The 72,089-nt window shown below is 31.2% G+C and overlaps 3 protein-coding genes and 1 long non-coding RNA gene across 5 annotated transcripts; 2 read left to right on the plus strand and 2 right to left on the minus strand.

Moving 5' to 3' along the window:
- The first annotated feature begins 11,919 nt into the window (after positions 1-11,919).
- LOC143062706 (uncharacterized) lies at positions 11,920-54,290 on the plus strand. 2 transcript variants are annotated; one of them, XM_076234462.1, is made up of 3 exons: positions 11,920-13,231; positions 49,788-50,338; positions 53,983-54,290. In XM_076234462.1, exons 2-3 carry the CDS (start codon positions 49,861-49,863, stop codon positions 54,231-54,233), a joined length of 729 nt encoding a protein of 242 aa, XP_076090577.1. In that variant the 5' UTR covers positions 11,920-13,231; positions 49,788-49,860; the 3' UTR covers positions 54,234-54,290. The 2 variants fall into 2 exon arrangements, with proteins under 2 accessions (XP_076090577.1, XP_076090578.1); XM_076234463.1 differs by lacking the exon at positions 11,920-13,231 and adding an exon at positions 41,002-41,064.
- On the minus strand, positions 35,502-44,309 carry LOC143062707 (uncharacterized). The gene is made up of 2 exons (XR_012974818.1): positions 43,761-44,309; positions 35,502-37,739 (listed from the first exon to the last, which is right to left on the minus strand). It is a non-coding gene; the product is annotated as an uncharacterized LOC143062707 (long non-coding RNA).
- Positions 54,291-54,640: 350 nt separating the features above from the next.
- LOC143061972 (KRAB-A domain-containing protein 2-like) lies at positions 54,641-59,961 on the plus strand. The gene is made up of 3 exons (XM_076233829.1): positions 54,641-54,878; positions 55,165-56,390; positions 59,899-59,961. The coding sequence occupies exons 1-3, from the start codon at positions 54,641-54,643 to the stop codon at positions 59,959-59,961; spliced, it is 1,527 nt and encodes a 508-aa protein (XP_076089944.1).
- Positions 59,962-63,286: 3,325 nt separating this feature from the next.
- On the minus strand, positions 63,287-65,707 carry LOC143062082 (EMILIN-1-A-like). The gene is made up of 3 exons (XM_076233916.1): positions 65,569-65,707; positions 63,872-63,937; positions 63,287-63,698 (listed from the first exon to the last, which is right to left on the minus strand). Exons 1-3 carry the CDS (start codon positions 65,642-65,644, stop codon positions 63,457-63,459), a joined length of 384 nt encoding a protein of 127 aa, XP_076090031.1. The 5' UTR covers positions 65,645-65,707; the 3' UTR covers positions 63,287-63,456.
- Positions 65,708-72,089: the final 6,382 nt, after the last annotated feature.

Below are 72,089 nucleotides of genomic sequence, written 5' to 3' on the forward strand. Positions count from 1 at the left end.
AGTGACATTCACGTCGAAGAAAAACAGATAACGCAATAGTGAAACAAACCCTGACAAACAAGCTAATCAAGTCTTCAAAACACTTCATAGAAAACACAGACTAACATAACCCGAAAACTTTGAGACAGGCACGGCGTAACTATTTGGAGGACTAACCTCATTTTAGTTTGTCATGTGACTTTCTAAATGTATGAATGTTAGTTTTAAGGACAGTTTCACAAATGCCAAATCCTGTGTTATTGCTGTTTTGAAAAAAAAAATTATGAGTGACGATTGAAAGTTAGATTTATTGCTAATAAAAGGGAAAATTCGGTGGACTTGGGGTTTTTGATACCCGTTTAAAAGTGAGAGAAAGACTTCTTGCTTTCTTTTTTAAACTGTTCTTTTTCATTTAAATTAACAGTTTTCCTTCGAAGTTTAATGGTTCTCTATGGTCACTTCGTTACTCTCACCAATGAAACGGATCGTACTGACAGAGCAAATAGTGCCGAAAGTCAATTAATCTTCTTTAATTTTTAATTTCTAATTTTAACCCAAGAAACTGCATCAAGGTGCGTTTTTTTTTTAATTCGGGCGCATATGGTAAATGTATCCTTACTATGGGTGTAGTAAGTCATGATATGCTGTTATAATGCACTAACTTAAGATGAGCTGTAAGGTCGAGCCAATATTTTGACCCGGTACAATCTTTATGTGCATAATATGACTTTTGAATGACTTTTTTATATACTCCTTTCAGACATTGATTTATTCATACCTATTATTTCTCTTTAACGTTGTACATACATAGTCTATATAACAGATGTTCGCATTGTTTGGGTCACAAGTTGTTGCGTTTTTGTAGACATATTTTGTTTTCTTTGCTTCAAATCTATTTTCGTTAATAACATTGTCTTTTCTTGTAAAAAAAGTCAAGGGATTGGAATCGCTCTCATAAAAGTTTGATATTTAATTTCCTATAGTCAAATCGTATACCCTTGTAGTGCTTCGGATTCTGTCATCTTTTAACCCACCTGGCCAGGTAAAGATACATAGTATGGTTATAAAATCGGTTCACGAAACACAAATTAAACAATTAAGTCATGATGAATTGAAATTTGGGAAAGATAACATCACCTTTGCCTTTCATCATAACCTTCCTTATAAGTGGTTTATATTTCTTACGTGGACCTTGGTGAATAGGTACATATTTTATCAAGCATGTAAGAATAAAAGGATTGCTAACTTTATACAAATTTTGATACTCTGCCTTACTGGTACCCACGAAATACTCAAAGACAAAATACGTAATATTTTGTAATTAAAACAGATTCTCCATTTCCATTTTATAACAATTTAGTTTATTAGTTCTATTTTCATTAACCGTTAAATAAATAAACGATGATAAAAATCGACTTTTATGCATGCAAGCAAATTTGTAAATTGCAATTTATGCAATCTTAAAATATGCCATAATTGACACTTCGACACATGAAATAGATTTTAATGGTTGCAAATAAATAATTCTTAAATTATGCATGATAAAGTAAGCAATTAGAAGTGACACTATTATAGTGAAATATATTTTGTTAATCAGCTTAATAGGGTCTAGTTTGACAAGTGAATACACATTACTTTTGACTTTTCTTTTCTTTTATCTTATATTTTATCTCCGATTAAATCGAATTTGGCGCTACATTAGTTGAATACGGTGTACTGTATTAATTGTGCTATTTAAGAAACAAACAAAACAGAAACGACGAATGCACGTTAAATAAAATATCTTCTAACTTATAAAACAAATGCCAATTACATTAATGATGTATAGTATGCATCTGATATCAAACATTTTATAATGTACAAGGAATATGTTGGGCTAGAAAGAAATGCTATATTGATGTTGTGTATATATTCATTTATCAATTAAAAACAAGCAAAGATCACAAAATGATACTCCCACCTCTTTTTTGCAAACTTATGACTTACTTATGAATACCACAAAAAAATCTGATAAAATAAGACTTGAACAATAGTTTAGAATATGGGTTTCAGGAGGCAAATAAGACTTGAACAAAAGTATTAGAATATGAGGTTCAGGAGTCTAATAAGACTTGAACAAAAGTATTAGAATATGAGGTTCAGGAGGCAAATAAGACTTAAAAAATAGTATTAGAATATGGGATTGAGGAGGCGTTGTGTATACAAAATGGGTATACACAGATAAGGCTATGGCAAAGTACTTGATTTGGTGAGGGAAACCACAGAATAATTCGGAACATAGAAAAACCAAAAAGGTGGTACACCAAGGCTTTTTACGTAGACAAATCTTGAGAAAAAATAATAAAAGTTTGGATTAGGCTTAGGAGGCGATATGAGAAAGTGTGTGTCATGCTAAAGTAACCCCCTAAAATCATTCGGACAAAGAAATGAAATATTAGTTCTTAACGCGTACAATATTTTAGATAGATTCTGTGAAAATACGACTTAGAAGTACAGAAAGCCAGAAATATGTGCAGTGTTGATTAATTAAATGGAAACAATGATATTTATGTCAAATGATGGGTACAGAAATATAACTAAATAAGCGACAAATGCAGTTTCACACACGAATTCTTCGTTCTAGGCTGAATTCTTAATGTAAGTAGTTTTACACATGGGAAAGACAAATCTGTACAAATTGACCCTTAGTCACGTCCGTCTTAGGAGATGAAAGCTAATTTTCTGCTTTCTCAAGTATAGCACACGTGCAAGCCATTGTCCGAAGAACATAAAAGTCAAGGGGAATGATTTACGAACAGGCTCTCGGAGACGGTATCCTAGCGAGCGAAATGATGAAATTGTTGTTGTGGTTTTTATGGCCATATGGGGAGCACAATTATTTGAAATGCTGGGAGGATTCGATAAATCAAAAACAGAATCATAATAGAAGACTGGAAATAAAAAGAAGCCATAAAATCTAGTGAACGTTGTCATATAGTATTGCACCTTGTTATTGATACACACATTATATAATTTCGTTTAGTGATTATTATTGATTTACCAGAGGGTTCTATAGGAGGGTATTAGTATAAAAATTAGGAGAAATATCAAGGCTAAATGCTTCAAGTAAAGTTACGAGTAACTTGAGTTAAATGTTATTTAAACTGATGCAACATGAAATAGAAATATTGAACTTATCGAACATACAATACGATGTGGAACCAATAAAAATATAAAAAAAGAACAAATGTAGGTTTTAAATCTGTCAATTGCTTAATATTACAAATAGAGGTCAAGCAAATATAAGTCAAATTCCATAATACATGTATATATGAAAGTATGAATTAAACAAATATGTCAGAATTTAAATGAAATGATAGAAATAATTTAACTGTAATTTAGATTAAAAAAAGTCAAGAATTTACTTTTAAAATATACAGTTTATACTACTCACGAAAAAGAGATATGGAACATACACCGATAAGACAGCAGCCTTACAACAAAACATAAACAGGTATCTAGTGATGACATTTCAATTTTCCTGTAAGAATTTTCTCTTTGACAAAATAATAAGCTTTACTTTACTTGCAGGCACAAAGGCTGACGATTGCAGGGAAACGTTTCGGATAAGAACTCATATATGGACCGTGTGGTAGTAACATCAGAAAAGCGAACAAAGAACTTAAATTCAAACAAAGAACTATGAAAAACACCTAAGTATATTTTCTTGTGGAAGTTTGAATAAAGCTCCATTTTAAGATGTTGTAACAAAAGTAGAGAAAATAAATACTGCGATATAGTCAAGGTAAAAAATGAATTTTAGAATTAGTATGAGAATAAGTAACAGCCATGGTTCCTTAAAATTAAGGAAAATGCCTAAAAATCTCTCTTAATCTGCAAGTGTAGAGTTTTTATAGGTCCAATGTCATGATGCAGCATCTGCATGGGATTAATATTTGACAAAAACGTGATACAAATTATAAAATATCTAGACACCAAATCAAATCAGCCGTAGACAGATGCTAACCTTACGTTGATACAAGATGGGCAGTGACACAGTGAAGACATAACAAATCCTGTTCCAACCCGTTCACTCGGTATATTCCAAATTTCTGCAGACGGTTCTTATAATTCACTTTATCATGATTTTATTTTCTTCTGCATAATTGCATGTTTCTAATGTTTTTGATTGAAGGTTTCTGATAGTACCTTGGCATTAAACGGAATATTTCATTCTTACATCCGTTCTTTTTTAAATTTTCAATTGATGTTTTTTTTTTTATACTAGCTAAAATGAAGAAAAAATGTAGATCTACTATATTTAAATAAAATGTAAAAACAAATTTAATGTAACAAATCTATCTTGATGTTAAAGCTATTATAAGTAATCTCTGGTGTTATTGAGTAGAAATTTTACGACCTAAGGGCGAACACTTTTGTATAATGTTGAAGAGTTGACTATGCCAAGATCGATTATCTCCCTTGTATTTAGTTTCGTAGAAAATATTTAAATATAAACAAAACAATTCAATCATTGTTCAAGCTTTACTTACTTCGAATTAATCATTCTGGCCACACTTCACAAGGTTTGTTCACACCTGTTAAATCAGATAAGTTTTACAAAGCAAGATATATTAGGATACATACATTTTTGACTGGCTATGTAATATAAATACCACAGAGAGGGGACTTAGTACAGTCTTTAGGCGGTCAAGGATCGTCGGAAAATAAAATGACAATAAAAATACTAGATATCTACGAAAACAATCTTAAATTTATTCTTATATGATGATCTTATGTGAGAAAAAGCCGTGTAATTTTACAAAATTTGAATACTATTTTTATAATAATGGACCGTTTGATTGTTGTAAATATTCAGCCTTTTTGAAACGTGTTTTCAGAATTAATGATATTATAATTTTCGAAATTAAAACATTTCCAATGAAACATTTTAATGAATAATCAAATGTTGAAAGTTTGTTGAAAATTGTATAAGAGCAAAATGAAAACAGCGCGAATGTTGATGTATTTGTATGAAGAAAAGATTATGGAACTAAGAAATCGGAGAACAGCAGAGCGCCAATACCGAAATAATAAAAAAAACCCATAGGTCACAAAACAATAAACATATAACTTAAGGTCCGTTCCGAAGATATAGGAACACGTGACCAACTGGGATGGACTAAGATGGTGCAAACGGACAAACGGTTCAAGGTCTATTAGTTTGAACCTCGTACGAAAACCGATTGCCCGACCCAAATATTTAGCAACACGGATGTCAATGGAATGAACACAGTTAGTTCGGAAAGGAAAATTGTTCATGCTTTAAGTTTGGTACCCCTACAGAAGCTGGAGGCTGGACAAAGGATTTAACAACACGAGTTCCGATGAGAGTGGAAGGGCATGCAAACGGTTTCTGCTCTAGGTCTTACACCCGTCCTGTTACTCTAATAAAATAATATTCGATGACAAGTCCTGAAAGAAGGAAGGAAGGTGGGGTTGTGACATCTAAGATGTTCCCCTTTTCCTTTTTGTTTTTCAATGAAACAATCCAATATCTAATAATGTTTAATATTGTATAACATTGCCAATGTATGTAAAACGGTGCACGGTATCAACTGATCTCGCGAAAGTTGTCCCAAACTTTTTGTCAAGTTTCAATGAAGCTGTATAGCAGGTAATACTCTTTAGCATCCAAAAAACATAGTCATGTAAACTGCCAGAAATATTCTCGTCAATATAGTATGGGATTCGACTAAGAGCTGATTTTGTAAAAAAATATTTTTAATTTTCAAAACGAGTTTTGGTGTGATTCACTTATCCTTTACTCTAATATTATTATTTATGATTTATATTGTAGTTAGTCTTGTTATTATATACTTTCTGTTTGTTTGTGTTATCTGATGTTATCATTGCTTTGTTGTGATTAAAGTGTACTGATGTTATACAAGGCAGTCCTCTGTTTTTCCTAAAATATTTGTTGATCTTGACTAGCTTCTACTCATTTTAATCTTTTGCCATATAAGTTTAACTATTATAATAAAGTTTTATTTATTATTAAAAGATACTTACTTATCTACAATAGCTACTTTTACATGTTAATTTCAAATAATCAATTGTGCTTTACTTCAATAAATTTATAGAAACACGATGGGATCTACAGTTGGAGCAAGAAATGCGTACCCATCTGTTTGACATGTTTTGTTTGTGTTCGTCATCTCACTTCAATTTTCTGTGTTAATTTGTGAAGAATCTGTTTGTCTTTTACATTTTCGTTTTTCTTTAACATGTTTTTTTACTGTTTCTTCTCCCCCTTCTTCTAAGAAACATTGAGAAAGTTCTTCATTAGTAATATCTGCGTGACTTATACTTAAGTATTACTTCATGACAACGTGCATTGATTGATGCTGACAACCTTTGACCTACAATTTACAGGATTGTCTATTCTGCTCCTATTATTATTTTCTAGTCACTTTACTTAACCATTGGTAACTGGACATCACACATAAACATTAGCAATTAGGTTATAAAGTTCCATTTTCAATGTATCATTTACAAAATTAATGCGACACAAAAAAATACTTCAAAGCATGTTGCGTGTCATGTAGAAAATTCAATTCACAAGTTTTCAACATTTTTGCGAGTAATTGACATTACAATCAGTTGGATCTGCGTGAACGAAAATTAAATCGGTCAAGATGAAAAGAAGCTAGAGTTACCTCCCTGTATATGCAAATCTCGACAATGAAGAACGAAGAATCCACTTTCATAGAATATAAATTTCTTTATGATATTACTTCAAAATGGAAGATATATCCTAGAATATTGATTCCACTAGGAGAAATAGTATAGCATTTTTTCCTTACGGAATAAATGGTAGGGAATATGTATTTGAATAGGAAATGTTTTATATTATTGTGTATACATGATAGACACTTTTGTTAGGGTGATCAAATATACGTTGACAACTTAATATTAAATCTAATGTGTGCTATTCTTGTTTTTGAACTAACCCCCTCTATGCGCATAGCACCTGTTTCTCGAATAAATGTCGAGACGCTGGTGAGTATCAATACCAACATGGACCCAAATAATATAACAAAAACTGTGTATGACAATTTCGAAACTTTTGTTATTATTTGACTTTTATTCCGTGAATCTTCATTTTCTTGTTTAGTTGCTGATCATACTCTAAATATTTTCATTTTGAAATTTTCATAATCCAATAATTTATGCTAAATTTAAAATCTAACTTTCCAGGCTGACAGTCACTTCATCTTAACATACCATTTTCTTTTTGTTTTGGTCTATAGAAATTTTTTACTGGTTGCACAATGAATGCTTTATTTTGCGCCTTTCCCAAGCCATGCAGCCTCTGGCCTATGTTAGTCTTGTATGATTTTTAATTTTAGTTCATTTATATATTTCGGTGTTTAGTATGACGTCCATTATCACTGAACTAGTATATTTTTGTTCATGGACCAGCTGAGGCATGCCTCCGGGTGTGGGATTTTCTCGCTGTATTGAAGACCCATTGATGGCCTTCGGTTGTTTTCTGCTCTTTGGTCAGATTGTTGTCCCTTATACACATTCTTGATTTCCATTTTCAATTTGATATTATTTATTGATGTCATTTATTCTATCATTTTTAGCATTGTAATATTAGTTTATATTTGGAATATTGTTTCATATAGGCACTTTTTTTGCATATATAAGGATTAATTACTATTGTTAAAGTGCGTTAATGTATCGTAACACGACCGGTTTCTGTTTTAAGTTAAGAATTCGATAGGATAAACAACAACGTGGTCTGCAAGCTGGAGTCTGAGAGCAAATTCAAATTCAGCTTTTAGGAAGTGCATATATTTTGGAATGATTATAGAATGCGAAGGGTTTTGAAAAAAGCATTTTTTTTAAAACTCTTTATAGTACTTTTACTGTGCGTGAAAGTCTTCAATTTCAAAATGTTTAAACACCTAATATAATTTTCATGTGTGTAAACATTCAATTAAAAAAATATCATTTGAGTATTTTTCAATCAAAAATTCGCTTATGAATATTTGACCTTGTAATTAATTTATAGTCTGTGTACTTTACATAGCTGAGATATAACGCAATTTAACAAGAACACAAATCATTATGAACACCTTTAATTTACTGATTGTATTATTTATAGCCAACATATACTTCCACGTAAATCAAGGAAAGAATACCACAATTTAATTTATGAGTATACAAACAAACCGAAACACTTAATGAAATTACGTAGAACTAGTTGGTTATCATTTGATCAAGTAAAAAGGTATTTTGGAGCGTATTTTTCTGATAATAGGAGATTGCATTGGTGTTTTTCAACGTTTTTCGTCTCAGCAGTGTTTGCTTTGATCACAAGCTTACAGGCTCTAACTGGTCTCGTAAATCAGATCAGAACGTCAGATACTAAAACAGGACCAAATGGCTATATCAATTTTATAGCCAGTCAATACGTGTTACATATGCTATTCGTAATGAAATATTTCTGTTTTGCGCTGTTGCACTTGTTTTTTATTAACCGTTATCCACAGTTGGTCTATGCTTTCTGTTTGAACATTCTTGATAAGAACTTAGATGATTTGTCGGTCTTGGAAGTCCGAACCTGGCAACCTCAATCTGCTGACAGAATCTTGAGCTTAAACAGAAAAAAATATGGGTCGAGTTTCTATGTTTGTGCATGCCTTGTGAGTCATCCGTAGCAGAAAAATAGTAATTTCAAATGGAGTTTACTCAATGAACATTTCAAGGGGAAACATCTAGAATAGCTACTTGTAATTGTTGTTAAGCACCAAAGGACTGATCAGGATTTCCGCTCCCTTAACCAATAGATAAATCTATTAGTGATCCTTTGCCATATCCTTTCTGGGTATTGTAACTTTCAAATGAAAGTAGTTTTCTGCTTCAGTTGGCTTCACCACCCTCGATCAGAGAACCACTCTAGATTATAAGATAAGATAAGATAAGATAAGATAAGATATTTTTATTTCCAATTATGGGCCCCAAAGGGCATAAACATTACAACATCAATATTTTTTTCATAATACAATACAAACAATGAGATAATAAAAAAAAAAAAAGTTAAACGAGAACTATTTAAGTTCTTAAAGAATACGTAGATAAAGAATCTATAGTATGTTTTTTTTTTTTAATACTAATGCATTTTATTGCAAGTGTGGTTGATATAGATAACAAACAAGCAGCCCGAAAAGAAAAAAAGAAAAATAGATATCCACATATGTATAGTACACAAAAAGTTGGATCAATTAAATATATAATAATTAGCCAAAAAGAAAGTAGAAATTAAACATGTCCATGACTCATCCTGTGTCAGCAGCAAATAGGAAAGCATTATGGTTTCCTAAAGGCAGCTGACACCAGGGGGCGATACCTTATGGGCCATAGATTATAAACTATGCCGCTACGTTCATGCTAGCTATCTATGAGTTATCATCTGAAGTCGGTGTCAGATTCCCTAAAATCTTGAATGATCAAATTATAAGAAAATAATAAGAAAATAAAAGTTGAGTATATATTCAGTTATTTTCTACCGAGAGTTCAGTTCTGATAAAAAAAATATAAGAAATATTGTACACATTTTGCTCTTTGTATTCATGTATTTATGTCTGTATTTATTGATGTCATGTTGTGTATGTATACCATTGTAATTGCAAAGGTTTGACAGAATATATATATACAACTGAACAAGAAAACTTTAATCAAGGCATATTTAAAAAAAGAAGCAAGAAATGCAATCAAGCAACATAAAAAATTAAAAAGCACAGATTTACGATAAAAATAGGGACTAAATAGAATACTAGGCTTGACAATTTATAAATTCTATTTCACTAAATTTTGTAAGTTAATAGTAAGTAAATTTTACTTTTCCGTTTAGAGCAAATCGCAAATCAATTTTGGTATAGCGATTCGTAAAATATTTAGCTATGAGGCGGGTATTATGACGAGAAAAATACAATGTCATGATGAAAATAAAAACCAACAAACAAAGCATATTCAATTTGATTGACATAAAATATTATAGTTTTATATTTAAATAAATGATCGACAATATATTATAAAGTGTAAACTTCAACAATTCATTTTATTTAGTATAAATTATGATCAAATTACAATCTATGCACCTAAACAGGATTAAAACAATTCATGCGTTATCAATTTCACGTAAAATGTCGTGATTCCACCACTTTTACACTTTAAACATGAGAGAAAATTAAAGCATTTGAAATTGACCTTTAACAACAAAAAGTAACATTTGTTTTGTTCTGTGTTCAAATATTTCAAATAACGTGTCAACGTGCCTATAATTTGACATTTAAGTTAAATAAATGAGTTTCTTCACGAAAATAACATGTTTCTGAAATATTGTCAATGAAACTTTTAGTTCCGGTTGAAAATGAAACTTCGTGTTCGACTATCGCTAAATTAATTAAGCTCAAAATGTATTGAAGCGAGTGATAATTTGATTTTGTTTTCAATATCATGACAGTTTCGTCAACAATGGAAACTTCTATTTTCCTTTTTTTGCAAATTTACTGAATGTTACCGCAATTTGTACATTAAATATTTGTTTCCAGTTTAATGACTCTTTAAGTACTAAGTGTATTCAACTTTAGGATTTTGGGAACACACGTGTTTGTAGATATCTTTTCTTTTCCTTCTTAGTTTTATGACTTTTAGTACTAAGTTTATTCAAAGATAGGTTTACAAATATTTTTGATTTGTAGATGTACAAGGGTAAATCTAAATGATTGAAAAAAATGGTCCTGCATTGAAAAACAAATGTTAAAAACAAGCACAAATGTTTTTTTCCACTATGCGTACAAAATTGAATTTTCACAGATGTATAATAGTTTTATATATCTGTGGTTTATTCAACTGTAGATTTGTAGGTGAACATTGGTTAATCTGAAGTTTGACAAATATTGGTCCTGCATTGAAAAGCAAGCACAAATATTTTCCACTATGCATTATGGAAAATATCATTCATTCGATTGTACAAAATTTTATCGTTATCTGATGAAATATGCATCAGAGTATGACGTATGGTTTAGATTAATATCAGATGCTGGAAAATTACTTCTCAACGGAAACCTACATAAATTGGAAGCTATATTGTCCGGGTAGTAAAACTGTCGTAATAGACAGCTTTATGACAATTTATGTGATAGGGCTGTAACCAGATGCGTTTTTCAACGTTCTTACACTCAAAACAGTTGCAAGTGATAAATGATGAATATATAATTTTCATCTTCAGCTGAACATCTTTTCAATTTTCTTCATGAGAAAAAGTTTTGATGTTTTTTTTTCTCTCATCTCAAGAGGCATCAAAGTAATTGCATTACATATATTGTGAACAATTTTTCTTTGTTTATTTCCGCCAGTAAATTACTGTGTTATAATATTTTCGCTGCACTAGCGAGAGCGCAATTTACTCAAGTGCAAAAGTCCTCAGCTTGGGAAGAAAGGATGCAGCGGCCATTCATTGCATTTAACCATTCTATAAACTAAATATCTCCAATACCGCACACAATACACCAACTCAATATAAACGGGAACCTTTGTGAAATTATGTAATGTATAACTATATAGGGGGCTTTCTTTCGTTTACTTTCTCATTTACCTCCCCTTTTCATCAGATAAATGAGAAAATAAATGACCATTATTTACAATTTAAATTTGCAAATTGACTGTAATGGCATGTCTATAGCCCTTTTATGTCCCGCTTGAAATATTTCTTCAAAGAAAGTTTTGAATACTGATCAGTTTTAATGTTTTCTAGTTGCACAAAACATGTATTTTGCAGTATTTAGTGATCTTAAGGTTTGCCCGCCCATAAAGTATTATCGTTATTTTGTTTGACTAGTTATGCCCCCTGGATATTATTTTTTGTGCCAGATAGAAGTAAAATAGGAAAAAATTGTCAGAAAAAGAAAAATATAATTCGTTTAGAACTTTCGGCACATTATGAAGACGGTGATATTCGAATAGAATTAGATGCAGGGAAAACCATCAGTGAAAAAAAAACAGTCTGTGTTGTCCTACAAGATTCGATCCGGATCTAGGACGAATATTGAATCGACAATCATTTTAAAAAAAACCATTGTATCATATAACTATTATTACGAAGTACATCACTAACAATAATTCCATTATGATGTCTAGCTAAAAAGAAGTAATTATTTCACTGTTGAATTTGATATTGCAAAGCAATAAATTTGCCAAGAAACGTGAGCATTCGAGACAGATATATACATGAGATAGATTATGAATGGCAGGTTTGAATCTGACTGACGGGATTTATGGATCAACCACCAGGGATATAATTTCTGCACTGTCTATCTTTTGTGCGCTTAACTTGCTAGAGAGGTTCCTAATGCGGACACATAAGAGATGTTCCTAATGCAGACATATTTCACTCTCCAAAATGATAACAATGTTTTCTATTATTTACGAAAATTAACGCAATTAACTCAATTCAAATGTATAATGTTGATGGTTTTTTTTTATATTTGTTCGATGATATTTAAAGGAATGGAAAGGATTTTAAGAAAATATTACACATTTTTGTAGTAAGTTTTGAGGATGTGACTATAGAAGAAGTTCTCTCTTCAAGAGCCACTTGATGGTTATTTAAAAAAAGTAGGTGCAATGTATACAACGAAGGTGTTTGAAGACAGTAAAAGTGATTTATCTTTTTGAATACTCTTTTAAATCAATTTTAAACAGAGGAAAAATGGCTACAACATTGCAAAAAATCATCCATTTATGCTTTGACTGCTCTCCGGTTCTTTGATTTTGATAAGATTGACTACTTCCGATACTTACGTTACCGTGCATCATTTTTAAAACCTGCTAAAATTTACCCTGTATTTATTTTCTTACATGCAGAAATATACGACATTTTTACCTCATTTTTATGACCTTGTTATTACATATGCATGCTGCGATATATTTGTATCTTTTCGTTAATATTCAATAAAATCAAGTATTAGGGTCAATAAATTGTGCTTTCAAAAAAAGTAAGCCAGATGGCGTTTTATGTCATTTGAAACCATAATTTTGATTGGTTAAATGCGTGTTTCTTCTGTTTCTTGACCTGGATTGACCCACAACTCTTTAATGAAAAGGGTCAGTGTTTTTTGATAATTTGATCCTGCTTTTGAAATATTTCCTTTCCACTAAAATTTAAACAGTAAAGAAAAACGGATCTGACAGACTTTAGGTGAGTAAAGTTTATTTTTACACCGGTTTATGGCAATTTTACGACATCTTCTCTTTCAAAAATGATAGCGATAAGCGATTGTATATGAATTATTATTATTGCGTGTTAATGGTTATTACTGAAGAACTTCTTAATTTTATCTTAATTTTATGCTACAACTGTTAAAATTACGTCGACTGTGAAAAAAGTCATAAAACGTAGTTTTATTTTATTTTTATTGCAGCAGAAACATATAAATCCCTTGAAATGAGATTGAAGCAATTTCCCGCTTTTTTCACGCATTTTAAAAAATATGCAATGCTCGTAGCCAACTGAAATAAAATCTCTAAGCTTGTAATTTGTTTTGAATTGGATTGATACGAAATTATGGCACAAATAAATGAAACGAAAATGATAGCTTTACTATATGAAATGGTTATATATTATTTATTATGCATAATAATTAATTTATAAATACATACCTATCTTAGTGCAAAAAATTATAACACACCTGTAAACAAAATTAAATGAGAAAATAAAAACAACATGAAATATGTTTATTATTCATAAAGGCTATCAAAATACGATATACCATAGATGAATATAATCTAGAGATAAACTAATAAATATAAAACAGTGTTTGGTTACTTTTGAGTCGAATGATATTCTTTAAACACAAACACATATACAAATGGACAGGTTTGTGTAAGAATTTAGAAAAAAATGAACAAAATATGTAATGTAATTTTCAATATAAAATAAGTGATAATAATAAATGGAGAAAATTAAATAATAACACTTTCACTGAAACAAATATGAAACAATTTAATGATAGGAAAGAACAAATAAATAACTTGAAGATGTTAGGATACCTGTATAAGAAAATGTCTGTACCAAGTCAGAAATATGACAGATGTTATCCGTTCGTTTGATGTGTTTGAGCTTTTGATTTTGCCATTTGATTAGGGACTTTCCTTTTTTGAATTTTCTTCGGAGTTTAGTACTTTTGCGATTTTACTTTCTGTTTATAATATTATTCGACCACATTAATTCAAAACAGAAAAAAAAGATACCAAGAACATTAATGTGTCCGTGCGTGTCACTGATCCTGCTTCTGCAACTCTTAACCTCAGAAAAAAGAACAATTTAGAGTATCTCCCATGACCAAAACTTTTTTTTTCAGTCTTTAATCAGATATTGAATAAACAAATTTTTGTGATGAATTATATTTTTGAGACAGTTAATTGTTTTTAAGTTTGTACATTTAGAAGCCCCGATCAAATAATAAGGTTAATATAGACTATAATTTATGTAAGAAACACTGCAAGTACATTTATTGTTGGAAGAAAAAAGTAAAATATCACAAAAATACCGCCTGTTCCAAATTAGATATATGACAGTTGTTTTCTATTCGTTCGGCGTGTTTGAGCTTTTGATAACGGACTTTCCAATTTGAATTTTCCTCGGAGTTTGGTATTGTTGTCATATTTCTTTTCAATACGTCATATTTGAATGTTAGTATACGAATCGGAGAACGTAATAGTTTATTTTGACTCATGACACAGGAAAGAATAAGTAAAAGTTTAAAAACAAACAGCTGTATAATAAAAACTTAAATCCATAATCTTTCGCTTGATATGTGCTATCTACTTCAAAATTCTCTTCGGATTATAACGTCAAGTGTTTACTATCGAAGGTAATCTGAAATCAGAGAAGATGTTCTTGAATCAAAATTTTTTAAGCATAAGTATATGATACATCAAAAGGATAACAGGGATAACCAAAACTTTGGTCATTCAAACAGACCACATCGACCACCAACACTCGGCCTGGAATGTATTTTAAGTGTATAATCATAATCCCTATCAGAAAACATAGTATTTAACTGTAAATAACTGTTAATTACTGCGAGTAACTGTTCATATATTTTTTTTAACATCAACAAAGTATGCTAAGTTAACAGATAGATACATTTTAAAACACGAACGGTGCACACGTGGAGAAGGATCTGCTTTACATTCCGGTGCAATCAAGCTAACAACAGCTCATTGGCTCATTTGCTTTGGTACTGTATCTCATTTTTAAATATCAATTAAAGAGTTTATTACTTTTACATATATTGAAGATTTCACATAATAGCCCACATTTCAATCAGAGCTTACATCGCATCATTAATTTGAAACTATCGATACTACAGATGTAGAATGTCTGCTTCATTCAAATCGTGATCTATTCCTCGATATTGACACAAAATAAAATATATGACACGTAATAATTTCAATTTTCTAATTGTTATCTGCCCATTTGTCTGCAGTAAAAAGTAAAATAAATCAATCTCTGCTCAATCGAATATGGCGTTGACATATCTCAGTTAAAACGTTACGGTCGTGCGTTTTTATTTACAGGGATGTGCTACTTACACAAAAACTGACCCAATAGAGTAATGAGGACGAAACACCGAAATCGAACTTTACAAGTTATACGGTTAATCATTAATTGGTTTACAAATACGATATGTCGGCGTTGCAACTAACTAACGGCATGTTTTCGCGGTCTTAGATCTTTAGATACCAGTTTGTAATTTGACGGTTTTCTTCCTTTTCCGACAATTTGACTGAGTATAAACAGGCGACGCTTACCCAGTCGATGCACCCGTATTTACGATATTTAAACATCGGTAAACTTTAACCATAAATTGATAATATTCCATGTGTCAAGTTTTCAATCAAACGGTTTCAACTGTATACATAAAATACATAAATACGTCCAGCAAACCTTAGTAAAGTTTGATGTACGATTTAAAGTTTGAATATGTATTCAATAAAACATTAATTTATGTGTATTTTGCGATACTGCATTTATCTTTTTCGGCCTTTTTGAATTAACAAGGATATTCTTTTGTTGTTTTATGCTAGAATTTGATATGCAATCAGATAAAAAAAAACACGACAATAATATATTTATTGTGTACCGTTTGTTTGTCCATTGCTCATAATGAAAAAAGGTCGATGGTTTGCTCTGAAAAAGTATAAGCCCATCACATCTAAACACATCGTTCTAATCTAAGTGATATCGTAAGGTAACATCTGAATGTTTTTGTTCGTTTTTAAATTGATATGGTTTTGATTTTGTTGTATCGTAGTTCTCATATATTTGATGCGTTTCCCTTAGTTTTAGTTTGTAACCAGGATTTGTTTGGTTTCTCAATCGATTTATGAATTTCGAACAGCGGTATACTTCTGTTGCCTTTATTTGATGCAATATATTTCATATGTTATGTTTATTTTTTGTTAAAGATGATTTTCTGCTGATCTCCGTTTCTCTATATCTCGATTATTGGTGGCGTTGGGTAGCTGTCGAATATGTCAAAATTAGAATAAATCAATATATCACAATTCGATAAATATCGTGGATTTACCTGTTAAACTGATATTTTGTATTTTCGTGATTTATCACAAATTGTCTCAACTCTGGTTGCTCTCATCTGACTGGAGGTAAGCAAACTTAAAGTCATATATTATATATACCAACTAGAACCAATAAGAAATTTACACCGTTTCGGTTCATAATCATTTTATTGTCACGTTATGCATGTACAGCAAGCGCAGTTTATCCCGTTGCAGATTGTAGTTTACCAATATCTCTAAAGTCTTATGCCATATGATTTCACATTCACGAATTGAAGACTGTGTCACACCTCGTCAGAGATATATTTTGTGGTTGTAGATGTTTTCATACCAGACAATTGGCCTAATCTGTAAATGTCCCTATTGGATCGGCGAAAGATATTACAAAATATTTATTCTGTTGATTCACTCGATGTCAGTCTGCTTGGAGTTTATACAATTTCCTAACATTTTGTTCTTCTTGTTTGTATCTTTACAATGAAATACGAGATGTAACAAAAAGTGGGATTAAAAAAAAATACTGAACCTCAAGGATAAACGGCCATCGGTAATTATTTTTGCTGCTTATTTCTTTCTTATTCTTGCCTGTGTATTTATCTGGAATAGTAATATTTAAACCATCGTTTGATTTCTTCCTTTTTATCGAAATAGAAGCAAGTTGGCATATTGATATAATGAATTAGGAAACAACCATACATCAGAGTGTTAAATAGCTCATTTTAATGTTTGAAAGATAGTCGAAGTCTAACTTCTTATATCTATTGTTTGTCCTCTTTTAATTGTTTACTTTTTTTTCCACTTAAGGAAGGTCTTTAAAGAACTATCAAAACAACTCACAAACATGCGCTTGTTAAATCACATGCTTCTTGTGTACGGTCAGTTTTATCCTTGTTTGTTTTTCTGAGAAAAGAACTACTTCAAATGATACTGTTGCAATATTTCTTATTTACAAGCCACTATCAACAGTTTGTTAACTAGAAAATGCAATCAAAACAGACTTAATTCATATATGGCATGTTTAATTTGATGAAATGTAAGTAATTGTATGTAAACGTACTGATAATGATGTGCTATTCACTTGTAATTAAAACTATGGTTAAGACTAGTCGTTCTAAGCTGCCCGATATCTTGTTCTTCCTTAAAGATGATTATTATTGCAGTTTTCCATATTTTGTAGGGTTACTTATTTTTTGTTTTCATGTATGGTACGGCTGGCTTCCGATAATTATGTTAGGCATTAAAATACAGGTCTTCAAATTATAGGACACTTAATAATTAAAAATATCAAATATATTCACTGAGACATATCATTCATCTTTGTCAATAAAAAAGTGAATTAACTATTGATTCTTAATTGAATATGAACATAAACTACACATGGCATGTACTCCCCTCTGCTTCTAGTATGATTAATAGTTTACAGATTTTGTCAGATGTTTTGACAGATTCAAACTTGCAGAAAAAAAAGACACACAGATTGCCTTTTTAAAAAAAGATTCAAATGATAAACAGTCATGGCATTGCACGTTGCATATGCAACTCAATAAATAAATAAAACAAAATATTTAGTGTACTAAAAAAACGACTTTACAACAAATACAAATCTTTGACTATGTCTCACTAATTTTGTCTACCAATGTGATTCAATTTATTGATGAAAATGTTTGAAATTCACGTAAAGACTTTCCTTGATATCTTATTATAGGCAAAAACTATTTGTGGATGTTTATTTAAAATTCGATTAACATCTTAAGATGACCATTTTGACTATCTTACACGATCTTATAGGTCCTTCTTCCATATAGTTATACAAATGTTCCTGTACTAAAAAATCATAATCATTTGCTTTTAAATATTCGACTTTGAATGTTTCTGATGACGATCAATTCCACAAAACTCGGACACATGCATAGGATTTAAATTGGTTGATCAATGCAATGTAACTACGATTCAACTTTCTCAACTAACGACAAATATGTTTTTGTATGTTTTTGGTCTTTAAAAGGCAAACGAAACAGAATTTGTTTTCTATGACATTTTTATCCATTTTTTTTAAATATTGATATGAATCTCGAAATATACAAATAGTTATCAAAGGTACCAGGATTATAATTTAGTACGCCAGACGCGCGTTTCGTCTACATAAGACTCACCAGTGACGCTCATATCAAAATATTCATAAAGCCAAAAAGATACATACTTGTTAATTCGATTTGGATTTTCCATGTCACATGTATTACTCAAAATTTATCATATTAATATGATATCATACTAATAGTTTTCCGGAAGAAATATCTTATATTTGACGCAAAACGTCGGGCTGAAGCTATTCCCGCCATATTTTAAAACGTTACACAAATTTCTCGTAAATTGATACTTTTTATCAAAAAAATATATGATGTCTCAATGTTATGTCGTAAGCAGTGGGATTGGCGTATTTTTATATACAACATACTCTATTTTATTTGCAAAATCTTTTAAATTCATGGAGCTGATTTGATAATCTTTGTGACTTCGCCCAGTGATTTGGGTGCTTATCATTATCATTGTCCGTATTTTGCTATACTGTAGGGCCTTTTTAGGTTTGAACCACTCTTTTACATTTGTAATATTTGTTAGAATGTTTTAAAACGTGGCCTCGAGCATCACTGAAGATACATAAATTGTCTATATGCGCATTTGGTGCATTAACATTTGTGCCTTTTATGGTATTGTTAAACTTCCAAGTTTGGACAGTGTATTTATGCATTTAAAAGGAGCAAATTTGCGCGACATTGTCACAAAAATTGCTTACCATTCATTCACCGATGAATTATTTACAGAATCAAGAAATACAAATTAAAAGACTCGATTTATCTTCAACGAAAAATTATCAACTTAATTTTGAAGAAACGGTTGTAATTGCTAGTGGACAGACCGGTGATAGTTTTTCATAATTATTGTGATGACAAGTTAAAATTTAGGATGACTTTACAAGGTAATGAACTACGTTTGTACTCAGAAATATAAGTTTTCTTCTCTTGTTTGTCTTTTCGTCGTTTTTGGGTTTTGCCAAGACGTTCTCGTTTCCGTCTTGTGAGTTTGAAACTCTTTTCGTATCTTTCGTCCTTCTTTTTCGAATAAAACGACACGTTGCTTTCTCAAAATCTGATACATCCCTATGAATATTTTCAAATGCGTTCAGAAAATCGCTTCCATTGGTTTATAACGTCATAAACAAAGAAAATTTATTCAATGATATGATGATATTTTCATACTTTGGTCAGAAAATTGAAATTCCCTAATTCCTTTAAATTCTGAAACGACGATTCCTAAATATCAAATATCTTCACAGAACATCATTTATCTCTGTCAATAACAAAAAATTGAGAAAACGTTCGGTGCTTAATTGAATATGGACATAAAATATATATGTCATGTTTTTTCCACTTTGATTTAATAGCATTTTTCTTTATCAATAGTGCAAATATTTAAGCAGATTGAATTTTTTATGAAAAAAAATTTAAAACAAGACATTTTGAAGTTGTTAAAATCATGTGGTGTCTATGAAACGTAAATTAGAAAGAAACGAAATCATGTAAATAGTTTCCTTGAATTATTCCTTTTAATACAAAGACAATCTAAAATGAAAGTAGAATTCTTAATTTTGTGTGCATCACATATTTAAAAGCAGATTCAGTTCTCCATTTGTTCTAAAACTGTCAGGAAAATAGCAGATGTTATCTACATTCCGTTTCTATGTATGTTGGTGTTTGCTTCTGTTGTAGTTTATTGTTTCTGATGGTCTGTTGTTTTCCTCTTATAGTTGATGTGATTCCCTCGGTTTAAGTTTGTTATCTGGATTTGTTTTTGTTGAATCGAATGATGACTATTGAGAAGCAGATTACTACTACTGCCTTTATAGATTGCATTTCTTTAGCAACTCCTTTTACGGCTAAATCTGTACCACTTTTACTATGAAGTTTTGAAATTTTTTTTATACTAGAATTGAAAGTTCATATGCACCACAATTTTTTTCAAAGGTCAAAATATAGGGCTGTGCGGCATATTTACAACGTTTATATGACCTGAACTTCTCAGAGTTTAAACTAACACTAATTTTCTTAACTATCCCTACCTCGAATGAAAGGTTACCACTGATTTCAATGTAAACAATATGCACACGTTTTTTTTACTGGTAACATTCCCAAGTTATGTCTCTGTGAGATGGAACGCAGAGAGCATAACTTGGAACCAGTATGTAAACAAAATGAACTTTCTATGAATATTCAAGATCTCCCCAAAAGAGGCGTGTTTTGAGAAACAGCTGTATTTATAAAGTGCAACATATAAATAAGTTATACTGATGGGGATCAATTTACACATGACATGATATCATATGAAGTTCAGCCAAAGCAATTGTATCACTTTCCTATTGATAAACATTGTCACATGTTTGAGCTTACCTATGTAAATGACGACCATTTTGTTCGAAATACTGCAGTTTCTCTACCCTCAGACATACAATGTCTTAAGGTTCTTTTATCATTATTTAATAAAATTGAGAAAGAAAATGGGGAATATGTCAAAGCGACAACAACCCGACCATAGAGCAGATAGCAGCCGAAGGCCACCAATGGGTCTTCAATGTAGCGAGAAACTCACGCACCCGAAGGCGTCCGTCAACTGACCTCTTAAAAAAATGTATACTAGTACAGTGACAATGGACGTCATACTAAACTCCGAATTATACACAAGAAAACTAAAATTAAAAATCATAAAAGACTAACAAGGGCCAGAGGCTCCTGACTTGGGACAGTCGCAAAATTTCGGCGGGGTTAAACATGTTTATGAGATCGTTAACCTCCCCCTTTACCTCTAGCCAATGTATTTTTGGGCTTAGTGGTTGAGTGGGGTAGATATTTACTACTGTAATAACTAGCCAGTCAACACTGAGGTTGTGAGTTCGAAACTCGCTCGTGCGGATGCACACGACTCCAATCTTAATTGACTAGGATTGTCAGTTTTCCTATTGGAGTTCTATGGTTTTCTCCGGCTTCCATCACCTATTCAATAGATACCTACCGATGTAGATATCAGCAGATAACTGTAAGGCCTACAAAAATAAGACAACATCAACACCACATAGCAAGCTATAGGTCATAGCACTGAAAACAATTCAAACCGAACACACAGCGATCTAATGTATGAACAAAACAACAAACCAGGAACAAATATGATAAACATTTTATATTTACCTTTCAATTTACCTTAATTGTTTGGAAAACCTTCATCAGTAATGTTCGAGACCAAACGTTTTGTAAGATTAAATATAGAGGTGTTTTTATATATACAAAACAACAAAGAAAGCTCACAACAGCTGAAGCAGAACAGGAAATCGTTTAAAGTCTGTTTTGCATAAGAGTTCCAATATTATTTTACGTACAACTACTGTAGATTTATGTTTATTCGTGGTACCAATTTTCAGGGTTTGGTGGAATTATTATATTTCGTGGTTTTGCATTATCTGCATATAAACCAATATAAGAATGTTTACTTCGTTGAACATTTAGCATCGTGTTCACCTATAATTACGAAGTTATACAAATTGTGATCTCACGAGCAATAATGAATACCCAGTACATTATTTACGAAATAGAAATTAAAAAGAAACAAAGTGCATCGTATAAATTATGCTAGTACGACAGTACTAGTGTATATCATTAAGATATATATTCAACACCATAAAGTAATTTTTTTGTTCAATAAATGACAGTTAATAAATAATTTTAATCTGTGACGTAAAATATTTTTTTTTATGAATGAGAACATTTCGGGGTTACCATTTATTTCTAGAAATTGTATACGAATAGAAAACTTAACATCAAAGAAAAGTAATGTACGAAGTAACAAAACAAATTTCACGAATATTGGAACAACAACCCCAACCAACAACTAATCCCTTAGGAACATAAAAAAAAACCCATGATACCCGACTGAGAACAGGAACAAAATATGGAGGAGTTAATCCAGTTTTACGATCCTTCAACTTAATTTATTTAATGCACGTATACAATGCCTAGTACATGTTTACCTAGTTAATAGTTTGGTATTTAAAAATATTTGTGGTAAGAAAAAGATTCTCAGAGATATGTGTGTACTCATTGACATAAACCTATTGCTTATCACATTCTCACATCATAATGTCCAATATTGTGCTGAATCACAAAGCGATACGGGGATCACGGGGCAGATCAAAGTGACCGCCATTTAAACCTGTCAACCTTTTGACATATTTACAAATTGCTTTTATATATTACAAATACACGAATTTACAAATATTACTTGTCATATCATATCATAACATAAATTAAAGACAAATGATTTATTTTATATTTTTATCATTATAAAAACGTGTTATATTGATGTTCTTATTGTATTGTGGACGTGTTTATAGGTAGTAAGCCATATTTTTTAAACGCATCAGGAAAAATGAAAAATGGGAAATGTTTGTCTTAACACATAATAGTAACGTAAAACGGAATCTTACGTTTGATCTTAACGTTGTAAAAGCTTTTTTTGTCCAATTACAAAAATGAGTGATCGATTTTTGCGTCCAATGAAAAACAAAATATATTAACCTTTATCTAAGTGCACATTTAAAATCAATGTTTACTCCAATTAAAGAGATGATAAACAAATAAAACAAGAATGAGAACCAATTAAATTATATTTAAAAATTTACATAAAATGAAACAATAAACATGTTTAACCAATCACACTTTTTTAAAACAAATTGAGCTTATGGCGAGGCCTATATACGAATAGGAATTATTTACGCTGTTGACAATATACAAAAGACAATGCCCCTAATATAATGGAGTGGACAAAATAGTTGAATAAACCACGAAATTCACTTATTTGGTAAACTTCAGTCAAGTTTCTGTCAAATCAAATCATTTTATTGGTGTAAAATTCAAATACTGAATTGTTACCCAGACAAACATAACAATATTTACCAACAAACAAGTATTAAATTTAAACAACATTCATTTTCTATAAGGCTGTATTTAGATGTTTTGAAGGAGGTAATACGTTTGCAAATTTTTAAGTACAAGTACAATATTGGTAACGCAATTGTTATAAAATATAACACAACCATGTATCTGTTTCCATGCTAAATTTTGAGACATGCGTTTAAAGTATAAGTAACCTCATCATAGATACAAGGATTAAAATCTTGTATTTGCGCTAGACGATTGTTTCTTCTACAAAAGACTCACCGGTGACACTCGAATAAAAAAAGTCAAAATGGCAAATAAAGTACTGAGTAAAAGAGCATTGGACCAAAATGTCTTGACAATTTTGCCAAAAAAACTTCTAATGTAATCTGTTCCTGAGGAAGACAAACCGTAGTATTTAAAAAAAATCAAAGTTTTGTAAAACAGTTAATTTTTAGATATGACCATATGAATGACAACTCATGTCAACACAGAAGTGCTGCCTACTAGGCTGGTGGTACCCGCGGGAAATAAACACTCAACCAGAATGGGCATCCACCCATTGGTTGTAAATAAACTCATCATATATATTAAGTATATCCGAGAAAGTCCCAAAGTGTCATATTTTCAATGAAGATATTGACATTTTTACTTTGATTAATTTCCTTTCATTGATTTATTAATCTTAATCCCGAATATCAGATCAAACACAAAGGCACCACATGGGCTCAGTGCAGTTTTTAGTAGTTAACTTTCATCAAAACGGAGCGAGTATACATATGAAAAGCTTGTACATGTATGTTTATCAATGTTTCTTTAGACAAGTCAATCACACTCCTTTTCTTCTTATACTTTAAGTAATCAATGATCGAATGTATTGAAAACGAAATTTGGGTAACTTAAATAAAACAATGTATGAATGGCAAAGATCATTTGTTGTTAATTAAGATTTTTAATAAAATCTGAGAATGAAAAAATATTGGATGTGTTCTAGTGAAAGGTTACGCTAGCTATAAAACCTGGTATATCACAGTATTTAATGGCAATACAAAAAAAACGTGTCCTGCGTTCTGCAAACGGTATCAAATGATTTGTAAAAATAAGAGAGCGACTAGTACTTGTACTTATAGTTGGGTGTCAAATGGTTAGTTCACCTGTTGACCAAAAATGTCAAATGGTCAGCACTGTACACCTGTTGACCAGGAAGACAGTACAGACAAAATATTTACATTAACGTTTTTATGATTTTGTAGTGTCTACATTAACATATGGCTGACAAGTCAGTTTTAAAAATGTATTTGTTTTGCTTCATAAAGTAACGTTAGTACAGTTTCAAATAAACCAACATTATATATATTGCAGTCATTGCAAAGAATAAAGTTAACCTTCTATTTTTTTCAAGTTATTGTTTCAATACATGTACTCAAATGGCTAAAAAATCATGTGGTATAATTAAAATGTGTATTATCTGTTTTACCTATCACTGTCTTGCAATCATATTCCGCTATATCAAACTATTTTAGCTGTGTTTATTATTGTTCTCTTAAATCTATTAATTGATGGTTGCCTGTTCAACCGTTGAATACGTTTTGACTTGTATTATATTATTCTTTATGAAAAATGTAATTTTATGCACATGATGTGTATTCCTGTTATGACCATATGCAAATTAAAGAAATGCGTTATAAAAAAGGGAAAACAGGGAGAAAGAGTGTCCGTTAAAAGACCAAACAGCAAGGTTGATTTAAAATAGGGAACTCCAGTAAAACTGACAAAATCAAATCCTAGGCTTTACCAACCAACGGAACGGAACGAATGTCAAATTCCTGACATGATACATGTTATTAGGTTGTTATACATAATGGTTATTTTTGTTGAATTCAATAAAATGTGTTTTTCTGTCTTAAGTAATTTGCATATGAGAAATAGGTTTTGTGTAAAAAGTATAATAACAAGAATACCGAACTCCGAGAACTTCTAAACGGAAAGTCCCTAAGCATATGGCAAAATGAAAAGCCCAAACACATTCTGATATTTTTCTACATACGTAAAATATAGTTAAATGCAGTGAAAATGATTTATTCGTGTATGCATGTATAATTCTTTAAGTCATTAATTTAGAATCAATCTGGTGTGATACTATTTTACCATTTAGTTTCATAAAACGTGTATATTGGTTTTAGAAAAGTTTTGAGAACGCTAAATACCCATAGTTAACATTCTTGATTTTAGCCCTTCCTATTATTTCATATGATGAGGTGTCATGTGCCTCTTCGTTTATTTGTTCAAATATAATGGAAATGCTTCCTCCGGCATAGGTTTGACCCGCTTATTTCTACACTCAGTAAAATCTGCGATGCGAAATTTCGGAAAGCAATGATTGAAACGAAACTGAGCAGGACCAAATTTGCTTTAATTATTTTTTTTTTCGTAAGATACATTTCTTGAATATCAATATCAAAACAATAATTCGCAATTTATATTTGAGGGAATTTTGGACAGGAAAATGATTCCTTAAATTACTAAGGTACCAGACAGAATTTATTCATATCACATTTACAATTTCACGTATAAAGTAAAATATTAAAAAAATGATTTCCGAGGAAAACTCAGAACGGAAAGTCCCTAATCAAATGGCAAAATCAAAAGCTTAAACACATCAAACGAATTGCTACCAACTGTCATATTCCTTAATTGTTATATGCATTTTCTCATGTAGAAAATGGTGGATTTAACCTGGTTTTATATTTAGATAAACCCTCACTTGTATGACAGTCTCATCAAATAGATATTATTCTATTCATGTTTAATTTTGTTTATGTTGTATATAATTTATTATTTCTTTTAGATAATATGCATTTTGAAATTAATACTTCAATCGTCGTTGCAATGATGTAAATATAGTATACATACACATTTTGTTGACTACAAACGAAATTATCACCTTATTTTTTGTGTTTTAGTTGTGCTTTTCAGAATCTACCTTCAGCACAAAGCCAATTGCAAAACTTGTGAAAGACAAAAAATGCATGCAAATGTCAGTATTTACCTCAAAAGCTTACAAAACCTTAAACAGACTTATTAAGAAGGGATATAGTTACGATACTGTCATCAAAGATTGCATATTTTGGCTTTAACATTGATTCACTTATAGGGTCTTTGCATCGAAACTAAACACATTCATTTAAAAAAACAGTTGTTGGCATGACACGGGTTATGTTCTTCTCATATATTTTATAATAGTATGGCACTAAACCCCTAACGAGAGGGATTGTGCCTGATATTCATATAATGAAGACACAATCTTTCAATCAGTTAAATTGAGGTCTGGAGCTGGTATGTCAGTTAACTGCTAGTAGTCTGTTGTTATTTATGTATTATTGTCATTTTATTTATTTTCTGTTGTTTTATCTTCTGACATCTGACTCGGACTTCTCTTGAACTGAATTTTAATGTGCGTATTGCTATGCGTTTACTTTTCTACATTGCCTAGAGGTATAGGGGGAGGGTTAAGATCTCATAAACATGATTAACCCCACCGCAATTTTGCGCCTGTCCCAAGTGAGAAGCCTCTGGCCTTTGTTAGTCTTGTATGATTTTTAATTTTAGTTTCTTGTGTATAATTCGGAGTTTAGTATGACGTCCATTATCACTGTACTAGTATACACATTTTTTAAAGGGGCCAACTGAAGGACGCCTACGGGTATGGGAGTTTCTCGCTACATTGAAGATCCATTGGTGGCCTTCGGTTGTTGTCTGCTCTATGGTCGGGTTGTTGTCGCTTTGACACATTTCCCATATCCTTTCCCAATTTTATATCTTAAAATGTGAGCAGGTCTATTACCAAAAGGTCTTCACTGTATGACAACTCATCATATTATGACCCTTTATAACTCAGAGTTAACAGTACGGAGGGTTACATGGCCGAAGTTCATTTTATAAGCCAAACAAACTGACTAAGAGATTATTTTCCATCGAAACAGCGCAGCTAAGAGAATATTTTCCGTCGAAACAGCTTGTTAAGAGAATATTTTCCATAAAAACAGCTAAGAGAATATTTTCCGTCGAAACAGCTTCTTAAGAGAATATTTTCCGCCGAAACAGACCTCTTGAAATCATTCATCTTTATATTTAACTCTAAGATCTGGTCTATAGTTTGATATGGATCAAAGAAACCGTTAACCTCTGTTTCATTATTTTGGCATTTGATCAAGAAAAAAGAGAGAAGAACATACATTAGCTGACCATATGGCCAGTTAGCACGAACTTTCAATCCTACTTTATCTTATAACTGTTTTATTGAAATTATGTATGTAGATATTTATTTCTTCATTAAGAGATCACTTGAGATAAGTCTGACAATCCAGAATGACACAAAATACGGACATAAAATCATTGAACTAGCATTATACAAGTTGGAATAAAGAGCATATAAGTATATGCAATTTTAAGAATGTACTTTCCAATTTTAATTTCTGAACCTGAATGCAAACATACGAATATTTGAACATGTGTCAATAGTTATCAAAGGTACCAGGATTATAATTTAGTACGCCAGACGCGCGTTTCGTCTACATAAGACGCATCAGTGACGCTCTTATCAAAATATTTATAAAGCCAAACAAGTACAAAGTTGAAGAGCATTGAGGATCCCAAATTCCAAAAAGTTGTGCTTAATACAGCTAACGTAATCTATGCCTGAGATAAGACAATCCTTAGTTTTTCGAAAAATCTAAAGTTTTGTAAACAGGAAATTTATTAAAATGACCACATTATTGATATTCATGTCAACACCGAAATATTGACTACTGGGCTGGCGGTACCCTCGGGGACAAAACGTCCACCAGCAGTGGCATCGACCTGTAAACGATATTTATATGTTCAATTTTTAAATGCTAAGGAATAAGGAATAATTCTAAATGAATATGGCCAAGGTTTTGTATCTATAAAAATAAAAACCGACATTTTCATACGAAACCAAATTCTAAAAGATGTAAATATATGCAATACCTTTAAAAATACATTAATCATTATGTTCCCATTGTTTGTTTCGTTCACTTTTATTCTAATGTATTTCACAACGATCTTCACCAGCAATGCATAGCCCTGAATAAAATATTTATATCATTGATGCATGTTAACTTTTGAAAATACACAATATATAAACTTGCAATGGTTGCTGTCGGTCATAATTATTTGTCGATAATTTATCTTAAAATAAGCTGTATCTGTGGTATTAACAGTTAGTTTGGGTTTTATTCTAATTGTTTTATATTTTTCCACGGTATGCGTTTTCTTCTTGATGCAAACCGAACGGTTACATGTAGACGGTCACATCCTTGTTCAGCATATACCATATTTCATTATCTTTAGTATTTAAATTTACATCAACTTGTGGGATTTGAGTCTCTCGATGAACTAGTACAGGGATATTCATCACACATATTTCAAAGCTTAAACTTTACACTAGTATTCCAATATTTATATTGTCTATTTAAATATCTATCCATGCAAGTGTTTTATGAAATCCTTTCAAAGACCACGATGTTTTAACTGACAGACGTTACAAACCCAACTGACAATCTTGTTATTTTCGTTTATGGAACAACAGACAATTACAATCATATTCAAGGAGTAAACACAGACTCACAAAACCAAAGAATGTGACGGTTGTTGTTCATTCTTTTGACGTGTTTAAGCTTTTGATTTTGCCTTTTGATTAACGTCCTTCCGTTTTGAATTTTCCTCGGAGTTCAGTATTTTTGGGGATTTTACTTTTTAATACAAGTTAAAAAAAAACCTGACGAAAATATAAGTTAACGAAATATTAACAACATGACCAAATGATAAAAGACAATCTAATAGCATAGCCAATAGTTACAAAAGCACACACATAGCAGTTGTAACAAATCAATCTTAATAAGATACAGATCTGTTGTCCACGTTTCGCGTGTTCCTATATTTATTGTGACAGTTATTATCGGATTATATGAAGGGTTATAATGACGATGCAAGAGCCGTTTTCCCTGTCTTACCACCTTTTTCTAAATTTGTTCTTTTTGGACACTCAATTTTGGCATAAATAATGAAACGTAATTTGTAGTAACGTTGATGTTTTTAAGTTCAAGTCCTCTATCAAATTGTGTTTTACATATTTTTCTCTGCTAGACATTAGAAGTGATCAGACAATGTCTATTAATTAGTACACATATGTTAAAATTAATTTCAACCTTTGAACACCGGTATACTACTATTGCCTGTATTCATGCATTCATGTTTACTGTCAATTAATAAGGCCAACATTTTAGAACAATATAATTAGAAGGTGTCTAATAACCATTAAGTCGATTGGAATTTTGGATTTTGACCCAAAAACGATGATTCATTGGTTTTAAGTAGGTGAAGGCCGATTAGTTTTTTTCATGTTTCCTGCTGCATTATACAAATTATGTAAATTTGTGGATTCATATACATATGCAGATGATGTATATTTTGACAGCCATCAAACATTTTGACAAACGGTGATAAGCAGATGTCTTAGGGAATATGATGAATTAGTTTATATTCGGCTTAAATATGTAGATTGAAATCGTTGAATGTTTAGAGCCTTTCAAGTTGAATATTTTTCCTCATTAATATGCAAAATGCGTAGTGCAATTAATGTCAAAATTTATCAAATTTGTTATTTATCATATACACAAGGTTATACATGACATGAATTGTGTCATTTGCAATAAATTACTTCTTAACCAGACACTGTCAATGATAAGTTATGCTACTTCATTTCATAATTTTATACACACTATACATGTACAGATACACGCTTGATATTCTGAATATTAAACTATGTCTTCAATTTATACAATAAGTCACCCTTTATCTTGTTTAAATTAATAATGACAAATTGTTTTCAGAAGTTGTATCTCATACAAATATTTTTGGTAAAATAGTTGCAGACGAAGGTTTATGCTTCCAAAGATAATCCTTGTGTCATAGTTCCATACATGTTTATGATACAAGCAACACTCCAGTCTTTCCCAAAAAGTGTCCTGTTCATTTTTTATCCCATATCTCATCACCAGCACGATTGCATTTGTTAATCCCTTTCAGTTTGTTTTTATTTTTTGTATTTATTTACAACGATAGCTTTCAGTTCAATTTTGGAATAATGCTTCCATTAGGAACACAAATTACACCAATAATGGTATTCGCATAACTGTAGAAATAAAAACTAGGATGACTTGTGGATATCTTTGAATTCAAAAACGATTGTCATACAAGGGAGAGGTTTAGCAAACTATAAACCCAGGTTCTACACAAGGAAATGCCTGTACCAATGCAGGAATACGAAAGTTGTTGTCCATTCGATTGATGTCTTTCAGCATTTAATTTTGCCTTTTGATTACGGAATATTCGTTTTGAATTTTCCTTGGAGTTTGGTATTTTTTGTGATTTTACATTTTTTTATGCTGTATAGACATTTTGAATCTTCAGCAGTCCCGGTAGATGTATGCTTATTATTGATTTTTCATCATTTAAGTTTAACTTTCATTGTAGTCTACTTCTTTTCAGTCGTTTCGATCTTGTATTATTCGTATGACTTTTTAATTCGTGACCCATGCATGTATCATTATATATGTATCTTGCAGATATGGTTCCTTTCTTCACGTTGTTGACCAAAATTACCATGGTAATATTTCTCAATTAAATTGTCTAATATTCGTCATGTCGAAGCCTTTAAAGCCGACATAGCGGTAGGTTTTTATTGAAAGGCCACATGGATGCCCATAATTGCTTACATCCACTTCATTGGAACTGTGGTGGATAGTTGTCTCATTGGCAATCACACCACACCTCCCCATTTAATATTGACAAAAAAATGCCTACGTGTTCAGGCTGTTATATCGGTTTTAACCTTTATCAAATCGGACATTTACTATCTGTTACCTTTATTAGTTTCTTCAAATTATGTGATTTGAACATTGGTAAATTAATATTTAATATACTTTGTATCATATATACGTTGTATGTCACGTATACCTTGAGTCTTTAAACAAAAATACATATGCAGTATTTGAAAAGATATAAACCTAAAACAAATAAACCTATACCATTGAATTAATTTTTAAAACTAATTCACAATCGTTTTACTGAATTTGTTTTGTGTGCTACTTGTTTATGCATTTGTAACTTAACGTAGTGGAAAAGATTTTACTCTTCATAGACTCTTTCCGAAATGTAAATAAAGGCAATAGTAGTATACCGCTGTTCAATGAGCATATATCGATTTTACTGAAACAAATGAAGAGTACAAACAAAAACTGAGGGAAACGCATCAACTTTAAGAAGGAAAAAACTTAAACAACCGAAACATTGAACTGCTACAACATGCAAATCCTCTAAACCCAATAAAATCTCGATAGCGTCAGCAGTGCCATATGCTCATATTTCTGTCTAAATACTTTTACGGTTCAGAATATAAGTTATTTATTAAGTCTTATGATATTCATAATGAATTAACAAAAAAAGATTGTTAAAAAAATCATCCTGAAACAAATTTTTCTAAAAAAAACCTTTTCGTTCCTTTGGACCTTAACCTTGCATTCATTATTAGTTGAAACGGTCAGGGATTGGGCTACTGGAATACATTCAATAGATCTGACACATTTTCTGTAATGTTTGTCAGATTCATTACGTAGGAACAGCATTCATCAATCACCTTTCCAAATTATTAGATCTCCTTTGTCATCATCGTTTCTAACAGGTGTATATTCGTTTTTCTCGGTCATTGGCTTGGCAAGCCTTTGTAACTTTTAGACAAAACTTTGATGTTTACTCATTTGGTATAATCTTTTTACAAATGATTAATTTTTTAACCCACGAATAGGGAAATACAATTGGTATTGGTTAAGAATACAATGTTTAGTACTTTTATCATTTTTGTTTTAACAATTTTTAATGGTCATTGTTATATTATAGTTCGTTTCTGTGTGTATTACATTATAACGTTGTGTCGTTTGTTTTCTCTTATTTTTGAGTGTAAATTCACATTGCGATAAGACGTGTCACGGTACTTGTCTATCCCAAATTCATGTATTTGGTTTTGATGTTATATATATATGTTATATTTGTTATTCTCGTGGGATTTTGTCTATGTGTGTTACATTTTAGTGTTATGTCGTTGTTCTCCTCTTATATTTAATGCGTTTCCCTCGGTTTTAGTTTGTTATCCCGATTTTGTTTTTTGTCCATGGATTTATGAGTTTTGAACAGCGGTATACTACTGTTGCCTTTATTTAATTACAAAGTTTCCAAAATCTAGATGTTTTCCTTCAAATCGTGAGTTTATTCACTCCAATTAATTTATCGTTCTATTTACCTAGAATATATCAAATATAAGTCAATTTGGTGTTGAAAGGGGAAAAATGAGACCTAATATCTGCATATCCTTTCAATGTCCATCAGTTCGATTGCTTCTGCTGTCAGAATCAGCCTAAACATAAAGCACTTGCGGTTTTGAATTTGGTTCATGTTGCTCAGTCGTCAAGTTTTCTATATGTTTTGTATTCTGTTGTTTGGTTTTGGTCGTTTATCATATTTGTCATTGTGGTGCATGTCGGTTTGTCATCGACTGATGAGTTTGAATATCCCTTTGGTATATGTCATTTTTATTTTCTGACTAGTACACTTTGATGGCAAAAGCAGATTTTAACCAATCGGATTTTTCCTTTAGAAAGGTCAACATTTGCAGTTTTATTTCTTGCATATATTAAAGTTATTGTGAAATAAATACTCCATAGAATTTTAATAGATTTATTACGCATTGGAAGTTATTGTATCGATAGGCCTGGAAGGTCAAGATATTAACCTTCGACTTCCGATTTTTTCGGTATAAACAAGTGGCTACCCTGTGGATCATTGTATAGATGTGCTTTAAGAAATAGATTGAGATACTTTTGCAGGTAAATATAGTAAACTTAAAAGTAATCCGTGCAATACAAGGTATGATGGACACTATAATATTATATATATTTACGAAACAGCTGAGTCATTCTTAATTTCAATTTCAAATGAATTAAACAGTATCTTTGATATTATCAAGATATGAATAATTATCATTTCTGTGTTTCATTTGACCATTTGCCAGTATCGATAGGCCTGGAAGGTCAAGATATTAACCTTCGACTTCCGATTTTTTCGGTATAAACAAGTGGCTACCCTGTGGATCATTGTATAGATGTGCTTTAAGAAATAGATTGAGATACTTTTGCAGGTAAATATAGTAAACTTAAAAGTAATCCGTGCAATACAAGGTATGATGGACACTATAATATTATATATATTTACGAAACAGCTGAGTCATTCTTAATTTCAATTTCAAATGAATTAAACAGTATCTTTGATATTATCAAGATATGAATAATTATCATTTCTGTGTTTCATTTGACCATTTGCCATATTGAAGGTTATGTTGCAATTGATTCCTTTTTCCACAAACTGTATAAGAACTATAAGCTGTATAGGTTAATTGGCATATATGTAAAAAGTGAGTTATCTTTTAGTAATGATCTGGTTGATAAATTGGTTTTGTTAATTATGACGTATTTCTGTTCATGTATTCAATTATTTACTAAGTTGATCTATAGAAGAACTACTTAAGGTACGACCTTTATACATTGCAATTTGATGAAATGGTGAGTTTCACCACTACTTTTCATGTATCGGGTCATGTATAATACAGTATCAAGGGAAAGCCCTATTCTGTGTTCTGGGAGATGATCCATATCAGGTTCTTTCCGATAAATTGACCTCTAAGTTTCCCAAACAAGTAGAATTGATGGCATACGCTTTGTAAGCAGCAGTATATTGGAGGAATGAATAACCTACCGCCTAGACCCTTATATGAGTATTGGGATTCCCTGAATACAGTGCATCAAAATGGAATACCAATATTTTGTCCATCATAGTGAACAGTTAAATTATCAAAGTTAATGTGAAATACTTTTTATTCAATATGTTTTAAAACAGCTTTCTTCAATTCATCCCTCAAGAACAGTTACGTAAGTGAAGAATGGAAGACTTCAGTCCATGCATAGTCTATTTTCCAATTACCGTAGTTTACCTTATAATTAGAAATCCATTTTCGTTATCTCCCTTAGGAAGGACATAAATTTTCATTAACAATGCAGAGCTATCGGGAATAGCATATTTATCTTAAAGTATTGTGTGTAACATTTAAGTTTTTCAAACTTTTTAATTGCATTTAATATTTAATTTTTAAGCTAAAAAAGCATTTGTTACCAGTAGCTATTTTTCACTGAAAAAAGGTTAAAACTACGATATATCATATTCAAATTATCATGCTTTGCGTGGAGAAAAGTTAATTCTGTCAGGTATATTCCAACTTACTAGTTACAAAGGACATCAATTTGTGTTTATCATGTGTAACAATATAACTTAAGTCGGTAATTGACAAATGGACGTTTTGAACAATGAATGAGCCTCAAACGGAATTTATTCCATTTAAATTTTATGTACTCATTTATTACTTTTACGTACTGCACGTGTCCACCAGTACGTAATAGAATTTGTATTGCAACGACTGTTGCTATATGAATCAATCTTAAAAGACAGAACAATGGCATTTGTATGAAAATATTGAGTTTTGTTCTTGTCAGCATAATTAGATTCAGTACCTTTGAGGCACTGTAAATTTCGAATCTTGATTAACATGTATTAGAATTTTTGTATCAAAGCATTGAATTAATAATCTCAGAAAACGTGTACGTGTATCGTAGAAAATTTGAATTGTTGAATGCAATAGAATTGGAAAAAAACGTTCGAATACTATATGTTTTCTGGTTAATTATGTTGCATACCTATGGACATCAAAAACAAACAAAGTTAATTTGTATCTGAAAAACGACACATTAGATATATTTTTGACTTTGGAAAAAATATCCTTCTCAATTTCTTTTAAATAAAAATTGTCAACACTTATATAACTACAGTCTTGTAGCTTTTGTAAATCGGTTCAAAAAGATTTAATTATGTGGTTTATATTTTCATATGCACATGAATCTGGTTTACTGCAATTATCAGTGAAGACTGGAAAGCATTTTAGTTATAATCCTTGCGTAAATACCGTATCTCTTACCTGTACCTGTGTATACCAAATAATACAATAAAAAATCTCAAAATTTGAAACCATGAACCGACTTATATTTAGTCCAATTATTTTGATTGGAAATTACTTTTGATTCCATTGCTGTTTAATGGAAAAGGAAGAATATTATGTTTATTAATTGAAAACACAAAATTACCTTGCGTAAAAGAAAATACCAAAAAGCAAAGAAACAACACTTTATAAATAATTGTTCTTCATCTCAAAACGTGTCTCACAGTGATGTTTTCAACATAGAAAAAAGTTAAATGCTTGTATCTGTTGGGCAGTATTCTTTATAAAATGTCGATCATATTATAACTGCAATCGGCCATCTTCGGCAGATTCCGCTACTGTAGATTGTAAGATATGCCGAGATGTGCCGAATGTCTTAAATTGAACATAGAAGAACACAGCTGCGAGATCAACAGATCTGCCATAAATTTGCATAAACGTGTCCGCATTATGCGTTACTTTCATTTTTCAGTGGCAAATATATCATAAAATACAACACAAACATAAATTTTAAAAAACATCAATTAAGTCGGTTCTGACGAATTTGATGTCAAGGAGAAGAGGTGGGAAGTTTCAAATGTCATTGAAACAATGTTGCATGTTTGGTCAAGATAGAAATGTTGCCTTCTTATAATTCATTTGTGAGATCTGAGAAAAGTTGTTGCAATGACATTTTCATATTCAAAGAGTGCAGGGAACACAGTTTTAGACTTCCCACTTTTGTTTCTAACATTGAAACTAACAAAAAATGCAAAATTGATAGTAAAATAAGGAAGAAAAAAGTTGGTAGAATATGAAAAAAAATTAAAAAAATCATTTTATAATATGCATATATATGATAAAAGAACTAGGATCAGTTTTAATAGAGTTTTGAAAAGTTATTTTTTGAGAGCGTCTTCAATTTAAATGCTTTCCTTTTTTCTTTCTCTTGCTTAATTTAATATTGTTTTGTTTATTTCTCATAATCTCGATGCAGATGTTCTCTTCATGTAGCTTTTGGCATTAAGACGTCTTGATTTATAACTGGTAAACACGTCAATGTGTTTTTAGCCAGACAAGGTCATTAAACCCTCCAGTTGTTTCCTTCTTCTTTGTTTGTCTTGCATTAGGGTTTCTGTCTCTTTGATGCTTATGTATTAATCGTCTCTTTTGAGTTGTAAAATATGAAATTGAGTTGTCTCCCATTCTCCTGAATCAAATATTTCCGAATGTACCTTTTTTGACTGTTTTCTTATATTTATAAATGTGAGAACATTTAAAAAATATTGGCGAACATTTTGTATTTAATTGGAAGAATAAATAAGATGGTTTTATTCTCAAAATCTATTTATAATGGATAATTCTTTTATAGAAAAAAAGAATGTTCATAATGTCGCTAATCGGGGAACTTTTTAAAACTAAAAGAAAGAAGTTGACATTTGTGGTTTGGACAAAGTGGCGTTGGTCATCAAAAACCAGCAATTATTTTTTGCTTGAGTTTGATGAACATTGTTTTTCTGTATCAGTTTTAGTTTGAAACCCGGATTTGTTTTTTTTTCTCAATCGATTTGTGACTTTCGAACAGCGGTATACTACTACTGTTGCCTTTATTTACAATGTATTATAATATTGTATAAATGTTTGTATTTTTACCAAATATGTTTTCCTGTGATCATTTGTAGTTTTTTGTTTTGCTTTTTTTTATTAAAGAAATTTGACGGTACAGTCTCTTTCTTTTGTATCAATATGTAATTTTGCAATTTTTTGTGTTTGTTTTAAGAATGTTTTTGTCTATTGTCAGTGAATCACCAGAAGCTTTCTTAAAGTCTTAATGCTGATTCCGTATGTTTGATTTTTTAAAGTTAAACTGGTATTTTTATGATATATTCCTGCTAGTGTCTATCCCATATCCAAAGTATCGGAATGTTTATAAATCATAAAATGCAAGACTTAGTAGATCTCTAGAATGAAAGATCTCGTTACACCTGAAATTAGAAAAGAATGTTTATTAGTTGAAATTATTTTCACAAGAAGACAAAATATTTTTTACAATTTTCTGTTACCAAAAAATAAAAAGGGGTTATGGTTTTATTATTTTGAATGTTTATATACCGCTTAAAGTAAAATACTTTAACCCAAACGATATTTAACTATTGATATTAACAAATGCATAAATAAAATTAAAAAAAAATACATTGTGTTCAATTTTTGATGGATAACGCTCCTTTTTTCTATATCTGGAAGAATTGTATAGAACACTTTGTCTACAAACGTAAAACAATGCAACACAATTAAATCTTTTAAAACCCATATATTGAAAAATATTTTGTTTAATTCTAATAACATTATAATAGTTTAATATTTTTTTTTATTGAACTTTATATTTTATGCTGTTATCATTATATTACTATTTTTTAATATATACATATATGATATATAATTTTGAAGAGAAAACATGAGATAATATCTACACAAAGATAACTTGTATGAGGAATATATTTGTTATTTTTATTTCGACTTAACAAATCGTAACTTTTAGGACTATCCTAAGACACCTTTTTACATATCCTAACTTTAGGACCAAATTTAGGACATATCTTATTTCCAGAGAATTTCGTTAACCTGTCTTATGGCTACGACGTGTCCGGAGACCATCCTAAGACACGCCCTAGTCCTGGGACAGTTTAGTTGACACGGCCCAATAGGCCGGTTTCACGAAGCTATCATAAGATATGGCATGAGATATATCTTAGGACATGTCTTTTGATCCTTTAATGACTATCTTAGGTTATATTTAGGAGATATAAGCGGATAATATTAGCAAAGATATCTTACACCAGTCAAGCATAAACATGACTTTATGGAAAAATTCATGAAAATGTACTAGTATGTCTTTCCAATAAATTAATAAACATGTTGATTAATATCATTAGATGATTTGCAAAAATATTACAAAAAATGAGTGGAATTAATATAAATAATCTATTAATAAAAAGTAAGATCACAAAAATACTGAACTTAGGGGAAAATCAATTCGGAAAGTCCATAATCACATGGCAAAATCAAATAACAAAACGCATCAAAAACGAATGGAAAAGAACTGTCATATTCCTGACTTGGTACAGGCATTTTCAAATGTAGAAAATGGTGGATTAAACCTAAATTTATAGCGCTAACCCTCTCACTTTGATGACAGTCTCATCAAATTCCGTTATATTTACATTGATGCGTAAACTAAACAGACACAATCAATAAAATAGTCAAAATATGGGTACACCAATCTACGTATGAAACATTAAATACAAAATTGAGGAAAAAACGAATACAATTATGACATTTTGTGTTGTACAAGTGATTTGAATTTAATTTGTCACTGAATCGGTTATAATCAGTTTTAATGATAAAAATCGCTCCTTTTTTATATAAATACATCGAATGTTCATTCATGACAAATCATGATAATCCAGCAACCTATAAAGATTCAGTTATGAGCTGGAAAAAGGAGAATAGATAATTTATAGTAATAATTGAATATTTTTTTGGCAAAACTAATATTAAAAATTAGTTTAATTTATAGAAATAAACTTATGACTATCATAAGACCAACATAAGACACCTCTCGTGTAGTCCTAACTTTTTGTCCAACTTTAAAAGATATGCTTATTTAGGCCCACATTTAAAATCTCTATGCACTTATTAGATTTACGATATTTCTAATACACGTCCTAGTCCTAGGAAAGTTTCGTGGACACAGCCTCAGAGATTTCTGCCTATAAAGGAGAAACTGAGGTACAAGTGAGCCAAGGTTTTTGTTGTCAAATTTTCCAAACCCTGCTCTAATGATAAGTGAAGCGTTATCTCTTTTCCAAAGTTGTAAAAAGTAAAATCACAAAAGTACTTAACTCCAAGGAAAATTCGAAACGGAAAGTCCCTTTTCAAATGGCAAATTCAAAAGCTCAAACAAATCAAAGGAATGGATAACAACTGTCATATTTCTAACTTAGTATAGGCACTTTTTCATGTAGAAAATGGTGGATTAACCCTGGTTTTATAGCTAGCTAAACCTTTCACTTGTATAATATAAATCTAAAGGCGAAATATGCATTTTAGATTAACTGATAATTCAAAATTATGTATTTAATTTCACTTTAATAGCGAACCCATATAGGTAGTCTCTCATGACATTAAATGTTGCAATATTCGTTTTATTTGGCATTGGTTTGAAAGTAACATTAACCACAAATCACAGAACTAGAATACGTATATGTATGAATATAAAAAAAAATCTTATTTTAATTCATGTATACATTTTAAGGAGATCTTCACAACGGTTTTAAATATCAAAACATAAAAATTGGGAAGTTTTGAACAGTGGTAAACTACTGTTGCCTTTATTGAATGCACATTCTACGAAATTTAAAGTGATTCAAAGTATTCTGTGAAACAAACCCCGTCATTAATATAAAAACAATTCAAAGGCAAAGAAGCAAAAATTAAAAAAAAGAAGGAAAGGAGTATAATATATGCAATAAATTTAATGATAATAAATAACACACTGATTATAAGAATTATGTCAATCAGAATAACAAAGGGCAAGGACTTATATATTTTTAAGAAAAGGAAGCTCGCAGTGCTAGATGTATTTATATAAAAAAAAAAACAGAAAAACTTTCATTGTTATATAACGAATTCAAGTTATTTTTTAATTAAAGTGCTGCAGTACTGTGGGTAATTTGATGCGCAATATACGCTTAATTAGTTTCTTCATATAATAAACGAACATGACCTAAGAACTTAATGATTACAGGTATCCATTTCTCTGTCAGCTTTGATACATGAAGATAAATGATATGTGGTCAAGTCTAAACTTTCCCCTTGCTACTATGTTGATTACATAAAAAAAAATCAAAAGCGTTTTCTTATTATTACATGTAAATGTTTTTTTAAAAGTGTATGATAAGAAGTTACTGATACATAAATATAATTGCAGTGGTCTCTAAGGCTGCCGAGGTTATTTCCCTTAGATAACGAATTTGCCATAAAAAAAAATACAACCTCATTTTTGAAATTGCAAAAAAAAAAAATTGAAATAACTCGATATAATTTATGTATATGTCCATCATGATTTAAATTATTAAGCACTAAAAAGGTAATAAACAAATCCCAGAGTTTGAGAATTGTAATATTTCTGTATTTTTTCAAAATAAAATCATTTCACACTGCGTAAGCATATGTTACAAATGTATACTGTATAAACAGTGCCGTGGGAAATAAGATGAGCCTTTGTATGTAAGCCGAGAAGTAAACATGGTAAGACATTTCTTTTCTTTAATTTTTTTCTTAAACATTTTTATGAAGATAGTAGTTTCACTTTCAAATGGCAATCCACATGCGTATTGGTAATACAAAAATCATTAATTGTCATTTTCTCTAATGTAATTGATTTAAACATTACATCAATTAATGTTATTCTGTTGTTTTCAGTTTTTGAACCAATACCCTAAAACATCAGAAATTGTTTGCTCATAAAACGTATTAGCTTTTGAAAAGACTTAAAATTGCGTTGTACCTCAAACTTCCTCATTTTGTCTAAAATGAAATAATTTAAAATAAAACACAATAATTGTATTTTCTAGATTATGTATCATTAATTTTATTTTTAAAATTGCTTTATTTTTGTTTTTTTATTTCGAATATTTTTCGGAAAATTATTGAGCATTTTTTTTTTTAAATCATTTAAATAAATTACTTTAATAGAAAATGTAATTATTATGAAATGTTGGTATTTGCGTTTTCTTGTTACATTTTAAATACAATATGAATATATATCATTTGTGGATCATTGTCTGCGCTGTCTGTGTTATTGAATTCATGACTAAAATATCATCATCATAATAAAATAATTGATAACATAATTAATTTTTAACGTAATAAATCTGAGATTCAGCTTATTTGGCTTTATAAATATTTTGATATGAGCGTCACTGATGAGTCTTATGTAGACGAAACGCGCGTCTGGCGTACTAAATTATAATCCTGGTACCTTTGATAACTATTATTCGATTGCTTTATTTATTTCAAGAATCTGTACAACTTTTTTTTTTATTATATTGATAAATTTTGCTTTGTCAGTAATATTCTAGACGAAAAACACTTGCCTTGTAAGGTATTTTTTTTCTTCAAATAATCAAAATACAATCATTTTGATTGTTTATTTTTCAATTGCATGTGTTTAATGTGTTTAAGACATTGGTTATTATATTTTCAATTTCTAAACTACGTATATTTTGAAACGATTATTTGTTTTATCATTTCTTGAGTAAAGTATTTTTCGATCGAATTTAATTGTAAAATATTGACTAATTATATGGAAACTGAAAATAAAATAGTTGAAAACTAAAGAATATAAGAATAAAAATATTATTATTCCAATCAAGGGCCCTTGATGGGTACCATGACATATATACACACAAAACAATAGATTGTAATTTGTAATAGAAAAACATTGAAAAGAAGTATTAAAAGTTCATATACCTGCTACCATGATAGAATTACATATATTTCTTCGTTATATTTACAAAAAGTAAAATAACAAAAGAAATGAATTGATTTTACCTTAACAGTATACCTTCTGACCACCCTGATTGAAATTACCTAAAAATCATTTATCAAAACATCCACAAATATCTCCTGTTTCGTAACTTGAAAAATCATTCATTTTCTGATAGAAATTCACAGCGTGTCGTCGATTTGATAACTGTCCGGTGGAAAAAAAAACATGTAATAGACTTAAGCACATATCTCCTCCGGGCGTCAAGGAAACGAAAACAAAATAATCACAACATCAAAAGGAAAAAACTGTTGCAGCAGAAAATGTCCGGATTGTACGGGTTTCGTCGTCTACGTGAGCGAAATAAAAGCAAAAGGAGTTTTGAGTGTGCAATTGTTTAAATCCGGAACATAAAGTCATAAATATATCAAACTTAGTCCCCAATCGCCACGGCAAACGCATTAAACAGTAGATATCCATTAAGCATTGTTCTTTTATGGCCCATAAAACTCTCTCGGTCTCCTTTCATCTAAAACACTGAGTAAATGAAAACAAAAACTGAACGCATATTTCAACGTTTTACTTTATTTTAAAATATTCTAGCTGCAAGAGCTTAGGCAGTAAATTTTAAATTATTGTTTTTTCGAGAGGCAAGTTATTCGCATCGAACAACAGAAATACCGATAGGAAATTCTCACAACCGGTGAAAAATGTATTTTGGTTGATGATAGATTTTTAAAATATTTTGTTTATAAATACAAAACAGAATTCTTGATTAATAAAAAAAAAACATGAACAAATTTCATCGTTTGATAATAATAAAAAATTGAAAGTATTATTTCTGTAACAATATTTACTTTCGAAAAACTGTGCACAGTAGCTAAAAGTTAATACAAACTATTTTTTATAGAAGCAATACATAAGTTTTTGCTGTATTATAACCAAAATAATTGTAAAATTTAGCAACTAATACACATTTTCCTTCACCAGTTATACAAATATTTTTCGTTTCAGGATTTTTTTCCCTAAAAATGTATACACACAATCTTTCAATTACAAAAATGAGAGGATATGAAAATTTGCTTTATCAAATAGTATCGCAATAATTATATATATATATATATATATATATATATATATATATATATATATATATATATATATATATATATATATATATATATATATATCCCATGACACGGCTTATCAACATTTATGTCGCTACACTGAAATTTTTCTACATGTATTTAAGAAAATTCTAATAACATTGTAGTGTTGTTGTCAAATTTGTGTGTCGAATGTTTATAGATAAATCAATACACAGTAATTTTTGCTAATTTATATTTAGTAAATGTTATATTTCTGCTAGATATTCAAATTTTCAAACCCTAACCCTTCTTACTCTTTCAGAAATGAAAGTAAAACTATTCCCTCCGTGTTAAAATTGTCTACTTACATCAACGAACATTTAATTTTTACATCTCACATATTCCTGGTATAAACCAAAGTTGTTTTACCGAAACAACCTTTCTCCAGATAAGCAAAGAAAATAATGAGCAAATTTGATAAAATGATCCTTTATTAGTATTATGGACGCTAATAAATTAACAATTTTGGCGTTTTATTGCCAATTTAGTGCAGTATAATGTCAGATAATTCTCCAACAAATGCCCAACATAAATAATCTTTTGACATTTTATATGATCATTTTACCTGCTTAATTATCAACTGGACACATTTAAGTTCAGGGCTATTAAGTTTAGAACACAAATAAAACATTAACATTATTTAAATTAATTGAAACAAATAAATTGAAAAAGGGTCGCATGAAGACGTAAAGACAGATAAATTATCTATAAATGGATGATAAAAATGCTTGAACTTGAATTCGTCAACGTTTAATAATAGTATATAAACAATACTGTTTGTAGATATCTTTCAAAGAAAAAAAGAAATAGTATCTACGTTTTATGATAATAGATTTCATCTATTTGGAAATTGATATGTAATAGATCGTATTATATTGAGGTATTTGAGGTTTAAAACATAGATAATAACAATTTATGAATTCTACTTTAATGTCAGTAAGTAAATAAAGCAACACAATTTTATCGTTGATATTTTGAGACAAATAATGATAAGTAACAGTTCCAAAATTATACGAGTTATTTCCCTTTGAACATTAAGACGATCGAACAGATGACTGCTTAAACCGCTTAGCGATACTCGTTAACATTAATCAAAAAAGGTTACACATCTAAATAGATAAGATGAATATGATGTAGTGCAATGTGAAAATTTACTTATTTCATTCCATATTAATCAATACTATTTATGTTCATAATTCATTTTCATATTTCTGTTAAAAGTTCAGCTTACATTTGTCAGAAAGTAGACGTATTGTTGCCAATGCATTGTCTTCATCAGAATGCAAATAAAAATGTAGAATTAAAAAAATATAAATGTTAGTTGTAAATATTGACACATTTCTTTTTAATTGACAGGTATATATGTCTGAATAATTTCAATCTATGACTTTTAAAAGGTTTGGACTCCGAATCTCAATACGTGGCGTCATACCTAGAATGATCTTTTGACAGTCAACTCGTAGACTTCTTCCTCAGGTGGGGCTTAAGTCACGAAATACTTTAATATACTTATTGTAATCAAAAGCCAAACCCTAAATGTTTTAAGTACCAAAATTGTCCCCTTTGCTGTAACGTATCCTCAAAACCGACAATCCCTTTGGAATTCATTCATGATCAATTGTCACACGCTTGATGAAGTACCAAAGATGTTTTCCTTTTACTTCAATATGATATGGAATTTCATATGAGCGAGCAGGAACTTATATATTGCCTGTATGTATAATGTTCCCAGCAGTAATAGATAACTTTTTCATACTGTTTAAGAATATAGTATGCTAAGTAATATTATTGCTTAAAGTTTTTTGGTGACCATGGATTTTTCTTTTTATACACATACCCGGATGAGATATTATCAGTAAGTTGAAATCACCTATACAATGTCATTAATTATGGTCGTTTGGGAAATAAAAAAAATGAAATAAAAATAACTTTTTGCATGCAAAAGCGTGAACTCTGAATGCAACCAGTCCAATTTTGTTGTAACCGTTTAGTTTCTTAAGTTTATTAATTTAACATTACTCTTTTCTGCGTACAAACATTAGTTGAAAAGTACATCAATTGAACCAATCAAAGTAGAACATGTTTATCTTTATCACATGTTAAATTACTGTACTTAGTACACACACTTTTAAATATGTTCTGTCTTTCCCATCAGTCCTTTGATATTATGTGGACTGTTCACTTCTTTCCAATTAAACCTTTGATAATCTTTGACTTCTCCGTTTCGTTCCCATCAGCCCTTTTGGTTTCAATTCTAAAGAAACAGATCCGATTATACAAAACAACTGGTTACTCCTTTAGTTGAAACAATTTTACATATGAAGTTTCTTCAAGTTCCCGTCATTCGTTTGATGTTTTCACTCTTCTTTTCTTTCCGATCAGTTTTTTTATAATCTTTGGTTTACTCGGATCTTTCCTATCAGTCCTTTGATATTCTTTGGACTCCTTTTTCTACAGAAACAGATCCAAGTATGTAAAATAATTCATAAATCTGTACAACTGGTAACTATTCTTAGTTCAAACAATTTTACATATATCATTTCTTTCCTGTCATTCAATTGATTATTTTACTCTTCTGTTCTTTCCGAACAGTTCTTTGATATTCTTTGATATTCTTTGGACTCTTTCTTTTCTTTCACAAGAATCCTTTGATATTTTTTTTTGATTTTTCGATTTCTTTAGAAACAGATACAATTATAAAACACAATTTTCAATTCTGAAGAACTGGTTACTGTACTTAGTTCAAACAATTGTACATATTATTTCTTTCTTTCGCATCATTCATTTGATTTTTTAGCCTCTTGTTTTCTTTCAGATTAGTTTTTTTTTTTTAGATTCTTTGGATTCTTCTGTTCTTTTCCATCAGCCCTTTGATACTCATTGGACTTTTCGGACCTCTCCTATCAGCCCTTTGATATTCTTTTGACTTTTCGTTTTCCACAGAAACAGATACAATTAAATAAAACAATTTTCAATTCGGGAACAACTTGTTACTGTACTTAGTTCAAACAATTTTACATATGTCCTTTCTTTCTCATCATTCATTTGATTTTTTACTCTTCTTTTCTTATTATCAGTTTTTTGATTCTTTCTCATCTGACCTTTGATAATCTTTCTCTTTTTCGTTTCTTTCTCTTCAGCCCTCTGATATTCTTTGGGATCTTCGGTTCTTTCCCATCAGCCCTTTGATATTCTTTGGACTTCTTTTTTTCTACAGAAACAGATGCAGTTATATGAAGCAATTTTCAATTCTGAACAACTGGTAAGTTCGTAGAGTTCACAAATCAGGCCATCTGATTAGATAAATTAAAACAGCATCTGTCAATTATGATGGAAATACTTCAATCCATCTACTCTTATGATCAAGAGTTTCGCATTTTGAAGTTGGTACTTGTCTCTGATCTGCATTCCAAATATAAAACCATCTATGATTGCATAATTGCTTACATACTGCTGCATGTCGTAGATCAATTAAAAACGTCAAACTTTAACATCGTGGCGGAATATGATATCTTTATGACGTTCCAAACACTAAATTCGCTGCAGGTTTAGAAAAAAACGTTTGCCAAAACATTTAAGTGACCTTGCAATCAATTATTTTAGTAGAAAAAGCGCTTACATAAATTTTATTGTTCTTTCAACACTTAATATGATACCAAAAGTAACAATATATCAAGAAAATTGTTCTTTATATTGAGTGTTAATTGTTGTTTATGGTAAAAATCATCATAAAATTGAATTTAATGATAATCACCGTTTAAGAACTGTGAGAAGATTTACGAGTCTACTAGAGTTTTAATGTTGTAATAATCTATTCAATATATAAATAAACACTTCAATTAAGTATAGATGTTAGTGTTTGTTTACATCTTTAATTTTAACCTGAAAGTATGAATGATTGCAAGAATGAATTAAATATACTATAAAAACTTTAAATAACAGTAATAATGATACCAAAATAATAATAATAATAATAATAATAATAATAATAATAATAATAATAATAATAATAATAATATACCAACGGGGGATGATCAATGGCAATATCGGCGCGAGCTTTAAAGACATATATAGAATTTAGCAATGACAAAGCACAAGGTATATTCAAAGCCAAACTTTTGGAATGCAAAATATACAAAACATTTCAAAACAACACAAACAAAAGACACAAAAAGTTACGTGAAACATTAGTAGTAGCACTTATACTAATAATTTACAAGAATAAAGTACTATTTTAATTACTTACACTATCGGAGCACCTGCTATCATTCCGGTGTTGGTCAGACTTTTATTATATGCGTTGTGTTTTGTATACTGTTGTCTATCGTTGTTCTTTTTTCTTTTTAACCATGTTGTTGTCAGAGTTAGGAATATGGCAGTTGCTTTCATTTGTTCTTTTGATTGAAAGCGTTTGTGTTGCTTCCCTTTTTTTATTTGCCTGGGAGTTCAGTATTTTTGTTACACGTTTTTACAATTAAATGTATAAGCACTAGTATAGTAGTAAATCAACCATTATGTATTTTGTTCTATAATAAAGCAGACAAAGTATTTGATATTAGGTGGACATGACACACACATGTTTAAAATGACAGACGTTCAAATAGGGAGAAATCGGGCATGCAATTCGTTGTTTTTCCTATTTTATGTGTTTACAATTACTCAGGCATCAAGCAAATATTAATCCGTATATTTAACTATTACATTACGTTTTAGGTGCAAATAGCGACATCTTGTGTTACTGTAAACGTATACTTAAATAAAATGATTTTTCGACTTTTAATCAATTTCAATTAACTAATAAACAATGATCAATACGATACTGAAAGTACAAAAAATGTAATACGAATACTCTCTATAGATACTTCTTTGATACTTTAAAGTAGCAACCGTCCTACCTAACTAACATTTTGAATCGGATACTATTTGACGATCGCAATGACTCAGTCATTTAAAAACCATTCGTAAACATGGGCTTTTACTTAGGCAAATCAATTTCACATCAGTTTCACTGATTTCAAAGCTTATCTAATTTCTTATTCAATTACACAGCATCAAGTCCAAAAGAATAAATATTTTAGAAGCGTGGCGCTATGATCATAAACGTAATATTTAAGCATAAAATTGACCGGCGCCGGCTTCAAAGTTGACAAACAGCGAATTATGAATAAAGTTATCAAATACCCATTTTTGGACAGGATTTCATTTAAGGGCGTAACAATGCTTATATCTACACAAACATGGCCTACTGTGGATCAAATCAATCATTCCTAAATGATCTTTGCAATACTGAACATATTAAAACGTCATAAATTGTCTTATTTTTTCTTTGCGTTTGTTTTCTCTTCTATCAGATTATAACCTCAGAATAAATTTCGTTTGATTTGTAACATGTAATCATGATGTTGTCTACTGCAATACCTTTAAAAATTAGTATCCAAACTTTATTCTTTGCAGAAAATCTACTATTTAAGGCATTAAAAGGTGGGAGGAATTGAATTTACTTTATCCTTTGAACACATTTCGAATTGAAGTTTAAACATATTTATTTATAGTGGATTGGGAAACAAGTTTTGCAACTTATATTAATCCCTTTCCACATTGCGGTGCGAGTGCTGCCTTTTTCGAACTCTACAAGGGTGTCTTTAACGTGCAAGAGATATGGCTCTCTCACGGATCAGCCATTTAGCATCCCCTATCGACGGACTATCATCGTTTCCTCGAGACCATACTCGCAAATTGAAAGACAATTCTTATCTATATTTTTGTTTTTTAACAGATAAATACAACCAGTTCCACACTAAAGACAATCATCATGACATTAACGCTTGTTCTTAATTGTATTCTAATCAAATTCATATTCTGTTATTAAATTTTGATTATAAAGGACGTTTTGTCGATGTCCAGATATAAATATAATCCAAATAGTGTTTATGTATCAGCATTTACAAGGAACGCCATTCGCCCTTTTAGCAATCTTGGAATTGTCAGTTTTCCTGTCGAATGTTATCTTCGGCTTCCTCTATCAATACAATAAATGAAAGCCACGATAATGCCAATATTATTGAAAGTGCATTAAACACATAACAATCAATCAATCAAACTCTGTTAACATTGCCGATTTTATGATTTAGTAGTATATATTTGCAATACCGAATACCGAAATTTGTCACTTAGCCCATATCTTTTTGCTGATTACATTGTCATCGTCAAAAACAACAGAGACGGGGTGTGCTATACAGCCCTAAAACTTGTAACTGAAAAACAAATTTAAAAAAATCACTTAACCCAGGCTAGTTTTAAAATGAATTTAAACACATTTAAATATTTCATTTCAGGACTTGAGGATAAGCAATGAACACGATATTGGATAATACGACATAATCTACACGAAAATGGCAACAGAGTAAAATGTATCCCGCTATGAGCACTTTTGGAAGCACAGAACTTCAACAAAATCTGTTTGATAAATATATTTCCTGCAATCACTTCACCGACAGAAATATATCAGAAAGTTACAGAGACTATCAATTTCACTCCACTATAAACAATGATATGAGACCGGGCAATAATTCATATGTTCGTAGGTTGAACAGTGGATATAAATATCGTGGACAGACAATCAAAAATCCGTCTGACAATGGTACTAATGAATCAAGGGTTTATGATCCAGACATAAATCAAAGATGTAGTAACTATAACCAGGAGTTGGACAGAACTTTATATCATAACATGGGGCAAAAATACGCTGTTCGTGGGATAGAAGACTCAACTGTTCAAAGTACCCTCGTAAAGACTGATAACATACGAGTAGATCCAAATAGCGACGAGAGCGACGACGGAGATGCGATGACACGTCGTATGTACCCTTGGATGAAATCAAACGGTGGTAAGTTGGACACGGGTTTACTATAGTGGTAACACTTTAGTGATGTTTCAGTTGACCTTAGTCTATATGAGGCAGGTTTTTGTAAAAAGGAATTTTTAGTTTTCTGCGTTGTGTTTTGTGAAATGACTGCATTCTTCGACTTATTTTTCCTTTACCCTTTTTATAATCTTATTAAAGATCCTTTGTGCCTGTAAGAAGTAGAAGATGAATTTCATTTCACTTTAAAATGTACAAAACTAAATATGATAGAGACCAATTGTTTTCCAAAATTAGTTGAATAGTTCCATCTTTTTTAAATATGACTAATGAAGCAAGATTTAAATTTTTGTATACGTGTGGTGAGACTGATATAATTAGAATTATTGTTAAATTTATAAGCGACATGGACATTTCTAGAAATGCTTTATTAAGTACCTAATAACTTTGAGGTACCACCTCCTCATATATATATATATATATATATATAAATATACAATGTTTATGAATTTGGTATGATATATATGTTTGTATGTTTTGTATTGTCTTGGTATCAATCCTGTAATTTTGGATTTCAGGCCAATAAAAATTACTTACTTACTTACTATTAAAAACTATCAAACATTATTAGAAGGATGTTCATTTTTTTGTTTACAAAATTTATAAACGATTCACAGATAAATCACAGTAGTTAGAGTAGACTATTGCAGTGATTGCACTAAACCAGACTCCAAAAGTCATTTTTTGCATGAATTACATTAAAAGTACACATGGACTCGAAGTGGTAAATAGCGATAGAAAGACGTTCTAAAGTGAAGATTCTTGTCGGTGACAGACAAGAACAAATAAGACTTCTTTTATGTTACTGAAACGCCTTTTATTGTATTTAAGATGCTAAATCATTAGGGCTGACCGCTATGTAGGAAGGCACAATAAACAAGTTGCTAAATCATTAGGGCTGACCGCTATGTAGGAAGGCACAATAAACAAGTTGGGAACTGTGACATCATAACCGAACTTGTGTTTAGATTGGAATTTCTTGAAACAATTGCTAAAAGGTAGCCAGCCAATAAATTTCAGATGTGCTTGTCATTTTGTAATTTACTTCCTCAGTAAATCATGGTACTTTACTTAATCTAGTCATCTAAACTTGCATGGTAAACCATAAACGTTTAAAAACAAACTATCTTAAAGTACAAATATACCATGTCAAGTGTATCCTTGAATAACAATGTGATTTATAGATTTATAAGTACAAATGAATGCAAGGAAATGTGGAGTATATGTCAATAAGACATCAACCCAACGACACCAATAACCAACAAAGCATGCACAGGTTAGACATTAGACATGTCTTTTTGCACAATGCAAAACTCTGAATCGCCCTTAGTCTATAAAACGGTGAAGAGTTAAATAGAATTTACAAAAATAATCAGAGTTATGCACAACGACCATTTTGTTAACAAACAGCTGCGACATGAGCGCATGATACGCCCGTCGTCTTGTGTGAAAGTTTTATGCAATAATCATAAACAGTTTCTGAGAAAGCTTTAAGCAATAACCATAGAATGAAATTCAAAACAGTGTGGCTGTGGCCATTGATTGACACATTAAAATCATCCATTGACTGGGACAATTTAGGTGAACGTTTGTATGTAACAACCACTGCTCACTATGTACTTTTTAAAGACACTTAAACTATGGGGTCACCAAAGGTTCTCAACACCTTAATAAAGTAATTCGAAAAACTAATCAGAAATAACACGATGTTTTGATTTATATCAATTATATAAATCAAAACATAAAGGTTATTCCTGATTAATTTTTTGAATTATTTTATAATTAAAGGCGTAAAGAAACCTTTGGTGACCACACAGTTTAAATGTCTATCGTAGGTACGTCGTGAACGGTGGTCGTTACAGACAAACGTTCATGTAAATTGTCCCAGTCAATGGATGATTTAATGTGTCAATCAATGGCCACAGCCACACTGTTTTGAATTTCATTCTATATTGTTTTTGAGATACATATGGACATATGAAAGACCCACCCTCTTTTTAAAAAAAAAAAAAAAAACTAAATATCACTAAAATAAAATTTTGAATCATCACCAAAAAGTATACAGATCTTTAGATTAATATAACAAAGAAGTGTGTAAAGTTTTAAGCAATAATCATAAATCATTTTTGAGATACGGCGCGACATGTAAAAACCCCCTCCCCCTTTTTTACAAAATACTCAATTACTCAAAAATGAAATTTTGAATCATCACCAAAATGTATACAGATTTTGAGATTAATATAACTAAGAAGTGTGTAAAGTTTTAAGCAATATAATCAAAAATAGTTTTTGATATACGGTGCGACATGTGAAAAAAACACACCCCTGTTTTAGTTACAAAGTGCCGTAACTCAGAAATTTTTCATTTTTTTTCACCATTTTCACCAAAAAGTATACAGATTATTTGACCATCACAAGAAACAACTATAATAAGTTTCATGAAATTTGGATAAGTCGTTCTCAAGATACGGTGCGACATGTTTACATCGGACAGACGGATAGACGGACAGACGGACGGACACCGGACATTTGTATAACATAATACGTCCCGTCTAAATTTTGACGGGCGTATAAAAATAAAAAAAACATTTATATGACATACGCTTACGAGGGTTCCGAATTAGACATGCCCATGTATACATTGCGGGTTTAAACTAGTGTGTGACTTTGGTGGAGAGTGTGGACCTTTCCAAAAGGTACATGAAATATGTGATAAAATCAATTACATGAAAATCACATGATCCAACATTACAACTAGTTTTCTGTTTGACATTGGATTTATTTAGAAAATGAGAAACGGAGTTTTAAAATGGGATGCATTGTCTTCGATGTTGTTCTGCCATCTAGATTCGTCCAATTTTGACCATTCTTCTGTCGTATTCGTAATTGTTCAAAACAGTTCCTTGGGTTTTTTTATTCAAAGAAAGTAAAATTCTGAATAGATTTACGAAAAGACAGTGAGGTGCAGTAAAAAAGTACTTTTAACCTTTTATAACACATTTAACAGTCCACCAGTACCAGGTAACCTAATATAATAAAAGCAATTCTGCATTAATGCAATATCTAAAAAACCATGAACAATAACCCATAAAATTACAACACAACAATGGACAAAATCTATTACATTGTGCAAAAGGCGGAAAACCCTCATCTGGAACAATACAAAACTGATAATGTTATGTTTTATAGATCTGTACCGTTATATCATAGGAACGATTTTATGTCCAATTCTAACACTGTAAACTTGTCGCTTTAATTACAAAACGTAGCAGGTTTAAGATCCCCCTGCAATAAAATCTGCTTGTACTATCATTATAGAGATTTCATTCATCAGGAAAACGGAAATTTATTTCATTTCACTGCATTTAAAACAGAAAATTTATAGGAATTCTTCAGTGAAGTGAGTAAGCTTGTATCACAATTTATGAAGTGACATTTACGACTTGATCGGCATATAAACTTCCCGTTTTTATTACCAGAAATTTTCTTAACATAAAAATAAGGAGGAGCTACTTCCGCTTTACGGCAGTAGGCGGAGAATTTGATGTCGTTAAAAGGTCATATAACTGTCATGTGATACTGCAACCTTTAATTTATACTTTTTTCAGGATTAAACAATAAAAGGGGAAGACAGACTTATACCAGATACCAAACTCTTGAGTTGGAAAAGGAATTCCATTATAACAAATATTTAACTAGACGACGGCGGATAGAAATAGCACATGAATTGTGTTTGTCTGAAAGGCAAATAAAAATTTGGTTCCAGAATCGTCGAATGAAGTGGAAAAAAGAAACAAAACCAATTAATCAAATACCAGTTCTTGAAAACCAACTGCCTATATTGAAAAATGCACGTTAATATGTATTTACCGAATATTTATATCATATATTTTATATTTTAGAGTTTTTATTTCATGTATATGTTGTGTACAAGTTATCATTTTGTACAAATTATAATTTGTACAAAAAAATTGTACAAATTATAATTTGTATTTTGACTTTGTACAAATTATAATTTGTACAAAAAGTGCCTGTACAAATTATAATTTGTACAAAATAAGGCTAAATTTCACTTATAACTTGTACAACAATTTATCATATGGATATTGTGATAAAAATGTATTGATACCCACTATAAAAACTGTTCAATGCTATTTTTAAATTCATATTGATTCCTTTATTTTGCCTTGAGGTTATAAATTGAACTCCTGTTCACTGGTGTTTCACATGGTCATTTACAAAAGTAAAAGTTAAGGTGTTAAAAAAATGGCTAGTATTGTTGATCAACAGGATAAATTTTATCAAGAAGTTCAGCAATTTGCTGAGAATAATACATCTAAGCACAACCATCTTTATACTAGGGACAAATTGAATGAGTTAATTTCTAAAGTTAAAAATGCAAAAGAGGCATCGAAGAAAAGTGACCAAGACAGACATTTGCTAAAGAAATATGATATTATTGAAGTTGCAGATATTGAAAAGCTCATCAAAAAAGGAGGAAATGGTAAGTTTTGTTTTGTTTTATATGACAAATATAGAAGGGGGTCTGAAATCGAATGTAAACAAAAATCTATCCCATCCTGGAATTTTAATTGATTGATTGATTGTTGGTTGCTTAAGGTTCAGTGGCAAATATTTCATGCATATTCATGACGATGTATCAAAATAATCAAACTATGCAACCTAAAATCGTAACTCTATATGATCACAGTAAATAAGGGTGAACACGTATTATTTAAGGAACTTTAGGTCACAAAACAGACGACAATATGAGCTTAACTATTTCACAGATCTGCTTATATTTATAATATTTACAACCAACTGTGAACAATGTATCTTGAAAAGAAAGCGTTCTGACATATCAAAACTTGTTGTTAAACCTATAATTTCTGCTGACTTCAACTGTAGAGGGCAGGTTGACCTTGTAGACCTTCAATCTGTCCCCGACCAGGAATTTAAATGGATAATGCATTATCAAGATCATCTTACCAAATTTAGTGTGCTTAGAGCTCTGAAATCTAAGAGAGCTGCTGAAGTTGCGTATCAGTTACTTGACATTTTTCTTCTCTTTGGTGCACCCCATATCCTCCAAAGCGATAATGGAAGAGAGTTCACTGCACATATAATTACTGAACTGAAATCGTTATGGTCAGAATTGGTAATAGTTCATGGACGACCAAGACATCCCCAAAGTCAAGGATCTGTAGAAAGAGCAAATGCAGACATTAAAGAAATGCTCATATCATGGATGAATGACAATGACACACGACAGTGGTCTGAAGGTTTGCGCTTCGTGCAATTTCAGAAAAATAGATCATATCACAGAGTAATTGATCAATCGCCTTATCATGCTCTGTTTGGTTCTGACCCAAAGATAGGTTTATCTTCATCTTCTTTGCCCAAGGAACTTTTGCCAAATCTTGAAACTGAGGAAGATCTGGAGAAAGTGTTTAAAGAGGTTTCAGAGGAGAACAGTGAAATTGAGATTGATGGAACGGATGAAAACACAGATGCTGAATCGGTAGAATCAGAAAGAGAACTTAACGATTCTGGATCAACAAGTACAACTATTGAAGTAGTATCAGAGGAAGTCGAAACCCCAATCATTCGTGCTAGAAAACGTGCATTGTCTGGCCAACAAATCCAAGCAGATGTCCTTACAAGAAATACAAAACAGAAACTGAGTGAGTTATCTGTTGGAGACAATGTTATTATCCCAATACCACAATATGACCGAGCACCGACCGATCCAAGGAACATACAAGGTGTTGTTGTAGAAGTAGGAAATTTTGGATATCGTGTAGGGACAATAGCTGGTAATTTATCAGGAGTCTTAAGCAGAAACCAACTAGAATCAATTAGTGACTCTTCTTTGTCAGTTACACAAATTCCAGATTTACAACTTTCCCTTAGGGAAGCTGTGAAAAAAATTTCAAAAACTGGTGGACAGGGTTATCTCTCTTGCAAATGTAAAGGCGGTTGTAACAATTCAAAGTGTAAATGTAAAAAGCAAGATGTATTGTGTAATTCGAGGTGTCATGGTTCGCTAACCTGCTCAAACAAATAAGAGCATTATAAATTATTGTATAGTATTGTAAATAGAGTTATCAGTGTGTTTCATATTGATTCGTAATTAAAATTGAATTTATTTTTTATCATTTGATTTGAAACTTATTATATTTAAAATATTGTACAAGTTATAAGTGAAATTTAGCCTTATTTTGTACAAATTATAATGTGTACAGGCACTTTTTGTACAAATTACAATTTGTACAAAGTCAAAATACAAATTATAATTTGTACAATTTTTTTGTACAAATTATAATTTGTACAAAATGATAACTTGTACACAACATATATATATTAGCAAAGATCACTTCTGATATGTCCGAAAAATAAATTTGGCAATGAATGTACATGTTATGTCGGCACCCTGTATTAACGAGAATTTGTATTGTAAATAATCTTATTATATTTTTGTATAAGTGTTTTTATCTATATATTGTTGCTAAATGTGTAAGTTTATTTTGTATTTTATAGAAAACGGTAAACGTTACAATTGAATTCCATTTTTGATGTTTTTTCTTTTCTTTTCAACGATATTTATAAGCATTTTCGATTGGTGATTTGAAAAACTTTTGACATTTGACCGTGTAATTTATAGTTGATAATACCTTTCGAGACTAAACAACGGGTTGATAGGTGTGCATAAACAAGGAAACTAAACACCTACATTTTTTTCTGAAATATATATTTTGAAAATAAAGTTTCATTAAGACCAACTTCCAATAAATTGAAACTTGAAAGGAACAAGTAATCGAATTGTATATCTTAATGGAAACAACATCAATTTGCTGATTAAAAGCTTTAAAAATATTTTATATTTCTTCTTGTGTTTGTTCGGCATACTGTCATGGCGAATTTATAATTGTAAAACATCCACACACTCAGCTCAGACAATATCCGACATACCATGTGGTTAAGAATTTATTTTGCACAACACAAAACTACCAGATTCTGTTTGCGACTTGTCGAATTACTGAACTGTTGACATGCCGACCCAAAGACTGGTAAAAATCGAAACAAACTGATACGTTAACTACAAGTTATTGAGTGTGTATTGTCGACCCACTGACATGTCAATTTGCTTACTCGTAACATGTAGACCAAAAGTCTTGTTGAACCTTAATAAGACCGATATGTAGACTTTGTACTATTGATCCGTTGACCTGTCGACCTGTTTAACTGTCGGTCTGTCGACATGTTGACCCGATAATCCGATTAACGGTCGACCCGTTTAAAAGAAGTCTTTGAGAACATAAAACAAACTGATATTTATATTAACAGTTTTGAGTCATATCAACCAGCCAACTTACCAACGTGGTGTCTACCTATAACATGTTATCATGTCGACTTGCTTGCATGACAACATACTTATATGATTACTTGAAGAATAAGAAATCAATTTGTTTGCAGACTGATGTATTTTGTGTTCTATTGATACAATGACATGTCGACCTGTTAACAAGCTGGCCCATCGACTCTTATCTATAGGAAGAAAAACTAACCGACATCTGCACTAACTGATTTGAGTCTTGTTAAAGTGCTGACATGCCGATCTGTTTACTTCTAATCCCAAATACCTATAGAATTTGAAATAAATTATATGTATAGACTAAGTATTTTTTGTCATGTCAACGCGCTGATGGGTCGACCTGTGCACTAGCTGACTTGACGACCAATAGAGCTGTTTTCTATTCTTTGGTCGGGTTGTTGTCTCTATGACACATTCCCAATCTCAATTTTATAATGTGAAATACAGACTTATTGATGAAGTGATCTTTTCTGTCGAGTTTCTGTCCTGGCAACATAATACATTTACGACTGGTCGACCTGTTCAGTATGACACAAAATAAGATATTGGCTAACTATTCATTGGCTTATATAAAAATAAGAAGAAGTGGAAAGATTGCCATTGAGACACCTCTTTATTTAGATGCGTAGAAGTAAGAGGTCACTGTTCGGTCTACAACAAATAGAAAATCCATACCGCATAAGCTATAAAAGGCCCCAAATTCACAAATGTAAAACAATCCAAACCAGAAAACTAATGACAAGATTTATGATCAAGATAATAAAAGAAAAGGGGCCTCGGTGGCCATGTGGTCAAAGTAGTCCTTCTGCTGTAAACACTAGCCAGTCATTCAACACTGATGTTGTGATTTCGAACCTTACTTATGTGGCTGCACTCGACTCAATCTTAATCGATTAGGATTGTCAGTTTTCCTATCGAAAGTCGGTCGTTTTCCCCAGACACTCCGGCTTCCTCCACCAATATAAACTGTCCGACACGATATATACCAAAAGTGGCTCTTAAATGTGGCGCTTAAAAACAAAATCTCAGTCAATCAGAGAACGAAAAAAAAAAAAAAAAAACCAACAGACAACAACCGCTAAAAAACGTGAACTTGACTTGTGACAGACACCTACCTTATATGGCGGGGTCAAACATGTTCTATCGACTTTACCACAAGTAGTTTCTGCTTCTCGTTATGGTTGTGTTCCGCAATTTAAATATACTCAAACGCAAACCATACTTGGGCATTTTTGTCATTTCACTGATAAAGACAAATAATTTGAGCTGAGATATAACAGGAAATATGTCGACGTTGTCACATGCTCTTTTGTATATTCAAAGTCAAGAAACCTCGTCAGTGGTTGTTTTTAAGAGGGTGACCATGGAAAAACCAGGCAGTGGATGGCACATGACATATTTTATTTTTAAATGTTTTTCATCTATTTCATATCATAAATTCATTCTTTCTCAAAGTTGAATTTTGTTTTTCTATTAACTGCAACAAATAAAGAGAAAAAAATACATAGAAAGCACTGTAAATTCATTGAAAAGGGGAGATAACTCTTCATTTTGTACAAAATTTTGTTGCATCGTTTGTGAACTTAAAAATCATTTTCTGAGCCATCCACAGTTGTTTCGGAAATATCTTTGACATATATTAGCCTTTGTATGATATAAACATTGCATCGGAACAAAAAATTCAGTGGGAAAAAAATTATGATGTGCCACCCATATCATATTTGCCTGATATTTACTTGGACATCCTCTTAATTGTATCCTAACATTCTTGTCGTTCAGGTTATTTTGGGTTGATGACATCTCTGATATTCTGCTTTTGTTCAGCTTTTTTCCTACACCCCATGTTTTTGCAGATGGACAGGTGTGTCATGAACTAATATATTGTCAGCTTGTCTTTGAATTTTATACATCCCATGTGTTCCGAATTTTACTTTAAGTAAATATATGCTCCTACATATACAGTATTCGGGATTTAATTTGTATCGTCATGCAAACAGAAACACATGTTTTACCGAAATTCGGAATTAAACAGTGTCGCGTACCACCCAATCCAACACTAGTTGCATTTGTCTAATATATTAAGAGATGTTTTATTATATGTTTTATTAAATGGGGATGCTACATTTTTGTATCTTCTAACACATTTCAGGTAGAGGATACTATGTGCCGATCTACATTAGATGGCAACAACAATAGTTCGGGGATAAAATAAACTTGTAATACAGGTCGCAAAAGGGAGACGAAACATTCCAAAGGGACATTAACACTCGAAAATAGCATAACAACGCATGGCTGAAAAGACAAAGACAAACATCGGTACACAAAACACGACATAGGAAACGAAAGGATGAGCAACACGAAACTCACCAAATCAGGAAATGATCTCAGGTACTTCGTAAAGGTAAGCAGATCATGCTATACATGTGACACCCGTCGTGTTGATCATGTTAGTACTAACCCGGTGTTAGGTCTTACCCAGTAGGTCGCAATCAGGGAAGAGGGAACGGAATTACTTAATACATTTGGAACATATCTGTCGACACCTGTGACACAGATGATCCGTAAAGGTCAACCAACTTTTATATACAGCTTCCGTAAAATTTATGAAGGGATGATTTTTCAACTTCATCACTTGGAACTCTTTGTTTAAAAGCAATCTTCTATCAAGGAAATCGTGATAGGAAATGCAAAGTTTACAATTTGGTAGAAACGATAGTCTCTTTTGCCAAAGTGCTATGTTTTCAACTGACCGTCCTAGCTTTGTAGATATCTAAAAAAAAATGTACTATTTAGCGGAGTCTACAGTTTATTTTACAATGCTGTTGTCTGAAAAAATAGGTAAACTAGTTTTTCCTCGCACGCTGTAGTATGTAGTTTGTTGACCAATCACAGTTGTGTCTTTAAATGTACAGACGCAGTCTGATAGACATTTATGAGAAAATCACACTAAAACCTTTTCGACGTTGTGGCGGCCTGCAGTAGCTTTGAGATAAAGAACTGGAATATAATTGACGTCCCTTCGTTTTACCTTGCTTTGATAAGTGCCTGTATGTTGTTGTTTTTTGTTGTTTTTTTTATCTCGAATGAAAAAAGTAAAAACACAAAAATACTGAACTTCGAGGAAAATTCAAAAAGGAAAGTCCCAAATCAAATGGCAAAATCAAATGTTCAAACTCATCAAACGAATGGATAACAACTTTCATATTACTGACTTGGTACAGGTATTTTCTTATGAAGAAAATTGAGGATTGAACCTGGTTTTAAAGCTAGCTTAACCTCTCACTTGTATGACAGTGGCATAAAATTCCATGATATTGACAACGATTTGTGAACAAAACAAACAAAAACAATAGGTAAAAATTCACAAATAGGGGTAAATTGTCTAATTCGGTAGGTCACATTCGTGAAAAGGGAAGGGAATTGTAGTTACGACATAAGGAACATATCCGATATCACCTGTGAAATGAATACACTCACAAAAAAGTTTACAAATACCGACCAGATTAGTGGTTTGTACTTTTTTTAGACATGAATTATCATAGAAATTATTATTATTATAAATCAAATTTTGGATTTTTTTTCAAATACTTACTTACGGTTTCTACTTTTAACTGTATTTGGCAAAAACCTTTCGAAATTTTTATCCTTAGTACTCTTCAACTTCCTACTTAATATGGCCTTATATCTACTTTACGTGAGTCTGCATTTATGTATGCCGTCATACGACAAAATTATTTTTATGTCTACCTGTGCGAATTTCAAACGCGCAATTTTACACCAGTAATGAAAACCTTCTTTCATTTATGGGTAGACTTTACATAGATAAATTCAGCCGTATAAGAAAAGCAAAATGAGAATGTTAAATTTGATGTATGCCTTTTTGTGCTACTTTGTTACATTTGTTGTTTATGTAGTGATATTAAGATGATAACACAATATTGACTGTTGTTCCCCTATTTTTGACATTTTTACTCTTTGAGTATGTTTGTTTTGTTCATGCATCGTTGACAATGTAATGGAATTTGATGCGACTGTCATACAAGTGAGAGGTTTAGCTAGCTATAAAACCAGGTTCAATCCACCATTTTCTACATTAGAAAATGCCTGTACCAAGTCAGGAATATGACAGTTGTTATCCATTCGTTTGATGTGTTTGGACTTTTGATTTTGCCTTTTGATTTTTGATTTTCCTTTTTGAATTTTCCTCGGAGTTCAGTATTTTTGTGTTTTTACTTTTTATTAACGTTTTCGATTTAAGTATTTTTGTAGTCGACATGCGCTTTTGGCACAATTTAATCATGTTATCTATGAAGAGATTGTTGTACCCCGAAATATAAAAGACAAAAAACATGGAAAAGTGATACTAACTATTTTGTCGATAACAACTTCCAATTGCAACATCAAAACATGCCATTAAAACAAAAATGCACAAGAACAACATTATTAGGTTATTTCAAATATCTGTATGATAGTACAAGGCAAAAACCGTATCTTCTACCAAATATATATATCGATAGTTGAATAAATATGTTTACCTATCATTTTGAAATACGACACGCTTGTTCAGCAGGTGGTCTTGATAATGTGTCAAATAATTCCAAGAACCAGTGAAACACTTTCGGTGTTTGTTTCTATTTTTCACTGAATATCGACTTTATGCTGCCTTTCGATAATTCTTACCAGTTCGTTACCTTGCATTAAGGAGGAATTAATCATCTTTTGTTTGAATTTTACTTTCTAAAATCTAACAACAGAAATCTATGGAACAGAGATGTGAATCTGACAATCAAACTACGATTTGAAGTTCAAAATAATACTTAATGACACTTTTTTTTTAGAAAAATATGATAAGATAATGTATCATTATCAACAAGACATTAGCAATTCTAACGGACAAAGAGATGTGAACAAATACAGGTCATCGAACGGCTTTCAACAATTAGCAAAATACATGCTGTAAAGTTATAAAAGTCTAAAACAGATATGAAAGACAGCGACCAACGATAACCACTCATATTACAGATTCATTGAACTGGACAGACATATAAGAATATAGAAATATTTCTCATGTAAAAAGTAAAATAAGAAAAATACTGAACTCCTTGGAAAATTCAAAACGGAAAGCCCCTTATCAAATAATAAAACACATCAAACGAATGGACAACAACTGTCATATTCCTGACGTGGAACAGGCATTCTCAAATGTAGAAAATGGTGGATTGAACCTGGTTTGATAGCGCTTAACCTCTCGTTTGACGCTAAACCTCTCCATGTTTGTGAGCCCTCATTTACCGCCATACACGACCTTGGCAGGGGTTTAATACTAAAACAAACTATAAAAAGATCATTTGGTAGGACTGATCGGAGTAAAGTTTATTGATTCAGGACGAATACCTAATGTTGACAATGGTAACGTTATCGAATGAAGGACATTGCTACGGAAAAATACTTATTGAATAACAAGAAAATGTACAGAAATTAGAATAACACCATTTATTATCGCAGAATTCATATCTCAAACAAAAAGAACAAATACATTCATCAGTAATCTTTATTCATGTACAAAATACCCAGAAAAATAACTAAACTGGTTACCGGCAATGGTTTCCGTTCTCTGGTGTCTATGTTTGATATAGACCCGGTCCCCCTTTTTCAGTTCGATGATCACACTTGTAGTTTGGGATCCATAGTTAGAGTCAGATGTATATCAGTTAACATACATTGCATCATTTTTATTCAATTGGTATCCAAATTTCTGTCCGTTCTCTGCAGAAATTACACAATTAAATGCATATACACCAGCCACTGGTGCTGTAAAAACCCCTGTAGAAGGTTGATACGCTTTTACTCTATTCACTCTGACGTCATCAAACTTTACAATTTCATTGACATGTACAGTTGTAGGGCGTTTTGTAAGTGAAGCGAAAAATACCGGTCTCGTCTTAGAATCTGTGAAAAGAAGTAAAAAAAGCCATATAATATAGTGGGGGGTTTGATATATTTTAGCAGTAGTAATCTAGAGTATATCATATTTCATTTTAGGACAAATAAGTCACTTTTTAATTCTCAGAAGCAAGATTTTGTTTTACCAATCATTTTTTTTCCACAAAAGACTTACTTACCAATGTTTGGATTTCCGTTGCACTTGATCATTTTCGTCAACATCTCTAGAAGACCCTGAGTTATATCTAAAGAAAATATGTGTTAATTTTTAATTATTCATGTAGTTCTCAGTTGAAAACACACAAGTTATGTAAATATTCAAAAAATATTGTAAACTCCACTCGTGATATTTACCCTATTTATAATATATTTTCTGTGAAGTCATATTAAACTTAGTTTAAGTGCCCTATATTTGCTAAGATATTTGAATGTTTCTAGAGTTTAGTTGACAATGATGTTGTCGGACAAAATATAAAACTATAAGTTACATTTCCTCGCCCGTTGTGTTATTAAAATTTGATGTTACAAAGGATAGAAATTATTATAAATTAAGGAATGTATCTCCCTCATGCAAAGCTCTGATTCCTTTCACGGATTTGGCTATACTTTTTGGACCCTTTGGATTATTGCTCTTCATCTTTTATATAAGCTTTGGGTTTCAAATATTTTGGCCACGAGCATCACTGAAGAGACATGTATTGTCGAAATGCGCATCTGGTGCAAGAAAATTGGTACCGTTAATTTGATTGAAGTCTGTAGTTTGTTGATAATAACACATAGGCGTATCTATAAATGCACTGATGCAATTTTATGGTGATATATGAAAGAATCCCGCAGAAACCTTTTTGGTCAAAGTGAAGGCTGGCCTATTATTGATTTCAGATACAAACTGTTATCAAATATCTGTCCTTTACTTTGCCTTTACTTTGGAAAGTGACTGTAGGGTTTGGTTTTTGGTATCACGAATAAAAACACCATCCTCATCCATTACACCAAACGTTAATTGTTAGAAGAGATCTTAAAACAAATTGACCAGCCCAGTAGACAACACTTCTGTGTTGATATAAATAAAATCTTCACTGAAGTTGCTTTCAACTTAAATTTACATTTGAAGTAAGCTAAAGTTGGTGGTGGGGGGAGGAGAATGTTGAGATCCGTATTTTCATACATCTCCCCGATCACCCAGTGTTAAAATTGATACTTCCCTAATTTTGTTCCCTTTGGATTTGGCATTCATATACACACTTTCTAAGGTTACTCGTTACAGAGCTCAGTACTGCGTTTATCTACATTTGACGCTTTAATAAATAAATCTTTTGGTTTTGACATGAAAAAAAAAGCAAATCGACTTGAAAGACATAGTTCCGTTATGAATAAAAAAAAAATACACTACTAACGACAAAATACTGTGAATAATCATTTTTCTTTTAGAAAGAAAAACTGGAGGGCACTTTTAAACCACCATTGTGAACACATTTCATGTTTGCTACATGTACTTGTGTATTATTCCCAACAATTAACATTACGATGTGTTCGTTGTTTTCCTCTTATAGTTGATGTGTTTTCCTCGGTTTTAGTTTGTAACCAGGATTTGTTTTCTCTCAATCTATTTATGACTTTGAACATCGGTATACTGCTGTTGCCTTTAACGATGACGATACGCGATTTTGGAGTTTATATCTAACGAGTTTGCGTTATTTTCATGTGCTCGGAATTTTTGGTCCTCAGTGTTCGTAAACTTCTTTATTTGTGATCTTTTAACTTTGTCGATTCGGTGATCAGTGATTAGTCTTTTAAAGTGGAAATATTTTGTCGATGATGTTATTTTTAAAAAGAATATAAAATCGAAAAACCAATATTCAAAAATGATACTAACCATTTTGTCGATAACAACTTCCAATTGCAACATCAAAACATGTCATCAAACCAAAAACGTACAAGAACCACATCATTATGTTATTTCAGCTCTGTTTGTTCGATAGTACCACTCAAAATATGTTGGTCCTAATTGAAAATATTGCAAAATATAAGCATCGATAGTTATATAGATATGTTTACCCATTATTTTGAAACACGACGCTCCTATGAACCAGATGGTCTTGAGAGTGTGTCAGCTAATTCCAAGAACTAATTACACACCTTTAATTTTTGTTTCTATTTTCCAATATTGAGTTGGCTTTCGAGACTCTTAATATTCCATTGTTTTGCATTGTGGGGGGAATAACCCATCCCTTGTCTGAGTCTAAGTTTGACAAATCCATAATATAAAATTGAAGGAAGAGAATTATTGAAATGTTTTTTATATCGTTAGTTAAATTATTATTAAGGTTTACAAATAGAAAAAATGTTGTTTTATTTTATTTTAAATAATATAAGGTAACAACTTAAGTCAAATAAGGAGACACATCGGCTTGATATAATACACAAATGACAAAAACAAATATAAAAGACAACTGCTGGAATAAAGATTTCTTGAAACGGACAGACCCAAATGAAAATGACAAGGTGTTTCATGTTTGAGAGATCTCGTACACGTCTACCCCTGACCTAGGTAGGTGGTTTTACAACAAAACAAATAAATCGTTTGGATTGACACATTACATAGGCAGTGTAACCTTTTGATTTTTACATACATGCATACTCCAAAAAGTAAAATCACAAAAATACTGAACTCCGAGGAAAATTCAATCGAAATATCCCTAATCACATGGCAAAATCAAATGACAAAACACATCTAACAAGTGTGATGAATTACGTTTTAGATACCCAAAATCGCCGATATTGTGAATATGCATGCGACATTGATAATCTTCTATTTCACCACAAGGGTGAATGAGATAGAAAAATGTGGCAACTTTTGTGTTCCTCCGACCGACAGTTAAACCCTAGCGTCTTTTTGAGTGTACGGGTGTATAAATTTGCATCCACGTCCGGTCGAAATGTGGACGTTGAATGTCTTGTGTAAAAAAGAGAGATATGTTCAAGAACCCCTGTAAGAACTCACTGTGTAGCAGTCCAATTGACTTGTTCTGAACAAATGGCGTACGATCTTACTATAATTGCATATTTTTTTAACAGTTTCTAGACCTGAATATACATGAAACAATTCTCAATTGCCGTTAAGATGCAATCAATCGATTAATAAATTAATTTAATTTATCCAATGATCCATACATCTATATAATGATTTTACTTCCTGTTACTTCCTGATACAAATACAATCTTAAATTAAAACCGAAATCATACCCGGTCGACAAATAAATCGCTTGAATTTGTACAGCCAACAAAAGGGTGGGATTAAACAATATTTAACATTAAAACAGTAAACTGGATAAAAAATAGCTTGTATAGAAATGAAAAGGATTACAAAATAAAGGCAACAGTAGTATACAAGTGTTCAAAAGTCACAAAACGATTGAGAGAAAACAAATATGGGTTACAAACTGAAACCGAGGGAAACTCATCAACTATAAGAGGAAAATAAAGGAACAGCAGGAACACTAAAATATTAAACAAAACACTGTAGTTTGACTCTCAATTTTTGAAGAAAAACCAAAAACGTAGCACTGTATTCAGTCATCGTTATTTATGTAAAAAGTATCAAGAACAATCAGAATTATAATGACTGGTAACCGTTTTTATTTTCTTATCACTATGTTTGATATCCACCTGGTCCATTTTTCAGTTCGATTATAATATTCTTGTGTTTCCGTTAATACACCCAATATTATTTTCTTCTATTATTCTCCAATTTTCTGTCAACACAATTGAATGCATATATACCAGACATTGCTGCTCTTTAGAATCCTGTTGATGGCTGATAAACTTCCACTCTGCTTACTCAGACGTAATAAAACTTAGCAATTTTGTTGGCATGCACAATAGTAGGGCATTTAATAATTGAAGCAAACAATACTGGTACCGTCTTACAAAAGAGATAGCCAACGCTAAGGAGCACAAATTAGCCGGTAATTTAAACAGCTTAAAAAATAGGTAATAAGATAATATACATGTAAACGAAAGTATATAATTGTATTATATATATATTGAAGAAAAGACAAATATATAGTTAGATAATTTTTTTTTCTCGCACAGCATTTAATAAATCTAAATGATCTGAACTAAATTTCATACAAAGTAATATATTTAACAATATCTTGTTGTGACCAACGGTTGTCAAAATGCGTGCATTTGATTTTTACAGTTAGATTGTCAGACAAAATACAATAATATATGTTTGAATTTCCACCCGTTGTAGTCTTTGTTTTGTTGATATCACCCAAAGCTGTTCTGCACATTATTATACAAGTTGTTGCATTGTTTTAAAGGGTTGTAAAAGGTTCCGAATAATTAAAATATATTCAAAATTTCTTACAATTGTAGATATATCGATGAATTTGATAAACAGGATAATTAGACATACCCATGGTTGAATTTTCGTTATTCTTCTTCGTCAGCATCTCTAGAAGACCTTGTGTAATATCTGAAACAAGTGCAAATATGTGTAATCATACATTGAACATGCAGGTTTCTATCAAACGCTGGTTACTTTTTTAAGTTTGTCAAAATTATAGTAGTATAGAGCTGTTCGAAAGTCATAAATCGATTGTGAGAAGAAAAATCCGGGTTACAAAACTAAAACCGAAGGAAACACATCCACTATAAGAGGAAACACATCCACTATAAGAGGAAAACAACGAAACAACAGAAACACTGAAGTGCAACAAAAAACCAAACGACAATACAACACACACAGAAACGAACTATAAGATAACAGCTGCCATCTTCTGACTTGGTACAGGACATTTTAAGATAAAGTGGTGAGTTGAACCTGGTTCATGGCTTGCCAAACCTCACACCTTTATGACATTTGAGAATAAAAATGGGAACATGTTAAAGAGACAAAAACCTGACCAAAGAGCAGAAAACAACAGAAGGTCACCAATTTGTCTTCAACACAGTGATAGAATACCACACACATCTTGCCCTTGATCAATGTGTATAAGATAAGAGAAAATCAATGTCATACTAATCTTCAAACATATAAATGAACAACAATTTAAAAAAAATACAAGACTAACGAAGGTCAAAAGTTCCTGACTTACCACAGGCACAAAAACTATATACACTGTATGTATATCATAAATAAAATATTCCAGATATCACCACATCAAATATCAAATATAAACACATAACAAACTAACAAATCCAAAGACAACTTATTTAAGATCGGATCAACAGAAAGCTATTATATGTACTGTTAATAAAAACAACTTTCACCAAAGTATTCATTTTACATGATGTAGATTTCAGTTACTTCAGAAAAGCTTTTTGCTAAAGAATTTTTTTACATTGTTCGCTGTTATATATTCGTATAATTTTGATATTAAAAATAGATTGCTGGTTTTATTACAGCGTAAGGGTGTATTTATTCATTTGTATATGCATTCGTTGATATAACGACCATTTTCTTAGAACTTCTTCTCTTAAATAAGCTGATTAGATGTATTATCTCCCTTTAAGGAATTGTATAACATGTTTGTCATTATCTCACTTTCTAATTTTGACACATTATTGCGCTTAAGCACTCGCGTCACTATAAGAAAGATATGATTGAGACAATAAATTATGACGCTATCATTCACATGAATATCATTTTAATACGTCCATCTGGCTTGTATCCCCAAGTCAAAAACCATAACTACAACAGAATCCAGAAATAATCAAGAACGTACTGCTAGTCTCGGAGGGTACAATTAATTATCAAGCCCGAACTTCGGAATTTGCATGAAATCCGGATCAGTTTGGATTTTCATATAGTTTGACATTGAAGAGATATTTATTGTCGAAATGTGCATCTGGTGGAGAAAAAATTGGTATCGTTAATGTTATTTGTAAATTATTTATGTTTGAGAAGTAAGGAACAAACACAATGATTGATTTTGTCTTGTTTCTGATTAATGAATTCATTTAAAGACTTATATAAGTAAGCCACATATTCGGACTGATTGGTTGATTGATTTTAATCTATAATGCAATGTTCAGCACTCTTGGAAAAAAGTAAAATCAAAAACATTCTGAACTCCGAGGAAATTCAAAACGGAAAGTACCCAATCAAATAGCAAAATCTTAGGATAAAACACATCAAACGAATGGACAACAGTTGTCATATTCCTGACTTGGTACAGGCATTTTCAAATGCAGAAAATGGTGGATTGAACCTGGTTTTATAGCGCTTAACCTCTTACTTTTATGACAGTTGCATCAAATTCCGTTATTTCACAACGATGCCTGAACAAAACAGACATAATCGGTAAAATAGTAAAAATATGGTTACAGCAGTCATTACAGTGTAACAATTTCAAGACGAACAAACATAAACAAAAAAAACAAAACAAAACAAAACAAAAAACATCAATCAAATTAAAAAGCACATTCCTTGTTTCGAGTGTTGGGCGTCACAAAATACAAACGTCACAAAAAAGTAATTTTGTCGTTCAATGTTTATTCAAAACAATTATAATTTCACATGGAGATTGGTGTTATGCAGGGTTACAAAATCAAAAATTACGTTAGAATTAATTACAGAAACAGACCGAGATTAAAAAAATATCCAGCAGTTCTTTATTTTTTTTTAGAATCAATATATGGTTAATACTACTATGCGAATGTTCAAAGTATTATCAAACTTATCATAGAACAATAACATAATGACATATAAAAGAACAATAACATAATGCTGGGTTCGTTGAAAGTACAGAGTCACGTTATAAGAAACCAGGAAACACAAAAGGTCGCATATACAAAACACACCAGCAAAAATGAAAGATAATACAAACACATTGACTGAGCCACGATAAATGGATATCACGTAACACAGACCAATATTAAAAGTAATATTAATTATTGAACAAAGACAAATAACAGAACAATATAACACGTAGTTAATATTATAAACAACGTTAGTACGCAAAATCTATACATCGAGACCACCTAGTTTTATTTGTGAAGTTGATACGAAATTTTTATCAACAAGTTCTTGGTACTTTCCGATGAACTTTTTTTTAGAAAAAGGACAAGACGTTCCCTGGTTCGTCAACTTTCTGCTTAGACACTAGTGACGTTTTACAAAGTCTGAGTAGGAGCTGCAAGCTCTTGACTATCGAATAAGTTGGGAAATGTATATCCCATATGCAAGTGAATTTGGTATATTGTTACTAAGGTGGGGGAAATTTATAATTTCAAAATTAAAATCGTCTCGTTTGTCATATATTCTGGTACTGAGATGACTGTTTATGTATAATTCGAGATGCATGTGTACAAGTCTAAAAATGAGACAAAGGAAGCCGTGTTTGTTGTTTCTTTAATTTCAAATTCTAGTTCTGGGAGATATATTAATGGAACCAATTAACAAAGTTCGGATTGTTAATGGAAAGAACATCATCAATATATCTGAAAGTGAAATTGAATAATCTGGCTTCTTTGATCTTCTTGTTTTTGACAAGTGTCTGAAGGAACTCCGATTCATATGAAAATAAGAAAAGGTCGGCAAGGAGAAGCGCACAATTCGTTCCCATAGGAATGCCGACAATTTGTTGAAAAAGTCTACCCAAATTCAACAAATATGTTGTCGATAAGAAACTCTGGCATACTGATCACTTGTTCCTCTGTGTAGCATGGTTTACCCTTTTGTTCACTGTTAACCAAATATGCCTTATGATATCCCAAAGTAACAAATTTATAGCGTATGCTACCAATTTTATGTTGAAAGGCATTGAGGAATATTTTTTTCAGGCGATTTTTCAATTTTACATGGGGAATGGTGGTATACAGGGTTGAAAAGTTTTGATAGAACTAAATTCAGAAAAAACACCGAGATTTGATATTATCTAGAAGTTCTTTAGAATTTGTAAGAATTCTTATATGGTTAATACCACTACGCGAGTAAAAGGTTTCACAGTATTTCTGAAGACCCTCTTTCACTGCAGACAGAATTTAGTCAATCTAATGGAAATTTCTTTAGGGGATTTATTGCAGCGGGCTTGAAAATAAAAACTGAGGCACAGAGCCTTTATCGGTTGTGTGTGTCTGTGCTGAAAGTGGTTTTGTAAATAAAAACTGAATGATTTGATAACATACAGAAGACGGAGATGTTGTTTTGAGTGGGTTACGGTCGTTGAGAGATCGTTAATACATTCCAGAACAAAAATATCAAATGAATAGATGATTTCCAAAGCCCCGAATGTTCCAAGTCGATAATACTACCTACAAGACAAATATGTTATTGTTCATCAGACAAAGCCCAATCCAATTTAGTTAGTGTTTGTAACTCTCATAATACTGACTGGTTGAAAACGGAATATGGTGTCGACAATTTGAAACCCTATACATAAATAC

The sequence above is a fragment of the Mytilus galloprovincialis genome, chromosome 2 (assembly GCF_965363235.1).
Source record: "Mytilus galloprovincialis chromosome 2, xbMytGall1.hap1.1, whole genome shotgun sequence".
NCBI lineage: Eukaryota > Metazoa > Mollusca > Bivalvia > Mytilida > Mytilidae > Mytilus > Mytilus galloprovincialis.

Coding starts and splice junctions, on each gene's coding strand:
- LOC143062706 (XM_076234462.1), top strand. CDS start 49,861: ATGTATCCCGCTATGAGCACTTTTGGAAGCACAGAACTTCAACAAAAT. Junction 50,339..53,982: donor TTGGATGAAATCAAACGGTG/GTAAGTTGGACA, acceptor TACTTTTTTCAG/GATTAAACAATAAAAGGGGA.
- LOC143061972 (XM_076233829.1), top strand. CDS start 54,641: ATGGCTAGTATTGTTGATCAACAGGATAAATTTTATCAAGAAGTTCAG. Junction 54,879..55,164: donor CATCAAAAAAGGAGGAAATG/GTAAGTTTTGTT, acceptor ACTATTTCACAG/ATCTGCTTATATTTATAATA. Junction 56,391..59,898: donor GTAAATGTAAAAAGCAAGAT/GTATTGTGTAAT, acceptor AACACATTTCAG/GTAGAGGATACTATGTGCCG.
- LOC143062082 (XM_076233916.1), bottom strand. CDS start 65,644: ATGATGTGGTTCTTGTACGTTTTTGGTTTGATGACATGTTTTGATGTT. Junction 63,938..65,568: donor AAGTTGTTATCGACAAAATG/GTTAGTATCATT, acceptor TATTTTCTTTAG/ATATAACTCAGGGTCTTCTA. Junction 63,699..63,871: donor CAACGGAAATCCAAACATTG/GTAAGTAAGTCT, acceptor TTCTTTTCACAG/ATTCTAAGACGAGACCGGTA.